General features: G+C 40.2%; 2 protein-coding genes across 3 annotated transcripts; both read left to right on the top strand.

The window, feature by feature from the left end:
- The first annotated feature begins 14,878 nt into the window (after positions 1-14,878).
- si:ch73-206p6.1 (phospholipid scramblase 1) lies at positions 14,879-21,793 on the top strand. Its single transcript, XM_026361152.1, has 7 exons — positions 14,879-14,937; positions 15,582-15,669; positions 17,921-17,963; positions 18,073-18,293; positions 18,444-18,605; positions 19,132-19,293; positions 19,730-21,793. Exons 2-7 carry the CDS (start codon positions 15,601-15,603, stop codon positions 19,757-19,759), a joined length of 687 nt encoding a protein of 228 aa, XP_026216937.1. The 5' UTR covers positions 14,879-14,937; positions 15,582-15,600; the 3' UTR covers positions 19,760-21,793.
- A 6,860-nt stretch (positions 21,794-28,653) lies between these two features.
- Positions 28,654-55,911, top strand: plod2 (procollagen-lysine, 2-oxoglutarate 5-dioxygenase 2). Of its 2 annotated transcripts, XM_026363835.1 has the most exons (20): positions 28,654-29,158; positions 39,347-39,438; positions 40,098-40,234; positions 41,880-42,043; positions 43,749-43,861; positions 43,956-44,019; positions 44,291-44,388; positions 45,453-45,554; positions 47,503-47,628; positions 47,723-47,844; positions 48,557-48,661; positions 49,475-49,600; positions 50,239-50,380; positions 51,092-51,154; positions 52,440-52,553; positions 52,835-52,900; positions 53,099-53,203; positions 54,305-54,451; positions 54,649-54,774; positions 54,910-55,911. In XM_026363835.1, exons 1-20 carry the CDS (start codon positions 29,056-29,058, stop codon positions 55,063-55,065), a joined length of 2,271 nt encoding a protein of 756 aa, XP_026219620.1. In that variant the 5' UTR covers positions 28,654-29,055; the 3' UTR covers positions 55,066-55,911. The 2 variants fall into 2 exon arrangements, with proteins under 2 accessions (XP_026219620.1, XP_026219621.1); XM_026363836.1 differs by lacking the exon at positions 51,092-51,154.
- Positions 55,912-72,089: the final 16,178 nt, after the last annotated feature.

Genomic DNA, 72,089 nt, shown 5'->3' with positions numbered 1-72,089 from the left:
AGAGAGCTTAACAGGTTTATAACATCATGTCAAACGTCTGGTAGTCTACGGTTGTGAGAGGTTAACACTTTCACACATTGTTCGCACACAATTTTCCATACCTATCGACATTTTTCACCAAACTTTTAACCAGATTACACCTCCAACTACTTATTTCTTTCAAATTCATCTCAACTTTCATACACGTTACATTTTTTTAACCCTTTAATCGTGAAACCGGATTATGTTTGATAAAAGGACAATATGCCAACATCCTGTTCAAGTTGATATCAGGGCAGGATAGACACATGGAGACCCGGTTCTTCCTCCTCCGCCTCCTCCTCCTGTTCCTTCTCCACCTCTTCCATCCCTCCATCTCACCATCCCTCCTGCTGGAGGAATTCCCAACCCTCTCTGCAGGTAGCCAGCCAGCCAAGACCAGCAGAACATGTGTTTTCCTCCCGTGGTCGGGTCAAAGTGAGGTCGTTCATTCATTCCCAGTGATATAGTGGCCCGGTTCACCCGCTTGCATGCTTATCATGTGCCGCTCCCTCGCAACAGATGATGAATTCCGCTCAGCCGATGGACAGATAGACGAAGAGACAGGGATGGAGGAGTATGAGAAAGATGGAGAGAGACCCCCCTCTGATGCCTCCAGACACATCTCATCCCAGCCAGTTTGCAACTCAATCAGTGACATGCAATTTTCAAAAGAGGAACTACAAGCAGTGTCACTTTTTTCACGTCTGAGCCAGGGAAGGTTTTGAACTTTGACCACAATCTTATGAGTTTTCTTTTAAGACCCACTGGAACTTAAGGAAAATATTTTCACGACAATGTACACAGGATCTTCATGTTTCAAAGCGGGTTTTGATTTCAGTGATGTTGGGAAGTCTGGCTTTTAACCATGCTGTTTCCACAAGTTTGTCTTGTTCATTCTTCAGAACATTCATAATATTGATGCACGGAGAACCCAAACACAATATTGTTACACTGCTGATCACGGGACGCTTGTTAGCTGATTTACTCAGATGAAAGTTGAATTGAAGATGAAACTCTGTTTTGCCCAAAACACAGCAAACATGTGAATTAGAGGGTTACACGTAGTCCACTCTTATTATTGATCAAGCAGCCTCTACACATCCACATGGCCTGTGATCGTGCCGGAGGCAGACACTCAGGAGGTGTGATTCCTGGCAGGAAGACCAAAGATGCTGGAAGATATTTATTTATTTAGGTACAGAGAACAATAAGAACCTGTATGAAAATTATTAGAGGATCAGGAATTGTGTGTAGTTTTATATTTATTCTTCTTTTTCTGGGCGTTTCTATTGTTAAGGGTTGATTAAACCTAAAAAACAACTCTGTTTGTAAAGTTGGATTTTGTCGATTTTAGCACACAGTAGTTCTGTCTTAACAGTTGGATTTTAATAAAACACACTATAAGTTCCATTAAAATATTAGGGTTTCAGTTAAAACAGTTAACAGTGTACCTATTCATTTATTTTAATAGTTTAATGCTTGTCACACACTCCTTAAAATAAAAGTCCAGGTGCCAGGATTACAAAGTTATCTGGCTAACTTGGCTAATTAAATCCCAAAGCCCACTTAAATCCAGAACCTGGGATAAAGGAGTTGCTTTGCTTTCTCTTCTGGTCCAGAGAAAAGCCATCTTAAAAAAAAAAAAACAAAAGAACATGCAAGCTCCTTATTTTACAGACAAGCTGCAGACAAGCTGAGGAGGCACTAAAACGCTAAGGGGACATAAAATGAATAAACAACAATAATAACACTTAGGTATCACAGCCTGTGCTTAATGTTTATCAGGTGTCTTGGCGGCCATGACACCGTGCTGAGTAAGATTCTCTACAGGGGGTATCCTCTTGGCCCCGTCACCAGCATGTGGGCACCGACGGGAACTAAAAAGGCGAGACAAGAGATTAAGGAGGCAAGAAGCTTTGTCTGTGCCCCCTCCCCGCCTCAAACACAACAACCTCTCCATAAACCCGCACCCCTCCCTCACTGCAACACACACACACACACACACGCATATACACTCTGCTCCCATTTTTTCTTATTACCGTAAGCATGAAGGGGAAAAAGGACAAAATCGTACTTACTAATGGACTAAAAATGTCTTCACCTCCTTACCCTTTCACTCCCCAAAAGCCAGAAAAACCACTCACCAAATCTGTTCTCAGTCCCACTGTTGAGGACTGCATTTAGTCAATCATACGGTGCCCTATAAGGAATGGATTTTTGGGACATCTTGTGAGACTGGGTGAAATGTGAGTTAATGGGAAGAGAGTCAGTGGTTGAGTGAGGAAGCCAGGCAGAGTAGGTAGTTAAAGAGCAGAACAGTGCCTTAGGGGTACTCAGTGTATCCGGAGTCACACTGGGAAAAGTGTATTTATCAACTTAATAGCAGGTGTCTGATTGAACATGACTATGATTACAGTAAGTTGTTCCTTCTTTTGACTCCTCTCCTCTTCCTCCTCATCATGTTCCCTCTCTCCGCTCCCCGCCTGTTTTCTACCTCGCCATCCTCTACTTTCTCTTCAGAGCGACACAAAGACGGTGCGGTGGGTGTTATCGTCGTCGTCAATAGCTGATTTCAATATTTTACACCAGCATAACATGTTTAAGTTGCGGACCATTAAAAATTCAGATAATGAGGCACGTCAGCAACCTGTTTGTGCAGCAGTGATGTCAAAACATGCGCCCACTTTGCTGTTAGTCTTTGCCGGGTTTTTAAAGTTTACATTTTTCCTTTAATTGCAAGCTGTAACCATGTAGGTAATCCAGAGCTGGAGAAAAGAAAAGCTGCAAAATCAGAAGCACAAATGCTTTTCAGACAGAAAATCAAGTGAATAAACAAGGAGAGGAATCTGACTTGTGGTGGATAGGGAGTGGGAGCCATTTAGCTGATAAGGCAGGGAAGGCCCTTCAGGTGTCTCCTGCTCCACTGCTGTGTAAATGAGCTCCAATTAAACAGGCGGCCCCTAGCTCCGGGTCTCCCCACAGCACTTCTCAGCCTCCTCCATCCCTTAAGCCTCCCCCAGCCCCTTGCTGCTCGCCGTAAGGCCCAACCCACCCCATGGCTCCTGCAGCTGCTCGCTCACTCCCACTCTCTGTTTTTCACTCACACTGTGTGACCCAAAGGCCTGCTTAACTTGTGTGTGTGCGTGTGTGTGTGTGTGTGTGTGTCCGCACAGTTGTCTGTTGACGTGTGTGATTCTTTATGTATGTCTGTGTGTTTGTGAGCCCTGCAGCATTTCAGCTTACTGTCATCTCTCAATAAATGGCAGCATGGTGGAAATGCTCCTTCCCAGTGTCGGGTTGATTTGTGTATATTGCAGTAATTGCTCTGAAACTGGAAACTTATTTTTGCAGTTAAAAATTTAAACAAAATGTAAAAAAAAAAAAGGTTCTCCACTACACTGATTTTAACTTTTTTTCACTAGATCTTTTAACCTGTGTGTTCACATCTGCTCGAAATATCTCTGAGCACTGACCAAACACAGCATTAAGAGTTTGCAAACATTGTCTGATTCCTCAGAAGGCCTTTGCCACGCAGCAATGGGGGTCTGAGAACAGCAGGTGATTTGGCCAATTAGATGAGGCGGTGATTTAGGTGTCCAGATTGGGAGAGTCACTCTTGGCTGCTGGCCAGGACACTGGGGTTGCCACCTCTGATCCTCGAGAAGCCATGCCACGAGTTCCTAAATGACCACAGCCAGGGGAGAGGAAGGGAAAGAACATCTGATGGCTGATATAAAATATTAGCTTTTTGGTCACAGTGAAATATGATCATTTGAATTACTGATAAAATGAGTTGATTGTTTTTGCAATTTGTTCATTATTTAGATCATGAAATGTCCAAAAGTTACTATTACTGTTTCTCTGAGCTCTTTAAAAAGCTGTTTTGATGATCAACTGCCCAAACAGCAAAACTGCTGGCAATACATTTCCTGACCAGCATAGCTACTTCATTGACTACTCATTTAAGCACAGAATCCAAACACTGAATGCGACACGGAGGAGTTTTTTCTTTTTCATCCTGTACACTTTCACAACCTCTTTTTTTTATCTGTGAAGAAAATTCAACCTGAGTTTTGCCTGAAAGGTGCCATTGTTTACGATGGATGGGTCAGAGCTACAAGTCGGACTCCTGCTTGCGTCTAACAGATCGCTCCCCACCTCCTACTGTACCAGGAAAGCACAATTACCTGTTCTTGTCGAGGCGTACACAGGCCCTGTCAGCAGCACCTCGTGCATAATACATACCTGACATTCTGCTAACGTTACCTGCCACATGTAACCAGTCACACTGTAAAAGGTGTTTGTCTGCTCCCCCGGCACTCTAAATGCTAGATATTTAAAATTAATGGCTGTGATTAAGATAGTTTAAAACCCGCAAATGGTATATTTAAATATTAAGTCACATGTAATTAAGCAGGGAGAAATATTCATCCCCGTTGTTAGGGCAATTATAACAATTTCCATCAAGGGATTTCTCAGCTTGACTTTTGTTCTGAGCAATAGTGATTAACATTATGCTTAATTGAAGTCATTTTCCAACATTTGGGTATTTCTTATTCCCTGGCCTAAGAAAAAAACAAAAGAAAGTGGACAGAGCAGAGGCAGTAGGCCTGGTACAGAGTCTTAACAACATGATTTTCTCCTTTCTGGGTCCTTCCTGTGAGCATATTTAACTGTGCATAGGGGGGTCGTCCCCAGGTGGCTAAGAAGGTCAGTCTCCCCCTGTGGGAGCGGTGAATCAGTGGACAGTCGGAGATGAGGGCTCAGTAGGGAAACGCCGCTCAGGTTAGCAGCCATTTCCTTACATCACTCAGTGAAAAAATGAATGTGTGATGTCCACCTAGTTTGGTGATAAGAGCCTTGTTAGAGCTCAACATGTAATGTTCCCCTCCTCATCCGACAATCCCATTAAAACGACACACGACTGAGCTGTTGACTGAGCGGCACACACAAATTTAAATATAGGCTATAACACACACTGTAATCACGTTATTGTGCTTGTATATTTGACCTTCACTGTGTTGAAGGGCATCTGTTTCTCACCTTTAATTTCAGCGCAGTGCAGAATACAACTTAACAAAAACATGATGTTGGACATGCAGACAAAAAAAATGAAGCTTTTTCTATGTTCCCATCCTGAGAGGATGAACTTTCAGTGACGCACATCACAGGCACTTGAGTGATGAATTATTATGTCTTTACATAATGCTTGTTTCTTTTTGCGATATCTATTTGACAAAGCCAGACGGTTATCTCTGTTACAGTGGATTGAAACTTTGCGCTCAGAGCAGTGTTCAGTGTTATGTGAAAGCTTGATGTTCAGTGTCTCAGTCAAATATTTGAAATTTAAATGATTTACATAGATTATGCCTTTTATAAAAAGGGAGAAGAGCATTTTAAATCCTTTTTAACCAGATATCATGAGCGTTTTAGTGCATTTTCCTATAAACTTCCTGCATCATCATGTGCTTACCACACATGTTCGTATTTTAAGAAGTTTGCCCACTGCCTCATGTGGTATTAATAATCGCTCACGCTGAGATTTACCCCAAAGTTTTAAAGGTAACGTGGTCAGGCTAATCATACAACGTGAGACAAAAGTTACTAAAGCTGACGTTGTCAGTCAAACTGACAAATTGCTAGACTGCGTCGCTTAACTGTTTGTGTGACAGGTCTCCTCTATTGTCTGTCATTTGCCAAAATTGACATTTCATTACTCTAAATCTGTTTACACGATGATGTGATGATGAGCCTCGATATTGCCTAATTGCTCTTGTACAGAAAGCATGCAGTCACATGGTGGCCCCTGTTAGGATGCTCAAATCAAGACATAATTGTCCTCCAGCTTTCTCACCAGACAGTACAACTCCATTTCCAAATCTGTCTCAGTGTAAGTAATACGCCTGCATATTGTCATGAGTGACACGGGCCTCCTCTCTGCGGCGCCGTGACCCGTTTTAAAGATCAACGCCAGCCCATGAGCATGCACCCAGCAGTTGTCCTCCCTCTGAATGTTATTACAGAGGGAAGCAAGGTCATATTGCAGAGATGATGATACATGGGAAGCACTTTTGAAATAAGAAAGTCTTTTTTTTTTTTTTTTTGCTGCTGCTGCATCGCATATTGACCTTGGCATTTCTGACAATAGCATCCATCACACACGCGAAACCTTTCCAACAGGCAACACTGGTCTGTTGAGCAGCCAAGTGAATCAGATTAAGGAATAACACCAGTAGATGGATGCCTGACGTCAAAGCTGAGGGATCAACCTCCCAGTTCCATTGCATTCCACTTCCTCTGCACCGCCCCACACTGCCTGGCTGGGTTATGTTTATCCGATTTTGACACAAATGATTAATGGCCACAGGATTACTGGTGTTTTCGATCGATACACCGCATTATGATGGTGATTAATTCAGCAGAGCATTGAGAGGCTGTCAATTTAACCATCTGCCGACACGGATCCATCCATTTAGAAACAGTTAAAGTTCAGTGATAGTAAAGTGTATTACTCATATACAATTGAATCATTCCTCCTTTCCCAAGTTCATCTTGCCTGCATGGTAAACACAGTTTTTATTACAATTTATTGCAGTTGACTATAATATGAAAAGCCTCCCTTGCAATAAAGTGAAATTCAGTACCTTTATGGGCTTTCCAGCTAATCACTGCAGGACATCCCTTATAGCACTAATGAAATACCCAGTCACTGCACAAACTTTTTTTCAGATGTCACGTATGTCTGGTTTCAATTCTCTTCAACCATAAATGGTCAAATTACTGCAAAATAAATAAAAACGAACTCTTAGAAAGAATTTGCTCGTTGTACAGAGTAACATTCCTGGTGGAAGGTTGCTTTGCTCTGGGCTTAAAAACAACCAGAATATCCGGCAGCACATTAATGACGACTGCGGACTGAAAAGCTAAATCTCTTACAGATGAAGAACGCTGTTTGTTTTCTAACGCTAGATAAAGTTTTGACAAGAATTTTGTATTGCTTTCTTTGAAAGGACACTATTGAGAACTATTTCCTTTGAAGATTGTTAATTCTTTAGCTGTCAAAGTTTGTCTTAAATCTCCACTGATTATATAATGAGTGAAAAAAAACATTTAGTTAGTGACTGTGTTTCAGAGTGAAATGCAGACTATAGCACCGCCAACACTCGGCACTTGGTGCCAGCATTTAAAAAAAAAGACATTAACACAATGCACGTGTGGGTGTGTAGGTGTGTGTGCCTCTGAGTGTGTCAGAGAAGGGCTGCACTGAAGTACTCAGCTGGGAGCATCCAGTCAGTGACCCCTGTCTTTCCAACTGTGTGGAGAGAACTCTTCAGCGTGTGCGCATGAGTGTGTGCTTGCAGAAAGAGACAGTGAGGTAGAAGAACAGAGGAGCATTGTGCTGCACTGAGCCTCCTCAGGTCCACTCTGTCGTGCACATGCTACATCTCACGTAGCACAGCCTGAGGAGACGTCCACCACTACAATGACCTTTGAACTTTGCACTGACATCGAAGCACACAGGGCAGGGTGGCCGCCTTGCTGGATCTGTGCGGCCAGGCCAAGTTCAACACACGGCGTAGAGCTGGAGAGGAAGCGTACAGATCACGTAGATTCTCTTTTAACAGTCAATATTAACTAAATCACATTTATCTCCTCTGCTATCGTTTTGTACAGATACCAAATATATATTTTAAATTACATATAAATATAGTCCTATATCCTAGGAGAGCTTTCTACAATTTAGAACATAATTTGCAAGTAAAAAGATCCAGATGTGTAAACAGTGAAAACAATATTTGTACATTAATTTTTTACTAGTTATTTCGAAGATGCACTGAATGTGCAAATGCTTTCAAGTGTTATTAGAATATGTCAAATCCTGTGTGGTTCTTGTCATGACAAATGTCTTTTGAAATCACCACAGAAAGAAAGAAAGACAATTACAAAACAATCTAACATTACAATTATTTGTACTCGTTAAATAATATAAATAATAGCAATCATACAAATGTATGCATTTTTTAAAATCATATTTCATGACTGTACTTGTCTGTGCTCTAAGACAACGTTTCTAACTGATCATTTCACAGGAAAAACTGAGACTCAAAATCAAATGTAGTTTTTGCACAAACACTTGTAATATATCTGTAATATATAATATAAAATGAAAAGCTACGTGTGCAACATTCATTTCTTCTTCTGCTGCTGTAACCAAAATTCAAAAATAAAAACATCTCTTATTTTTCTTTTTAGCAGTCTCAGCGTGGTGGTGTTTTCCACAATCAAGCTTTACGACGTGCCTGCAGGACACCAGGTCCACAGGGACTCTCTGGAGAAAGAGGTGAGTACCAGGTGCTGCAAACCCTCTCATGCTATTACCACCACACTGTCATGGCTTTCTGTCCCATTTTACCTTGCAACTTGCAAGTATGGAGGCGCAAAACTAAAATGGAGAGGGTGGTTTCATTTTTTGGAGGGGGAAGAGAAGGCGGTAGTGTAGGGCTGCAATGCATTGAACACTATTCTTCTCAAACATGGACTTGGAGCACCCTCTACCCATCACGTTTCAAAATGCAGGCCCCGTCTGCCCCACAGTCCTCCCATTACTACATCTGTGGTTGTCTGGGAGCCAGACCTTGCTCCTGCTCTTCAAAATTTTAACAGAAACCATGAGAGGGGAGGCTTCTTTAAAGGCTTCATCAACTGTGACCAACCGCCGTCAGCAGTAACCCATGTTATACAGGCCATAGTTATGACACCCTCAAAGGACTGCCCCCGAGCAGGCAGGCGACAGGGAGGGGGGTACAAGGGGAACGGGGCCTCAGAAGTTTCCCACCTTCCCTTGAACCGCAGCCGCACACCCTCGGCAGGAGGTGGACAGGGCCAGCTTTGAAAAATAACACCTTTGTGATCCCCAGTGTTTGGGGATGGATCGTAGTCTGCAGATGGCTCCAGATACTCTCTCTGTGGATGGATGAGAAAGACGGAGAGAGAAGGTGAAAGACAGCAGACTGAGCTCCTTTGTACATGGAAACATGTTTTTCACAAGCGTGAGGTTTGTAAAGTTTTCACTGAAACTGAACTGATACTATGTGCTACTACAGGACACAGCATAGAGAATGGTGCACGCTCAGTAACGCTGACAATGTGTCCAATACAATACTTAAGTGCATAAGTAAGTGGTTTTACAATGTCTTCTTTAACACAGTCCCGATGATGAATATGGGATGCAATTAAGTTATACAAAAAGCCGCCCCTTCTGAAAGTTCACACATGTCCTGCATATGGCTAGCTAATGGGCGTGAGTGGAAAACTAAGAAGCAGACGTAGAAACGGGGAGCCAACAGAATTTTGACCAGGGGAGAATAAATTATTACAGGCCCAGCCATGGTGACAGCATTTTCCCTCAGTCTGGGGGAGGAAAGCGGCCCGCTGAACTTCTAACCCTGGATTTTGAAATCATTTTTAGCTACAGTTGACAGTCAGTAACCGGCACTTGACAGCGAGCTACCGGAGGCTGGTGACACGTTCCTGCAGCTCAGCGGGGCCCTTGAGTGATCCAGCCCTCTGTAAAGGTGATCGGCTGTTGTGCTGTTTTTCTTTCCCTCAGCTTGGCTCTTACTGTGGAACAGAGCAGGTTTGATCCCTTTTCCACTGTGTTCCTTATATCATTCTCTCGTTTCTCCCCTGGTTCAGTTGCTATATGAAGATGAAATAATACACAGACAAAAATGAGTACAATTTTGTTAATGTTACATATCTTGTTTTAACCTTTTTAGAGAGTTTTTTTTTTTTCACAAATTTAAAGTGATGATTGTGTTACAGTATTCACATAACGACTCAGCTTACAAAGTCAGCATGAGTGCCAGTCTGGGAGCTTGTGCAGTGCAGAAGACAGTGCCTCGTGAAGGCTTGTGTTGCCTCCAAACAGCTACGGTGCCTCTTTTGTGTTATTTGGAGGGCCTGTTGCCCCTGCTCTATTCAGGGCTTTCACACCAGTCTCACTCACTTCTCACTCCCTGGGTTCCTCCTCACAGGTCATAAATTAAGCGGAGGGAGGGGAGGCTTGAGATCAGAGAAAAAAGATCAGTCAGGACCTTATTTCAGTTTGTTTTTACCACATATTCAGTATTACAACAGCGCTGAAAGACTCAAAGTTTCACAAGCAACAGTAAGAAGCAAACCTGAGGCTCAGGCTGCAGTTCTCTGATGGACACACTGGCGGTATGTGGATTTGTGAGTTAGGACGGAGCAGTTTGGGTTTAGCCACACGGGGCCACACTGCTGTTGACACTATATGTTATTTTAATGAGTGTTGCTGCGCAGTGGTTAATGTGGCCACAGCTCATAGCTCAGAGGTGCTGCAAGGCTGTGCGTGTGTGTGTGTGTGTGTGTGTGTGTGTGTGTGTGTGTGTGTGTGTGTGTGTGTGTGTGTGTGTGTGTGTGTGTGTGTGTGTGTGTGTTCAGAAACAGGGCGGGGGGGATGGTGGTGGGGGTCACAATATGGTTATAGTGACAAGCGCTGGGATAACTCATGTTGCCTCTCCTGTCAAAACAAAGACTACTTGAAGTGAATGTGCTTGGCAGTGATGTACTTTATGGGTCCTGGAAAAGCTTTTGGTGCAGCAGATTTTTTATTTTCCTTCATGTGTTCAGAGGGACGTCACATTCTCAATTTTACTATTCAAATTTTTTTTTTTTTTTAACGCATCGTGTGGACATATTGTTCAGTAAGGTCGCCATAGTCAACACAGCAGTGCATACTGTGACAATGACTTAATGACATGAATAGGGGAAATATCGCACAGTTCACTGGTTTGTATTGTGTGCTATTATCCCTTTGTAACATAGAAAGATCAAAATTATGAAATATCATGCGACACATGTGGGATCTATTCAGCGGTATCACAAAACTCCCATTCAAAAACGGTTAAATGGCTTTGCATGAGGCTGTGTACGGAACCATATGGACGCCTCCACATCTCCTCATTTCATACATGTTTCTTTTGACATCAATAATGCCTCGGTATCCAGTGGCGTTTGGAACACATCCAAAACAATTATAAAGTTGCCGTGGAAACTGAGGTCCTGTGCCAGGGTGAGGCATACTGTCTCCGCTCAGATAACCGCATGGAAAGTCACAGCAAACAAAGCACTTGACAGGGGTGCAGAAATGGAAGAAATAAAAAGAGGGAGGGTGGTGAAGGATGGGCAGAGGTGAAGAGACAGAGGCAGGAATAACAAAAGCGGTGAATGTGGCAAATTTGGACATCCATAAATGATGACAAATACACAATAGATTTGCATTTTTTTGTGTGCGGGTGTGAATTACGTGCATATTGTATTGGGAAACCCTTGTGATGTGAATATTTATGTCTGCTCTCCAAACACTATATGAAAAAGTCACATTTACAATACACTGAGAATCTGTGGAGTGTTGCGGTTCAGTTAAGGGTTAAGTTTAGGCACAGAACACTACATGCCTGTGTACGTTTGTGTGTGAAGATTATCGTGGCAAACTAACACACAACCCCTCAGTGACACATGCAATTTTGTGTGTGGAACATTGGGACTGGGTGTAATGTATTGTAACCTTATGCTAACCTAATGAACAAGCGGATGAAAGCGGTGTAATGGAAGCATTTTTACATTTATCTTTAGGCTCCTCATTATGCGCAGAATATGACAACCTCGTTAGGAGTGCACGAAAGATTACCCATGCGGGTAAAGAGCACCACCTTCACGCAAAAAAAAAAAAAAAAAACAGAAAAATTGTAAAACAGGTAGGAATGTAGAGAGCAGAGACTGTACACACACAGAAACACACACACACACACACACACACACAAACCCCTGGTGGGAGTAACTGGGCTCTCTGAGTTAGAAAGACAATCTGACTGGCTTTCAAAGACCCCTGACTGTCCAGACTGTTTATTCAGATGGGAGCACAGAACGCCACAATTTCAAAGCCATTGCATTACTTTGTTTTGATCTCGCTGATGAAGAACATAAGTTTCAGTGCTCTCATTGGACGCTCGATGCTACAAACAGCTCAATTTATTTGACACAGGGTATGGTGCATTTAAAGCTTAATTAAATGTATTAAAAAAACTGTCTTCCGCTGCTGTAAAAATATAAACAAATATCTATGCTTTTTTTTTTTTAAATGTATTTATTATAAAGCAGACAACACACAACTGATTTTCTCTGCAGTGTTTTCTAGGGTATTTCAGGTCACTATAAGCAATTGCCATAACATGAATCAATTAAAACATGGTTTTAGTTGTCTGTGCCTGAAGTGTCAGCAGATCTGCGTGCAAGTCATCATTTGTTCTCATTAGCGTTTCTTGGAGAAATCAGTAGTGCTTGCGGAAATCAGGTAATTTGTATTCGCAAATAAGGATACTCGACCCAACCACGTCACATCATTTGTAACCGAGTAGCGAGCGTGATTGTGTGTGTGGGTCTATCTGTGACTGTTTTGTTTTACAATGAAAAGGCAAATTCTGCATTAGTCTTGGTAATGGCCATGAGGCCAAGCATCATTAGCTCAACACTGCTCTCCAGTGGATACAACATATAATAACCTATACAAAGTGCACATCAGCTGAGTGACAAGGAGTTTTCTTTCCTGATTTGGATGAGTTTCTGCATTAAAATATGCAAGGTGCGATTTACTTTAACTAACTTCTTATAATGTATTACAAATAATATATTTGTAGTGTATGTTCTGTACAGTAGAACTGAATAATGTCATAAGACATTCTGTGGAGCTGTTCTTAAATGCTCTATGACACTGAGATAAGCAAAAGCACATCCAGAGAACCGTTCATTTCATGTCTCTATTGCTTATGTAGGCGGCCCGAGTAACGTGGGGTAAACTTTGTGGCTACAGCTGTTAAGTATTACTACACCACTTCATTGTAAACACAGCAAAACTATGCCGCTAAACTGTGGCTGCCATAACATGCAATTTGCTAAAATACACTACATGTAACACAGTCACTGTTTGACATCTGACAAAATAAATACAAATTTAACAGAAGTGCAATATTATTCCTGAGACCTAGCGTGCATTCAGTCATGTAGTGTCTACTCATGTTTCACACATATACAGAAGTGCTATTCACAAATGTCTGTTTTATGATGTTTTGTCTGTTTCTGTCGGGTTACAGACCTGTTTGCTGAAACATTATATTAAGACAATATTTGAGTATGCTTTGAAAGCCATTGAACTTCTCTTTTCATGCTGGTATTCATGTGTATGTACAGTGACGCTGGTGAATATGTGACTTTAAAATATGACCTAAAAGACACATTTATTTCTTCTAGAAAACGATCCCATGCTAAATGTTTGTGTGTGGCAAAATATTTAAATTGAGTCACTAGTGTGATCACCTTTCACAACAAAAACGTTAACAGAGTTACTCTGCCATTCCAAGATATTTATTTTTCTACTCCTTTAAGTATTCTTTGGAGGAACAACTTGTGCGTGTCAGGTCGTTGTCTTGGTGCATGATCCACTTTCTGTTGAGTGCCATTTCACAGATGGACACCTTGACATTTTCCTGCACTATTTGTTTGTACAACTCACAATTGCTAGTTCCATCCACAATGGCAAGTCATCCTGGTTCAGAAGCAGCAAAGCAGGCCCAGATCATTTACCTGCCACCACCATGTATTACTGATGGGATAACAATGCTAATGGAGAATGGCAAATAGAGACCTCCTTCTTCCAACTTCGTGCAGCTGATAGTGGATGGATATTACATTACATTGTCTTGGTTAACTACTACTCGGGAGGGTAACAGAATGATCATGATCTGGTGAAAAATCCTAATTTCTCAGAAGTTCCTCAGTAACTCTTTTCAGCCTGGTGAGCATCAACAACTCCTACAAATCCTACAAATTATTTATACATTTTTAATGTGTGAATAATAAGCATAATTTTTGGTTGTGTCATTTATTATTTAATTAAGTTTCATTTATTTAGTTTTAGGACTAATTCTAATTTTCTGAAATTATATATCCACCCCTGGATTTAAAGTCCAACAATTATCAGTATAAGTGTTAGTGTGAAACATTAAAGTCAATTTGCATAGCATTGTGTCATTTTTGTTCTCCTTTGGTGGCATTTTTATATTGTAATGAAATATTGTAACAAGGCCTGAAGGGCTGGTGAGAGTGTGATGGGAGAGGGAAGACAGAGTGGGGAAAAATGTATCGACTGAGCCGACTTGATTTGAAAAAGTTGCTTGTTGTAGCTTTAAAAGACACAAAGATCTGCTAACTTTGTATCGACCTCAATATTTATGGAGGTGAAGTTGTCTTCTCCACAACAGTAACAAGAAAGTATTCACCACAACACAGTAGGGTGGGAAAAAATATACAAAACAAACAACTGAAAAGAGGATTATATATATATAATCTTCTCATTAAGTCATTTCGCTCAGTAGCTATTAAAAAATGACTCTGTTTTAAGAAATGTAAGCTTACTGTTGAACAATGTATCTACCATATTCATTGCTTACAAGCTTCCACTATATGCACACTAGCTTATGTTTTCCTCTTCAAAATTCTCATAGAGGCAAGAGCTCATTTCTGAGTTGTAAGATCAGATTTATCATGATAAAATTAAAATCTTCCTGAACTCTGGCTGTAAAACGTTCTTTAAGCTTACTGATCAGATCATACTGCGTCTTGTTTAATTGTCTAAACCAACACTTATCAATACTCTCACGGTTCCTACTCCGTGTTGTTCTGTCTATTATGAGCTACACTGCTGTCTTCTCATTGGCACATGGCGATGGGAAGTGCAGTGACGCCGACCAATAGGATTAGAGGTTTATTCCGTGGGCTTGGTTCCGGAGTGGCCTGTTATTATTTTAAGTAGTGGGAGAAATCTCGAACATATCGGTGAGTATTTCTATTTCTGAGGTAGTGGCTGTGTCTCCTCCACACTCCGTGGACCTGTAATGTCGGGCTCATGTGTCGGTGATTTCAATAAGTGTCTGTCTCCGTTAAAGTAAAGAGTCGGACGGAGCCTCTCGGCGTGCGCGCTGTGCAGCAGCTGACGACGCGCTCGCACACATCACAAATGTAACCTGAGCAGCTCCGGAGACCTGCTGCGAAATCATCTGCGTTTCAGAGACGATCGCCGGTGGCCTGCGTGTGTTCGAGCCGGTTGTTCACGCGTGAAGAAGCCGAGTTAGATCATTTCTCGTGGTGGTGTGTTCCCGTTACAAAAAAAAAAAAAAAAAAAAAGCCCGTCACTTCCAGATCAGCTTGTCCGTGTCGCCCACCATGAAGGTCTGCAGCAGCCCCCACCGCGGCGGACGAGCTGCTCCAGCCATAATAAAGACACACACACACACCGCAGCGTGGAGTAGAGGAGACAACGCTGTAATCCAGGACGATCAGTAAACTGGATTACACTACACACATAGAATAAGAATAACAGGAATATCTGTCGCTCTATTTGTTTATGACTGTCGTCGAAATAAGCACAAGGTGGCGCTGTTGTGCTGTTTCCCATTTGAAACACTTTCATTCATCAACAGGTTCCCCTACTCGGACAAAATGAATATGTATGCGGTGCCCAGTCCGGGAATACCAGGCTGCCCCCCAGGATTAGAATACCTGACCCAAGTAGGTGTCAAACTGTTCTGTTTGTTTCCTTTAAAACCTGGTAATCTGTTAGTCAGCGGCCTTATTTTCTTTAACATCTACTTCCTTCAGATACTACACTCTAAAAACTGTGAGGTCACTTTTAAAATCTTGCACTAAGGGTGTAAAACATTTTTTTACAGGGACATGTTATTAAGTTTCCACCGTTTACATTTAGTTTGTAATCAATTAAAATCTAAATTTGGGTTTCCATGACACACAAAGTTGAGTTGATGTAAAATCCACCTTTAGTACATAAACACAACTCATTAAAGCAGATTATGAGTTTCTAAAGTTTATCTTCACTAATAAATTCTTTTTTTTTTATCTTGTGAACATGTATTTAGTGAAGTAGTGGTAAAAGCTCACCTGAGTACAGTGACACTTCGCCCCATAAATCTTCTGGCACTTATCATGGGGTAACGTCAGTTTAATATGAGTAGACCGATTAAATCACACACTCTAACTTTACTTTGATATATTTAATTAAACTGTTTTCCACAGATGGGGAGGTATTGTAATTCTCCGATCATAAAACATGTCAGCAGAAGCAGTGTCATAAATATAAATTAAATGAATTATGTCTGAATGGAACAGCTGCAACTATCACAGCTTGCCGTCTATGACCATTTTTAAGCATCTTGTTGGAAACAGGTAACATCATTTTAAGAGACCATAAATGTCAATCCTACATTTTCAAAGAAAAAAAAAATTGTTCCTACACACGCTAGCTCTGTTAAGCTAATGTGAGATATATCCCAGTAAGAAATAGCAGCTATAGTAACAAAGTATAACATCTACAGCATGTGCAGCGAGAAATGAGGTGCTTGATCTGATTATTAATAACTTAACATGTCATTTTGATGATGTGGAACGTAGACTTCAAGGACATAAGTGGAAATGCAGGTGGACAGCTGGACTTTGTTGTGATAACATTTTGCAGAAATGTGAGACAGAGGTCAGATACTGTTTATAGAGCCATCATTAATATATTTCAGCATTTTTGTTTTTCAAGATTCAAGATTCATATGCGAGATGGATGAAAATAGGTCAATAATAATAGTCCAGGGTGGAATGACCACAAATATATGACAAGAAATTGTCAGTTCCCTCTCCCCTTACGTAGAGGGGAGGAGTTGTACAGATTGATGGCCACAGGCAGAAAGGACCTCCTCTGGTTCTCAGTGGAGTACATAATGTTGATCAGTCTCTGGGTGAACGTGCTCCTCTGTCCAGCAGCACACTGTGTAGAGGGTGGGAGGGATTGTCCAGGATTCAGAGGAGTTAGGATAGCATCCTCCTCTCAGCTACAACATGTAGAGGGTCCAGCTCCACCCCCAGAACAGAGCCAGCCCTCCGGATCAGTTTGTTTAGTCTGTTAGTGTCGGCCACCTTCATGTTGCGGCCCCAGCAGACCACAGCATAGAAGATGACACTGGAATCACAGACTCATAGACCATCCACAGCATGGTGCTGCAGACGTTGAAGGACCTGAGTCTCCTCAGAAAGTAAATCCAGCTCTGAGCCTTTTTGTACAGTGCTGCTGAGTTCTTTGTCCAGTCCAGTTTCTTGTCCAAGTTCACTTACAGGTATTTTCTCAGATACGACCTCGACCTGCTCCCCCTGTATAGAGAGACAGGTGACAGGACTCCAAGATTTCCTGTCCAAGTCCATTACTAGCCCCTTTGCTTTACTGATGTTGAGATGAAGATGATTTCGTCCACACAAGTCCACAAAACTTTAATCAGTTTTTCCTACTATTGTCAAATTGTCTGCTGTGAAAAGGGCCTAAATGTTAGGCATGGTGATAAAATTAGTACTGTTGCTGTCCATGTCCTGACCTCCGCCTATGCACACTGAGAGCCCAGAATCTGTATTTTATTCTCTTTATGTATTTCTGCACATCAGTGGTGCTTGTGGAGTTGTTGTTTTTTTCTTCCTATGTGCACTAATGAACAATTGACAGGCTCCTTGAAATAAGTGACCTACAGTTCAGAGTGAGATTTCTCTAGGAATATTTTATTCTATAAATACATCTTCATAACTGTAATACAGTGTTTTGTTTTTATATTTGTTCTTAACTTTTCAAAAGATAAGAACAAAGGTGTACATTCCTCTCATGTTGTGTTTACTTTATCTCATTATAAACAGCTTTTCGATGCTTGGTGGTAACTGTGTTTTTTACTTGATACATGATTCTGAAGCCAGTGTCTGTGGTTATCTGTTATTTTAGGTGGATCAGCTGCTCATCAAACAGAAAGTTGAGCTTGTTGAAGGTACATATTGTCAATGAACTTCTGGCTACTTCTTTTTCTCTGCACAAGTATGTTTGGCCGCTGTCTGGCCGCCTGACAGCAGCTTATTATGTTTCCCTTATCTGTGCAGCCCTTGTTGGGTTTGAAAGCAACAACAAGTATGAAGTTCGTAACAGCATGGGTCAAAATGTGTTCTACGCTGTGGAGGAGAACGACTGTCTGAGTCGACAGTGTTGTGGTCCCGTGCGCTCCTTCACTATCCACGTCCTTGACAATTTCGGACAAGAGATCATCACCATCACCAGACCACTTAAGTGCATGTCTTGTTTCTTCCCCTGTTGTTTACAAGAGGTAAGTGGAGCCACTTTTAGACATGCTTGCTTTGTGTCTATCACATTACTGCGTTCAGGGTGGTTTTGCTTCACTGTACTGTTTGCACCTCACATCTTTTACTTTTATATGAGGATATGACTACAAATCACACTGTAATCCCTCACTCAGCTGGAGGTGCAGGCTCCCCCTGGGAACACAGTGGGGTACGTTTTACAACAGTGGCACCCGTTCTCGCCTAAATTCATTGTTGCAAATGAACACAATGAGCCTGTGCTGAAGATACATGGGCCCTTCTGTGGATGGAGCTGCCTTCCAGATGTTGACTTTGAGGTGGGTTTTTCTAAATATAGACGTCCATTTAATTTGTAAAAAAAAAAAAAACATAACACGACACGGTAAAATTCGTGCCCTTTGGGCATTTTTTGTAAGGGATCCTCGCCGCGCTCTGAAACAGGAAATATGTTTCCAATCAGCACAAGCTGTAGCTTGAATGAAGCCATCTCACAGGGCATGCTCTTGTGTGGTACAGTGTGGCCATTGTGCCATGGTTCAGTAGGTTTTATTAGCTCGAGCTGTGCAGCGGATTTAGGTCAGCGATACAGGCCTTTTTCCAGACCCTGAGAAAGGGTAACTGAAGCATGATATTACCATCCTGGTTCCTCGTAAGCTGTTTTGAAATCATTATTGAGGAATCAAAACTCAAGTTACTGTGGCAGTAGGAAAAAGGCTGCAATTGCATGGGAATATGAATTGTTCCATCATCTTAGGCCAATAAAACTGAACAAGTAAAGGGATTGATCTTTATCCTAATGCAACGTGTCAGCAATTTGTCTTCTCTGTAACTCTTTTTCTTCAGATTTTGACAATGGATGAAGTCAGTAAGATTGGGAAGATCAGTAAGCAGTGGACTGGACTTCTGCGGGAAGCATTCACAGACTCAGACAACTTTGGTATCCAGTTCCCCATGGATCTGGATGTGAGAATGAAGGCTGTGATGATCGGTGCCTGTTTTCTCATTGTAAGTGCAACAATATATATATATTTTTAATAACATTAAACTTGTCAAAAAGTAGCATTGTCATGTTTGAAGTTACATTCCTGCATATGTCTGTTTCAGGATTTTCACATTACAACTTAACTGTCGCCAGAAAGTGGCTGTTAGAGAAGCGCTAACCTCATTTGACCCATCTTTTATGGGGTATATTTCTCTTCAGTGGTGCTTAAAAATTTCATGAACCTACCACTTAATGCACCATTTAGCCTACATTTGGTGGGAAATTTGACCTGAACCTATTCCAATCACCACAAATGCAAAACAGCTTCTCAGTGCTACTTTCTGTAGTGTCAGATTCTCTGTTAGCATGTCAAGTATTTCAAAGTCGAAGTCAGTTTAATGTCTTTGCATTTCTATTAACACACTCTATTGTTGTTTCTGTTGTTTATTGCCTGCGCAGGATTTTATGTTCTTTGAGGCTACTAACTAGGAGCCAAACAGGATTTCCATGTAAACATACCACATTCCTTGAAGAACAAGACCACAAAGCCATGACTATCAGTCCAAAAAGCCCTAATACAGAGCAACCTTCAAATGGATATTTCAAAGAAAGTACCAATAGGTACCTAAAAGTCATAATTTTGCATGTACACTGAAATAGAAGGTTTGTTTTAGTCTTAGATGCTCAGGTTGGTTGTTATAACATGTTGCTGGGCTGTGAGTGCACAGTGCAGTGTTTTTAGACAATACTTGTGTGAGAGTTTTATTTGTGTTTACATTATGGTCACTGACCCACTGTGGGCCCAGAACCTTTAGTTGGTACTTTTAAATAAACTTGAATCCAACAATAACATCAATGTATGTAAATGACAGGCGAACACTGTCAAAGGCAAGTGCTGTTACATAGTTTGTGAAAGACACCTATGTAATTGATTGTACTGCAAAGGCGATCAGCCAATTAGCACTTGTGTAATTGGGTTATTTTATTTGTCAGGGTTTTCACGTATTCAGTGCCCTTTTTGACTGATTTACTTTTTGACTGATTTAACACTTTGTCAACATAGAGCAATATGTGTGCACTGCTTTCTGTGTGTGCTGTATTTGTGTGTCTGTGGGCTATGAGTGCATTTCGTGTGCATTATTATTAGGTACACCTGTGCTGTCTAATCCGCCATGAATTCCCCTTCTACACAGTTATAATCTTCTCAGTTTTTGTTTAATCTGTCTGAAAGATGCTAATTCTACACTATGTTTAATATTCGAGTAATACTTGGTGGTGGAGTGCATTTTATGAAGAGGTGTTGCTAATGTTTTGGTGTCCTCATTTATGTAAATAGATTGTACAGGTGTACTTAACAGTGTGGCCCGTGAGTGTAATTATGCATTGATAACTCTGTAGGTTGTTTATTGGGGAAGTGATGGGTAATGGCTTGATGTAATGTCCCGCTATTGTCCACGAGAGGGAGCTAGTTTTTCATTTAAGAATAACCCAACACCAGCCCAAATCAACAAACTCAAAACCTGCTTCTGTCATGATTTTCATTCAGATATTAGTGTCTGCTGCTTAGTGTATATTTTCGGACAAACTCAGGTTGAAATGCATGCTACTGAAGTGTTAGCTACTGCTGGCTCGAGAAATTATACACCGGCACCTGATGCTATAAAGATAGAATAATACTTTGGAGGAGGTTTCGTAGATCAACACATCCAACTTTGCATATATGTCACATTATGCATATGTTTACTGGTATATCAACTTGAACTTCGATTGCTACATTAGCACTAAGGCCATACACCATGATCTATTATGTTTTCTATCATTATTACAAAAATTCTATTTCAGTATGCCATCTGAGACTGTGGAAAACTGTTGAAAACATCCACCTTAAGTCATTTTTACAGGTATTCAAAGCCCAAAAAAGTATTTATTTTTGTAAAAAAAATATTTAAAAAATAGAAAATGACAGGTGGAAAAGCTAATGTTTCCAGTGAAGACTTCTATATTCTTGTGTCAAGAGTGTTTTTTGTTTTGTTTGTTTGTTTGTTTGTTTGTTTGGGGTTTTTTTTGCCTTTTCTTAGTGACTCTTGTTTATAGAATTACCATAAGTGGATTTCTCTTAAAAAGCAAACTGGACTTTAAGGCAACATGGTTAAGTACTTAAGATGGATGTTTTTTGCAGTGTATTCTGTTTTCACAGCTTAAAATGTTAAATAAAACTACCCCATTTAAGTATATTACTGTGACATTTTTTCCACATTAGGATTAGTCTGATCTTGTCTTGTTTGGTAAAATGCATTAATAGTGTAAGATGTTGGTGCTATGTCCTCTGAAGGCTGTTTGATTGTGTTTAAAAGCCAAAAATTTAAGTCAGAATGTGATATAAGGGGAATTTAGTAATTTAATTTAAAACGGTTAAAAATAATATTCTTCTACTTTTGCACTAATACTGTGAACTAATAAACGATTTAGTCATGCAATTAATGCAAACTCTGTGAGCTAAGCTTAAATAGTGCAAACAGTCCATGGAAACACTTCAATAAAGAATATTATGATGTATGTGGTTGTTTTGATTTTTGTTTCACCATTTCCCATAAAAGAAAAAAAAACACTGATCCTATGAATCTTAACTTGAAATCCCTTCAATATTGTTTGTTACCACTGACCTTGCTTGTTAATTAGTTGAATTCAATAGCCACTACAACTACTACCTTCAAGTTATATTTTAGCAGTTTTCCTAAGCTTTTAAAGCTGAATGTTATCTTCTGTGCAAAGTTACTGATTGAACTGATCATGTCAAACACTGATGTCCTTCGATGATAACATGTAAAGAGAAATGAGAATGTTTAATTATCTGTCTTTTGAAATATGCCAGAAACATGAAGCTGTTAACCTTGGGTGTAGCCTAAAGAACCCTAATTTGAAAGCTGCTTTTAAAGCTCTTTTTAATCACACATCAATAAAAAGACGGGGCTGTGTAAAAAGGAAGGTTTGAATAGAGGGTGATGCTTAAATCCTTTGGATCAGCTCATCCAGTGTTTTGTATTCACACATAGTTGTACCTGTGGAACATCACAGTTCACTATTACTGAAACTATTATTAATTTCAATGAGTAAGGGTAGATTTTTTCGCACCACTGTTTTGTGATAGTGATGGTTTTTAGACATTGCTTGGCAGTTAAATTATTTATTATTATTCTTAATTACAATTAGGTCCATAAATAATGGAATGATGAGAAGTTATATTTGGTATTTGGCCTCTGTACATCACCACATTGAATCTCAAACTAGGCTTTCAGCTTGAATCCAGTGGGTTTGACAAAACTGTGACATTGGCCATTGAGGGATTACAGCATTTTCATACACACACACTTTTTTGTTGGATAATAAATAATGAAAGTGACAAGCAGTTTCATGGTTAGGGGTGGCCTGTATCCTTGTTGCTCCAAGACTAATCAAGCAGATAAAAGGCCTGATGGTAGTTTTGCATTTGGTCCAAAGATGTGTCTATGTGAGTAAAGGAAGTCATCATGAGGCTGAAAAAAAAAACCAAAATAAACCAATCGAAGAGATCACAAAAACATTGGGAGTGTCCAGTAAAACACTGAGGAACATTCATCAAAGCAACATGTTTAGTCATGCTGGCTCTTTGGCTCTAGGTTTGATGACGTCATCAGTTTGTCATGATCCCCGGAGGATGAATCATACTGAATGAGGTGATCTAACATTTGTCCATTAGTCCATCCAACAATTGGTTTATTAGCTAAATAACGCTTTAGTAGCTGGAATAAGACACACACACACACACTCACACTCACACACACACACAACTTTTTTTCTGGCATCATCATCAGGCAGGTAACAATTCTAATTCGTTCAATACTTTAGTTTATAATCATACCTGTAAAATTTATGACATGTCAATTTGGTTGTGTTATCACACTGGTGTCATCCTTAATAGTTGCTTGGTTTAGTGTATCAGCTTTTGTCTTCAACATGACATTATTTTGTGTGGGATAATGGAAAACAGACAGAAAGTGTAGATTTGAAAAAGTTGAGGTTTGTGCTCACTGCCTGCTTTGTCTTTAACAACAGAAAATCATCAGCTTCTTTAAAATCTGCATTTAGCTTCAGATGTCCTCACAATTATGACCCTACGTTTTAATTTTTATCACTCAAAATGTCTTCCAACTGTGCAGAAACAGCTGTGGTACTTAAAGATTAATGTTCCCTGGAACTCCTCGTGGTTTCCTACATGTCTCTTGAAGTGGACAGTTCTTTAGAAATTCTCCTCTCTGGGAAACACAATCAAAGAACATACATTTCTGGACGTACTGTAGCATAGTGTTGCAGAGGAACACTCCACATTTGGTATGAATTAAACACCCAGACCACACACAAGTGATGTCACTTATGTCACTCCAGCAGTGATTTGCTGAGATGTCCCACACTGGGAAAAAACACAGATGTTTTCTCCAGCTACAGCATGTGGGAACACTCCATTTCATAGATTATAATTAAACACATATCAAAGCCTTGCAATTCATAAACTGAGTGATAAGTTTGTCTTACAAGTCTTTAAAAACACAATTGGTTATTTGAATTTTGGGAGTAAGGGCAACAATACAACTTTGAATCAGACATATCATTTGGGACAACTGGCCAGCCATGTGTGTTTACTGTGTTGACACAACTAGGTGCTGTATACTGAGGTTCTTCTATTGTTTGTTTCACTGAACTGCTGGATTTAAGTTCCACACACATTTCACATGTCAAAATGTTAAAATGGCACTGTGAATACTGATTAAAACTAAACATTTTCTGACTAACAAGGAACAGAAAAAATACTTTTGGAGCTCAACTTGACCTGACCTGAGAACCTCCCCTGAGAACAAAAGGGCGTACTGTTTGCTCGCTGCTTCTGGTATCAGTGCTTTAAACTCGCTGTGATTAACAAACGGCCTAAACAACATCTGTGCAAACACAGCCTCAGAAAACAACACAAATGTACAACTGAGTGAAAGCGAAAGAAACAAATCAAAGACCGGGGGAATTTATACCTCACCAACATGGTCTCGTAAAAACCATACATTGGTTTGAAAAAAGCATGGCGTCACTCACAGCATTTTTATGAACATGAGAAAATATTTATCACATATTCTAGTTGTTAACCATACAATATGTGACCCTGATTAGAAAACACATATCCTAGTTAGGTAAAGATTAGTTTTGGCTAAGTACTGAAAAAGCAATACAGTGTTTAAGCATGATGTTTAGATATTTTACAGTATTTAACCAGAATCTGACCAACACCAACCTTTACTAACTGCTGACGTAGCTGGTACTAACACTATGTGGCACACAGGACCAGAATCCATGGCTTTTGGTTGAGCTTTGTGAATTTAACTGCCCACGTCCTCCTTCTCCCTGTGACTTCTGGGCATAATAAAAGTGTCACCCTTACCAGAATGGAAAGATTGCTGTCAGTGAATGGAAGCCAGGCAATAATTAGGTTTCCTTCCCAATCTCAATCTAGTAGTGTATAAACATGCTTTTTAAGGCAATAAGGTGGCACAGGGAGGAGATTAATGCAAGGTTGAATCCTCTCCTCAACCTACTTCTTGTATATTTTTGGAGCCTTGTGGCTTTAACATGGCCGCCTAATGATTGCATCGAAATGAAAGGCTGACAAAAGAGCTCATTATGTGTAATTTTCAATGACCGCTGCCCTGAAACCTTAGTCTGTCCGGTGGAAATGCTAATACGCAGGACTGAATATCACACAGGTTTGTAAATGGCAAACATTTTCAACTGTGCATCCATTTAGCATTTGATATGGACACGTTTACTGCTGGAGTTTTTACAGTAAGTAAGTTCAGGATGAAACAACAGATGAAAGACCGCCCACGATCAAAGTGAATTTATCCACATCCAACCCCTTTCTCCTTTTGTGGCAAGTCTCTGGGGTGACATTAAAAAACTACTTGCTGTGCTTGTTAAAGTTCTTTGGTGTTACATTAAATGAGGTGTTGATGAAACCCCTTCACATGCCCCCACCCAGCAACCCCTGGAACACACCCTGGGTTCGCTGGATGCCCTGTATGATAAATGGAACCGACGTGGACACATCTTGGCCACGGGCGACGTAGTGATGAGTGATCTGAGTGGAGACAAGAAGTGCTGCCCTTTCCATTGATCTGGACTAGTAATTAAACTTTCTGTGGCGTGATCAAAGCCTTTGGGATAAAAATAAAACCCATTCTTTTGCAATCACGGTGCAATTGTGGGTTCTCAAGCAACGTTTACTGTCTAGGAAATGTGACTCACCAGGGCAATTGCAAAACCATCCCGTCCTGCCACCAAAAGAGGGTTACGTCAAAAATAGACAGAAATCTGATCCTGATGATTTTTGCTTAGATATTCCCTAAAGGGGTACACTGACATAAATGAAACAGGCCACAATTTGTTTTTTAGATTATATAGCCAAATATATATTGATGGAAGTTGTAAAAATGCCAGTGAGTGAGCTGAGGAGCAATTGCAGTTTTATTTTCCCATGTGTCCTCTTTACACTGTGTCCTCTTTTTCCTTAAAGTAATTTTACTATGTATTCAATATTGGACGTCTCCTTTACAGTCTGCCTCCATAATGAATCATCTGTTTCTTCTTTCAGCTTGATTAAATTTAAACAGCGCCTGTAAACGTACTGTCTCCACAACAGAGGTGGAAATAGAGGATGGTCTACTGTCGTCAGGAAGCTGCAACTCTGTTTAGTCTTTCTCTAATGCAAGGACAGCAGAGGCAGGAGGCTTGTGTGTGTTTTATTTGGCGCTGAAACAAGCCAAAATTAAAAAGCAGTCATATGCTCATGCCACCTGTGCTGTAGAAAGATTCCCAACCAAGTCTGTGGCTTCTCATCAGGTTGGGCAAGAGCTGTATTTCGCTGGACATCCATGTGTGCTGCAAGCCAAACTCGGCTACCATCCACTGGTACCCAGACTGGTATAGGGTAGGGATAATTATTTGCAGGTGGGTCCTCATGATGAGTTCGCACCACTTACTGCAGCAGCAGCAGGAGCAGCCTCCCAGCTTCTGTATCTGCCAATTTTTGCATAATTAAGTGTAATTTTCTCACCCACACCACATGTGGCCCAAGTTTAAACTCAACAACAGCCACCACTGCCACCACTGCGCGCACTTAAAACATCCTTCACCATTCTGCAAGTCCCGACTGAACGTGGGAGCTAATATCTCGATGGCCTTGTGATTCGTACAGACAGTAGTACAGTACATCACATCTCCCAGTACATGACTCTGGTGGGATATTAAACTGCTCATATAACATGGTGTCATCAAATCCAGAGCACATTTCCCTGGCTTTTCTAAATGTTCAGCATGTACTCAGAATTGAGCCAGTGAAGTGAAGCAATGCACTGCATTTTCCCTATTGCATGCTGCCAAGATGCAGCATGAGGTTCTCCACCACAAACGCTTTATTACACTTACATGTATTTTCCAGCTGCAGAGAGTTCCCTCACTAAACCACATCGCAAACATCCCTGTTAGATATTTGTCACTGAGCCATGAAATCTTACATTTTTATAGCTTATTTTGTTTTTAAATAGCAGGATAAATACATTCCACTGAGTCTAGTTGTTTTAACTTGATTTGTGCTTGTCTGTATTTCACAATAGGGAGGAGTAGCTTTTTTTTAGACAAATGTGTTGGTGGGATGGGCAGCAGGATTCAACGTAGCAATTTTCTCATGACAAACTAATTTCCATAAGCGTGTCTGCCCAGCTTTCACTCTAGTGTAAGTGTAGTGAAAATGTTTCGTTAGGTCAAGAGATAACAAACAAACTAGCCCAGGGAAAGAAAAGTCACAGAAAGGACACCGTTCGAACAGGTATACTCAAAACACCCTCTGCATGTTTATGACCCTAAAGAATGTAAGGAATGATCAGTGATAAGATATTTGGTATCTGTATTTGTGTGGGGGTCGTTTTCTTTGTGCCTATAAAAGTGGAACTGTAGAAGACAGAGTCAGAGAACACTGGCGATGTCTTCTCTCCATGCTGCATGTAGCAAACCTGAGATGAATCCTCACGCTGTCATTTAGTTTTGATTCTTGTGAGAAATTTCCACAACATAAGTTTTAGCATACTGAATTACAGCAAAAGAAGAAGAAAGAACGGCTGAACTCTAAGTCAAGTAACTTAGTTCGCCAGTTTTCTGGCGTGGCTCTGCATTTTCGCAGTTTATCAGGGCCCCACTGGAAAGAAGTTACTTATCTCATAAAAATGTTTCAGATTCTACTCCCCCCCCTGCTTTCAAAGCTACGAACCCAGTGATGTCATTGGGTAAAACATTCACTGCCAGTCATGAACAGATATGCAACGTTTTTGTTAGACAGGAATGATCTGAGCCAGTCTCTGAATGACAGACACAAATATGACGAGTGCATTAGTTTCAAGGCCGGCTGAGACAGTGGAGAGACACAGATACAGTCTGATACTAAATGGAAGCCGGAGGTAATGTGGGGTTTCTGTTCTCCGTCATATGTGTACGCTAATGTGGCACCAGCACTAACATCTGCAGTTTTAGTTAACTGTGTAATACAGACTGCTTTCCATGGCCAGACAAGGGCGTGTGGTTTTCTGCTGTACAGTCAGAAACACTGCAGGAAGCAGAGCTGAAGCAATGTGCAATTTTAATGTCTTGTCAGAGAATTTAAAAGCAGCAAATATTGATTTTGAAGTTAGGTGCGTTTTTAAAAAAAGCAGAAGTGCCCCCACATCCTCTGGTACAGGCCTCGCTTGTGGTCTTAACACCGGTGGGCTTTCATCCCAAGCTGTTTTATGATTAACTGACTGTTTATGTACATTTAGTTGTTAATAAATGTAAATTCAGGGCTTTAACGCAGTACATTCATTGTACTGCGCTAAATTAACTGCAGTATATTTACTGTAATTCTGCTGTTGATTAAAGTGCACTGCTGTTTTATACATTTCATGCTAGATAGATTAACACAGCAGAAGGTAGGTTTGAAATGATCACAGGGAGAGTAATGAATAAATAATCACCGGACAGCAAAAACTGAATAAATCCCCAGATGCTGGGGCCGTTTTTACCCTTGTGGTTTTGCAGTTTTATGCCAGGGTGTACACTAATGAGCCTCAGAAAGTGTTTTAGGAGCAGGGTGGACTGCGAAAGGGTAAAAGTGTTGGTGACAGACGCTGCGCGCTCAGGGGGAGGGGACCAGGGGAGGGATGTTTAACAATCAGGGGGGGGGGCGTGTGTGGGTGTGTGTGTGTGTGTGTGTGGGGGGGGGGGGGGTTCAAATACAGCTGTGCCTTGTCACACTTTCGCGCAGGACGTCCCTGCGTTAGGGGTAAACACCATCATCTATCCTCCTCCACTGTCCAAAAAGTCTTCGTGGCCAGTAACTTCACTGGAAACCCAAGTGGCTGCTGTTGCAATTAAGAAACCACGCCTGTAGCTCTCTAATTTCCCTGAATTGCAGTACTTATACTACCCTTCACTGGAGCACAAAGAGCTGTTTCAAGGGCTGCACGTCCAGAAAACGACACATTCATCGGAGCTTTTTTTTTTTTTTTTTCTTATTTTTTTTATTTATAATATAAATATAGATATTTTTATTATTGTTCTCATTATCGCGATAACTTCCTTTACGACCCTCTGGGGCTGATCCTGACCACTGCTGTCTAGAGGGTAATAGTTCAGTCGGTCACCGAGCTCTCTGTCCAGGAACACGCACTATAGCAGCAATGGAATACCTCACGTTTTGTTTTGTGTTTTCCTGCTGGATGAAGTTTGCAAGTTCTGTCTACTCTACTGATGCACCTCAGGCTCCTGCCCATATTCCCAAAGGTAACGATACAACTATTGTTCAGTGTGTGTTGGTCGTCCCGAACTCTCTAACAGTCTTATGTCCTGCATCAGTAAACCGAGCCGCAGTCCAGTTGATTGTTTGTCAAACTTTGGTGGGACTGCGCTTAGTCCCACTTTCCTCCGGGCTTCTTTCCAGACCTGTCTTGACAGTAGCGCACACACAGAGGACTCTCTGTTAGAAGATGTCATTTACTGACTAAATGACGTTTAGTGCCCAGGAGCCACAGGTTGACAGCCTGTTTCTCTGAACTTGTCTAGTGCTGCATGTGTTGCAGCGTAAAATGACATGATAACGCTTTACGCACAAAGAACCGTCTGCGGTTTCTTTCTCACAACGCTGTTTTTATTTCGTTGTTTGGCTGCGGGAAGCCGTCGCGGCTTTTTGTGTGTGTGTGTGTGAGTGTGTGGACATGTCAGGCTGTTAAGTGTCTATGTGAGAAGTAATTAACCATTTCTCCCGTTTTCCCCTTGTTTTGCGTCTGGATAAAAAAAAACAATCACAAAGTTATGATCTGTGCTCTACTGTACATCATAACGCGCAGGGAATCCATTACTATTTCATTTTAATGGCAAACAAGCAATTATGGGCTGGAGAAACTGGGGAACAGTTGTAAATCTGTTATAATTGAAGGTTCATGCAGCAGAACCAAGCACAACCTGCTCTTACAGTTAACTGCTCTGCCTTTGAGACAACATATAGAGCAGGCTGTGCATGTATAGGTTTATGATGCGGAAAGTGTGTCACAGTTTTATTGACTTGTTTGACAACCCTTCCACTGTTAACATGTTGCCCTTGCTTTAAATTACCCTAAAATCATTTAAGTCAAACACAGCCCTTTCACTGTCACAGATCAGCCTGTAAAACCTTAGGACAACAACATAAGTAGTAACATATGCTTTTGATGCCAGTGTTGGTGTCACAAGTACTGTGGGTTAATCTGTGCAATCTGAAAATGCATTTTGCACCACAATTACAGTGGCCATCAGGGCACAACCGCTGCCGGCAGACTCCCTGCAGACTTCTTTTGTCCTCTCATCTGGACTAACTTGGTGCCTTTCACACAGTAGCCACAAACCTTTTACATGGGTTAAAATGTGCTTGTAAAAGTCTTTCTAAAGCTAGGAAGAGTCATAACATTAGTGAGCAGCAGTAGAAAGTTTCCGTCATATCTGACATGTGAGTAGTACCATCGGAAACAAAAGTAAGCAACAGTTTTAAGTTTGAAGAACAGCAGCGTTTTTCCCTCATGCATTCAAACTGTTATGTTTTTTTTCAATACTTTTCCTTTTTGTTGAATGTGATTGAACTAACACAGGCGTGTAATTTATCACGTCAAAAAGAACAAGCTGTCCCCGGTGTTTTCCTTCAAGGAGTGGGGCAAAAATGCTGGTTGTCATAGTGACAGGGTATTTACAAAGCAGAAATAGTGGTCAGCGTGGTCCCAATAAAAAAAAGCTACAGGAACACATTGCTCTGCAGGCAACACAGGTATTCATAGTTGCTGATTTGTTTTGAATGCCAGCTGTGTGAACGGAGACGTAGAGAAATTGTTCCCCTGTTAGTTCAGACTTCTTTCCTCCTCTCCAGCTCTTTTCTGAGAATGTAACACCTCTGCAGTGGTTGTAGCACTGACGCGAATGGTGTAAATCAGCAGTGTAAAGGGACTCGGAGAGAAGTATGAATGCAGAACTCTGGGCATTTCTCACCTATGTGCACCTGGCAAGTCACTGAACAGCGGACGTGGCTGTTGGTTTGTCCGTTTTGGAAAGTTACAAAAATTGGGCGGCATAGACCCCCACTGTCCGAGCACCTGAAAGAAGCCTTTCACAGATTTCTGACTGACTGTGTTAACAGCGACTCTGACAGAGTATATATTGGGTTTAACAGGTATTCTTGTACTGTCAGACTACTGCCTATGTCTGTGCACAACTCCTTTATTCAGAACGGATTAGTTTGCTACATGACATAGAAATTTGATTATTTGAGCTGCTTTCAGAGTCATTTTACATTTGATGTCCTTAGCCCAGCTGCTTGGTAAGCGATGACGTTTGAACATGAATGTGCCACCATCAGATATTAGTAAAAGCTCAGGTGATTTAATGGAGATGTCAAATTTGTCCACTGATGTTTTAAATGACCAATTTTTTACTGTTGTAAAATGTTGGCATTAACTGGAAACCATCTTGTTTTTCTGGCAGTTCTAAGATCTATTTCATTCATAGTGAATGGTTATAGGAGGCAGGGACAAAAAAATAAAACAAAAAACATCACTCAGTATGATCTGGTACTTCACTGTCCTGTTGACTAGAACCAAAATCAGATTGTCATTCATTTCACACACATCTGAACTGTAGCTTCTTAAAATGTTCCAGATATTTTTTTCTCACAGCTGTTGTTTGAACAGCTCCTGAGATACCACTATGTTCACATAAGCTCTAGGCTTAGTCTTTCTTACTAACAGCTAACAAAGATGTCTGCCTGGCCCAAATACAGTCACACGCTCTAATGTTTCTTGGACCCTTTTTTCTTTCATTACAGCACGCATCTAGCCTTGGCATCATTTCAATAACCTTATGAAATTTAACCACACTTATTTCAATCCAGAGTTGCATAATGTCTTCTTCAGAAACCCACAAAGAGTCACAATAGGGTTAAGGTCTGGACTTGGCGGTGGCCAAATCCATGTGTGAAAATGATGTCTCATGCATTCTGAACCACTCTTTCACAATTTGAGCCCCATGAATCCTGTCATTGTCGTCTTGGAATATGCCCGTGACATCAGTGAAGAAGAAATCCATTGATGGAAAAACCTGGTCATTCTGTACATTCGGGTAGTCAGCTGACATCATTGTGTCGCCAGCTGAAAATTATTATTCCCTGCAGTAATTATCCAACTGAAGGCTCTTACCTATTTGCTTAGTGAAATCCAGGTGGGATTGATTTATTCATTTTGGACAGGCAGCATATTTAGAGAGACTAGTCATTCTTTCAGTCTGAATAAAACTGATTGCTATCAAAAGAAACACAACAAGAGATTGTTTGGGTCAGCCGCGTCTCACAAATGGTCTGTGGCTGGTCTTGGTGAGGGGTGGTCCCTGGGTAGAGAGTGTGCAGGAGGCCCCACCTGCTCGCTGTAAATTCTCTACAAAATGCCTGCTGCTAGAAGCAGCTGGGCTCAACATTACTCCCGACTTTGTACTCAGGAGCTGGTAGGATCATTTAATGTCCAGGGCAAATGACACAGAAATTTGGGTTCTCTTGCACAGCGTTTTAAGCCAAGATCTTCATCGGGTTTTGGTATCAGGCAATGTAAAGACACTAGATACTCATCAGTCAGTTGGTTCTGATCTGCATGGTCTGCAGATGCAACAATAGAAAAAAAGCGTTAAATCTGCTACACACATCATCCACTCAATAAGCAGTGAAAACAGCCCTTCTGATTCATCCGCCTGACCTGAACCATGGAGTCCATGGCAGACGGATATTTGAGTCTTTAGATCAGACCTTTCCCAGACATCTCTGACGTGTCAGGCAACATTTTATAGAGAAAAATAGGAAACTCCACCTCATGCCTTATATACTATATAATGCCGGTCTCTATTGCCTGTAATTCCAGTCTAACAAACTAACAAACCCTGTTGGCAGGTCAAGTGTGTAATTGTGACTTAGAACATTGTCACTATATCACCACAAGGTTGGTTCTGCGCCTTCGTTTGAGCCAAATATGTGTTGTGTTGTCTGCTTTTTTTCACTCTGTCTGGGGTGTTTTTTTGCCAGTTACTGGATCAAATTGATGAAAAGCTGAGAGTCCTCTTTCTGTAAAAAGACATTACAGCAGCACCGTCATCAACATCTTTACAGAACAAATGTTCCATTAGCAGAACATTTAAATAAAAGCTGTTTACAAGAGAGATGAAGTTAAGTTCAGACCTTTGGCTGAATCCTATCAGACATGAGCAGAACTAAAGTTGTTTGTTCCCTCAGAAACATGCCCTTGGTCATATCACAACTAATGTAGAATATATGCAAAACAACCAAACTTTATTCCAGATGTTCCACATTACTGCTTTAGGTGATTGTTTAAGTCACTGACACCCGTACAAAACAGGTATTCCAGTAGCTAAATATCACACCTCAAACCTTTTTATGAGCTCATGATTTCAGTTAAGGTTAAGTAACCACTGAAGCTTGTTAAAACAAACCAGCTAGCTGATTTATTAGATGCAGAGTCGTGAACTTAGAGAGCAGCTCACTGCTTATGTTTACTTTCAGGCAGAGAAACATTTTGCTGTCCAGCCAGTATCATAATACAATATGTTGGAATATTGTTTTTGCTTTGCACCTACAGTAATTTCAGCACAAAAATAAATTAAATGCACGTAGTTTCAACATCACCACTTGGGGCATAGCGTTGAGTTCAACTTGGTGTGTGCTGTTGTCAACAATGAAATATTTCAAAACTCTAAAGTAACACCAGACTGTGGCCAACAGGGGAAACGACCCAGCCATAATCATTACTGGTGACTAGAACTCTGCATGACATAAACCAGAATACATTTTCTGCATTATAGCTGTTTTGCAGGGTATATTGTATAAGCTATTCTTGATTCATAATGACGTGTGACGACACTATAAACTGTTTCCCAGCCCAGTGCTGCTGACATCATGCCACATCCTTAGGCTGAAGTGCCTGTGGTCTGACATGTGTAATTGAAACACAGCCTTTAGTGTGGATACCGTATAAGGCTCTTGTATTATGGGAATGCCATGTTTTATCAATTATGGTTACTATGTCACTAGATGCTAAACCCTATTTTAGTTGGGAGCACCTAAAATAATGTCCAGCTAACCAATGTGGGAGCAATTACGATTTTCTAAGTCCTGTGTGTATCCATCCCCCTAATGTCGCTCCTGAAGCTAATTGCAAACACATGGAGTACTCACCTAGGTAACAACAATGGCATTTGTTACTGTAGGTATAAAGGAATGTCTGAATGTCTAGGGCCTTTTAGATATCAAGTGTTACTTCTGAGCCAAAGATGCCTGTGGTTACATTAAAATTGTAATGCGTTCTAAAGCTGGAAAATGTAGAAACGTAACTGTAGGGTTGTGTAGCATGTATCTATGCTTAGCTGAAGGCTGGGAAATAAACAGATTGTAAAGTGGTATAAATGAGGACTCAACAGTTAAAGAGCATTATAGCTGTGCTCGTAATCATTCGTAATCATTCCTATAAACACAAATGTTCAAGACCTTTCAAAGCTGCCAGAATACTTATATATGAGATAGGTTCCGGGAACCTCGCTCCAACCTCATCCATTGTCAGAACAGGGGGAACTGTGTCCAACCATTTCTGCAGCTTTCCAAAACTCACATTCCAACATTCATGCCCATTAGTGCAGTGATTAGCCAGCTGCGTTGAAGTGATGAAGGAACTGGGATCTGGACTTCTCTCTGCTTCTCTTGTTGTGTTCATGTCTCTTTTTTTATTTGTACTAGTTTAACAACCTCTATTCTTGTGCTTTGAACAAGAGTCTCCCAGAAATTATAGGCCAACATGCCATCAGTCATTTTTAATGAAAAAGCTCTATAAGATTTTTAAATGACCTACTTAGCAACAGATTGCAGACAGGCACATAATAACTGACTAACTTTTGATCAACGTGGAACATTTTGGACTAAAAATCCAGATAATTTCTCTCAGGAGTTGAGACCAAAAGTAGAAAGAGAGTGAATATTCATCAGGAGGTGACGAAAAAAAACCAAAAAACGCTGATGTGCAACTGCTGAATATTCAGAAACATACCAGTAATAACTGTAGTCAAGTATTATCTTACCACTGGGTTAAAGGGCTACAAATAACTAAAGCAATGAATAAGGATTTCTGCTGTGTGTGTGTTTGTGCCGTTGCCTGAATCCAATTCTTTTAGTAACTAAAGTGGCTAAATATGCTGAAAAACTCTGGAAATGTGGCAAAATTGTGCTGTAGCCAACACTGAATTATGCGCTAGCAGTAAACTAAATGTTAGAAATGTTACCACAACTTTTCCTTTTAAGGAAAGTTGTTGGATTGAAAATGTGAGTGTTAATTCGAGTAATAAAATGAGAGGTTTCATCTGCACAGCCTGGCAAGTTATGGCCCCGTCTCAAAGGCCTTGGCTCATCCATGAAAAGCAAACAACTGGGAGACTCTTGCACTCAGCGTATATATAAAAAAAAAAGAAATGGTTTGTACCAGTCTTTGAGTACATCCTGACATCTCCTTTCATTATTTAAATGCAGGAACCACACTCACTGACCTGGGTTAGAGTTAAATTTATATTTCATAATGTTAGGGCTGGCTTTTCAGGAGGGTTCCCAAGCTAATTTCCAGGTTCAGGAATGGTATATTGGATTTCAATCAAAAAACAGAATTAAGTGCATGTGCAAGTTTTGCATGAAAGTCTGGGTGAAGTCAAATGTAGCTGACGGCGCTTTCTTTTCCACTTCCTCACTTACAATTTTCTGCTTTAACAATAAAGGCAGGCTTTGTTTTTGTTTAATGTACCACTAAGAAATGTAGGCTGTTTACTTATCTACCTACACCTTCTAGCTAATTTTGGTGAGGCTTTAGGAAAAACTGTTGATGACAGAAATAGAACAGGGGTTTGTGTTCGCTGGCCAGGTCTGTCTCGTCAGAGAGGAAAGATCCAGTTATACTTATATTCAAGGCCAGGACATTCCCATTATATCTCTTTCCGTTCTGCAAGAAATGCTTACTTAAGCTCAGCCTCCAGCCGGTGAGTCAGAACTTTCGAGCATGGAAGTGTTAAAGTTTACCTAGACAGCTGAAGCCCATGTGGTAGAGAGAAAGTGTAGGAGTGAAAGACCACTTGGCATCTATGTCCTTACTTGGAGAAGACTTACAGCAGCACTGAGCTACATTCCTCTCCTCATGTGGGCTGTTCAGACAGTCCTGACAAGAGAACATGCTGTGTTTACTTTGACTAGACACTCATCCTCCAAAATCGCAGTTGCCTAAAAAGCCCTCCATTTGAAAGTTGCCATCTGTTTCTCAGTTATGCCTCCTTATCAGCGTGATTATGATGTTTACTTAAAAGAAATAAAGAAAAACAACATCAGACAACTGGACAGTTGGCCCAGCATTTCATTTTGAGCTTACAAAGTAAGGTAGATGTGTAGTTCTGTTGTCTTCCAACAGTTATTGTTTTCTTTCCCTGAGACTATGAAGCTAACAATAAAGCAGTTTGTGCTTTTAATACTCCTGGCTCCTGTTGTACTCAGCAACTTAATTAAAGCTTAACAGCAGAAAATAACACCACGCCTCAATGTTGGATGGGAAATCTGTTTATATATTTTTAAGCTTACACATAGTAGTGTTTAACATTTACCAGTGAAAATAATTTGATCCAAACGTAGATATGTACCTCAACACTTTAAGTGTGCAAAGTACAATTCAGCGGTCTTAATCAAACTCATACACACATACATACTGTATGAATGGGCTATCACAATTCTTCTTTAAGCAATTTGTGTGCCCTTAGGAGACAACATAGTGTTATCCAGCCAACATTTACAGCCATAGTTCACTTGAGGCCACTGTGAATCCAGAGGGATTCCTTTCCCACTGAGAACTGTGCATTGAGCACCCATGAAAGATGTTTTCTGAAGTGTTTAAATAACACTTGTAATGTAAGAAATAAAAGTGTCTCTCCTAATTCTATTGAACCAAAGCTGGTGTTCATCCCCAGGCTGTACTTAACTGGGTGTTTGCTTCTGGGGGTGCACTCATGTGGTGTGCGTGTTTATCACAGGAGGAGAGTGTGTAGAGTATGAGGTCAGGGAAAAGGCGCAGAGGGGTCATTGGGGTCGTCTGTCAGTTTACATCCTGTCAGGAAATGTCTCCCTGACATCACAAGCCACTCAGTTTATTAAAGGACAGCACAGATCAGTATTTAGGAGAATAAACTTTTATCTGAGCATAGAAGGGATCCCAACATGCAGTTTGCTTTGCAAAACCCAAACTAAGCTACTGGTGATAAGTTCACGTGTTATGGGAACAGGAAAATAAATTGAATTCATTGGAAAGAGAAATATGAAACATATGTCCTGGCTGTAATCACAGCATGAAGTAATAAAGAATTTTCTTGGAAGTTTCAAAGTACTGCCAAAAAATCTCGGAAGAAAATGCTTGGGGTGGCAGCATGCTTTGTTAGGACTGCTTGTCTGATGGTCCAACAGCTTTGGAAATCCCACTGCGCCCAGTGGCCTTCATGACATCAGCGCTGTAACTTTCGCTTGTGCACATGTAGTTCTATGCATACATAATTGCCTCACATGAGGTGAACTTTGTCAGTGTAAAAGTCTGGCGTATGGGAATAGGAAGCATGTAAACCTTTCCTGTAACCGTTAAATCACCTGTTTTACACAGCTGCATGGGAAATGTGTTTTCCAGATGTGGGAGACACCATCTCCTTCCTACTGTGTTCAATCATATTCTACCTTCAAGCCAAGAACAAGACACACCTGTAGCTCAGAGTACGCGTCCCATACCCCTGTGAAGTCATTCGAATTCATTTGAGAATCACGTTGGTCTGAATGTGCCCAGTACTCTGCTCAACATCTGATGATGTTAGAAGCAGGGAAGGAACTATTTCCAACCTGTAATAGAATGTATTTGTCAGAGGAATATTGGACTTACTATTGGAGCGATGTCAGGTCCACAGGCTAGACTGGGATGAGAGAATAGTTACGTCATGTTGACAGGGAGGGATGCAGACTGCTTGTAATGTCATTTAATGTGGGTGAGTGGGTGGGAGGTCAGGGATTTCGATTTTACTGACAAAAAAATGCTTTAGAGAATAGAAAATATAGTCTTGTGTATCCCTCTAGGCTTTGTTTGGTTTCATTCTCCAGATTTGAAATAGGGTGGAAATACAGCATGACAGGCAACTCAATTTACTCATGTCCAACTTTGGAATGTCTACAGAGAAACGACTGATCTGATGTGTCATGTGAATCATTTTTTATCCTTTGGTCTTTAAAAATGTACTTATTTACTTGGTTTAACTTCAGTCTATGTGAATAGTGGGATTCTTGTGCTGTTAGCAAGAAAAATAAAACATATACTCCTAGCTAAATACATATTGCCATAAAAATGATATGTTAATCTTTGTAATCTTTAGATCTGCTCAGGGACAGATCACATGTTGAATTAAGTCTCCTTAGGGCCTTTCTAGAGTTCTGATACGTTTGATTTCATACTTCCAATCCTGCTTGCCAATAAAAGATTGTAAATACAGTAATTTAGCAGGATGCATTGGGACATAGTGTTGTATATTAAAAAGAAGGTAGACTCGCTCTTAACACGTGCAAAGCTGGATTAGTATTCAAGTGTTCCTGGAAAACCACATTAAAGTGTCATTAACTTTGTGTGTGCCCATCTGACTTGTAGCACAGCAAACATGTTTCAGTTGGCAGTTGGGGATGAATTAATCCTCCTCCTCCATGTAATACTATGGTTTGATGAACCAGCTCCACACGCTACTTCCTTCCTTGGCTCACAAAAACAGATTGGTGCCTTTCTAATCAAAGGTATACTCTGTTGGTTTCATAAAACATAACAGAACAAGTGAAAACCGGCTAAGTGGGTGTAGTCTCTCTCTCTAGCATGACATGAGGCTATAATGCTAATTTGTATTTGGTCAAAGCCTTCCTCAAACCTCAGATTTCAGCACCGGGGCCACTGGAAATGTCGTGGATGTTTGTGGGAATTTTCTAACCTAAGAAGTACAAGTTTAAAAATATTTTCTGTCATTGTATCAAATTAAAACTGCAGTAGATGTTCCTAATTTGAGGTGCAGGCTTAGACTGTTAAACCAAATCGCTACCAGTTTGTTGACTTAGGTCTGAGGTTTACAGGGAACTTGAACGGAAATCCCAATGCTTATATATAAGCATAGAATAATAAATCTATGCAGCATATTTCTGTAGCTACCCTCCAACGGAAGCCACAAAGAAGAAGCTCTAACTTAAATATAACTTAAAAGTGTCAACATTGTGTCGCAAGATCATGTCCCCTCATCCCCTCATAAAAAAATATGTCATGACTTTATAAGTCACAAACTATCAAGATAACTAAAATGTGTGTTTTCTTTCTTTTTCAGAAAAATTGCTCGTCTTAACTGTTGCAACAGAGGAAACAGATGGCTTCCTCCGCTTTATGCAATCTGCAAAATATTTCAACTACACTGTGAAGGTAAGATTGACTTCTCAAAACAATCCACAAATGTCCCCGTGAGCGATACTAGCCTCCCGCATACGGCAGCCAAATGTTTTAATAACGCCTTCCCAAGATTGATTAGGCCTTTTAAAGGAAACGATGAAGTGCAGCAAACTTGGAAAAAAAAAAAATCCATCTTGAAAGGAAACTCCTCAGTGTTTGTTAAGAATCCTTCTGTGTGTGGTTGAAACCAGCAATAGAAGAACCTTTTCTTAGGTCTGACATTTCAAGTTTATGCCCTTTGTGTGATCCTGTTATACCAGTTTATACAGTAAAGCATCTTCAGTGGTAATATAATTGCAAACTAATCTGCAAGGCTTTGTGTATTTTGCTGCTTTGTTACTATCAGAGGGTGAAAAAAAGATTTATAATTTGATGCATTTCCCAAAGCAGCTTGATTAACCAATTGTCTTCAACCAAGGGTAATTTCTTGTTCCCAGAGAACTGACATATCTTCTCTGTCCTATTTTAGAGAAGGGATTCAAAATGTCTTGCACATTGGCAAAACTGTGAAATATTTCTTTCCACTGGAGCTAAACCAGCTTTCAGAATAATCACAAAAAAAAAAAAGAAAATAAGTGAAAGATGAGACGATGGTTATTTTTGCCCCTTATTCTTCATGTGTTCTGTTTTAGGTGTTGGGAATGGGAGAAGGGTGGAAGGGTGGTGACGTGGGTCGTTCTATTGGTGGAGGGCAAAAAATCAGACTACTGAAGGAGGCCATGGAGGCTCTGGCTGACCAAGAAGACCTTGTTGTCCTGTCAGTGGACAGGTATGTTGAAATATATTAGGGATATTTTAGCTTTTTTGCCTTATTTAGCTTTCCACCTCTGTAGGATCTGACTAAGATCTTTATTTGCATGGAAATGTTTTCAATCATGCTGTAATAATTGTTTTGAATGTGACGCCTTCTCAGTAAGAGCTGCTTCTGCACATTTATGTAATGCTAAACCACCCTGCTCTCATTCATGCAAAGGCATTATTATAGAGCTCTGAAAATATAGAAGGACAATAATTCTCACATCCAGGTAGCTGCATTGCGTTCCCAAAGTTTCACTCAGTTAATGTGAGTGGTTTAGAGTAATAACAGCTTTGCAGCCCATATTTCCTCAAATAGAGCGGAAGGTGATGATGCTTTCTTTATCATATCACATGAATAGTGTTACTGTGCAAAGTTGTCACACCCTTAAGACGGTAAGGTAATTGGAATAGATTTTTTTTTTTTCTTCAAGAGGAAATGATTTTAGTGTAATAACTACATCTACTCTTAGACTTACGAGACAATCATCTGTTATATATTTTAAAATATATGATCCTGTTGGGACAACTTGGGTGTTCTGTTTTGTTTGTAACTCCTTCTCTGGAATTAATTCATTATGTTGTTGTGCATGGATGTGCTGAATTTCTAACATGGAAACAAAATGACTTCATGCGATTCAAAAGCCACCTATCTTAAACAGAGACCGCAATTGCCATTCATAGACAGGATATTGATGCTGACTTGGCCATACATAAATCATATTTGTTGTTTACTAATGACATCTAGGCTTTACTAGTTAGGGAGGATTTCTCATCCCCAAACACAAGATGGTGGTTTCCAAGTTTAAATTCATGATGGTGGTTGAAAATCGGATTTTCTTTTCACTTCTATACAACATTCATGATAATTTCTTATCAATCTTTGTGACTACAATTTAAAAAGATATATCCAAGCCTTAGTGTAGATGAGTCTTTTAATGAAACGTGTTATTAAAAACAGTTGTGTTCTCGTGTGTGGCTATAATCTCAAACACAGTAAAATATCACTATGACTCCAAACATTTAGAATAATTTCCATTCTGACTTCAGTAAGTAAGAGTCAGTGTGTAAAACTGTGTATTTTCATTCAACCTTTTAAATGCAGTTCTGAAAGTTTTGCCAATGATTAAAGTTAATTTTATACTTGAGTAATGAGTTAACAAAGGGCAGAAGCTGTTTGTTTGACCAGTCGGATGTGGACGTAGCAGAGCATACTGTCTTCTTCACCACAATTAGACTTTCCTTCCTCCTATGTCATCTAAAGCGGCTCATGTCATCTAAAGGAGGCACCTTAAAGAAAACTGGTGTGTACAGTACGGTATATAGTACAGGTTGCTCCTAGAAGTCAGCAGCATGGTTCTCTTCTGTTTTCCCTTCACACCTAAAAGTTGTAGGATCAACAGAAACTGTTCCCACATCCTAAAATATCTTTTTGCACTCTCCCTTTTCCAGGACATTCCAGGACTGCTTGCTCTTAACATAGCTCACTCAGGAATAATGACCACTGTTTACATTTAGATGTCTACTGTATCTACCTCAGTCAAGTAGTCAGATGCATGTGTGGCAGATGTAAGATAAAAGTAACATGATAACAATCTTGTATTTCAACTTCCTTTTAGCTATGATCTCATATTTGCTGGGGGGCCAGAGGAGATTCTCAGGAAGTTCCAGCAGGCCAATCACAAAGTGGTTTTTGCTGCAGAGGGACTCGTATGGCCAGATAAGAAACTAGCTGACCAATACCCCTCAGTCCGCAGCGGCAAGCGCTATCTCAACTCTGGAGGTGGGTTCCAAAAAGTCTTAATGTGATTATGATTGTTCTGACCTGATGTTTCCTCTCTGACATAATGTTGCGTATTAATACTTTGCTTGGATAATGCAAAAGTTATTAATACAGAAGTTGTTTAAGTAGTACCAGACTAATGCTTGAGTAACATAGCTGCAAACCCATAACTCCTGGTCATAGGTTTATTAATTTAACTGTGAATCTCTGAAAACCTACCGGCCTCATTGGAATGCGGGGGGCTGTGCAGCAGTGAACCCTCAGTGTTGCTGGTATAACGAGCAGTGGACCCACTTCAAGGAATGTCAACAGACTGGTGTTAGTTTTAAAATATTAAACAACCAGACTTTTATTATTATCTCTCGCTGTAAAATGGAGGCATGTTCTCCCTGTTAACTGGCTCCTTCAGGTATTTCCTGTCCAAGAGGACAGGAGGTGACTGCAGTGACCCTGTTCATGTGAATATTAAGTGCAGACTTTTTTACTCTGGACTTCTTTTTAGTGGTTGCCCCATCAGATAAGTGCAGACCTTTCAACAGAAGGAACAGTAACTGTATGCTCTCATGCACAATTCAAACGGCATGGCCAGCTGCAGCCTGCCAGGTCTTCAGGACACTGGATTGCTGCTTTCCCTGTGGTCATCAGTCTTGTCTGACCTCCCATATTGGAGCCAAGCGGTCTCAGGCTGATCAGAGACTGTTTTTAGCCTTCATTGTCATTGACATGACATGTGGATTTGTCTTGGCCCCCCAGATGTGCCACAGTTTGTATGAAATTGTAGGTTCTGTATGAGTTCCTACAGCTACCGCCCAAGTGACCATTGAGGAATGTTTTATAGCATCTGGACACACACTACTGTGTTGAAGAGAGTTGGAGATGGAGTCCAGATACAGTGAAGTTGTGTTTGTGTGTGTTTATTTTAGTAGACTAAAAGGTGACGCACTAGCCAAACAAACAAAAAGAAGAGTAAGAGGTGAGCCAGTGGGGTGGGGGTGCAAGAGCTACAAATGAATCTGTTTTCTTAAATTCTCAACAGGCAGTTCGTCCAAACACACATATTACAACAGTACTTTTGTTTCTTTTCGTGTATGTGTGTGCCTTTTTTGCAGCTTTAAATCCATCATTTTGCGGACAAGCTCCTGACAATATGATTTACATAAAACTTCATGATTTCCTTTTAACTTTTTTTCCCCCCTCCTGCCATTTAGATTACGTTACGTCTATCCATCCACTTGTTTACAATAAACGAGGCTTTTGTAAATGGTGGGAATGTACAACAGCGCACACCAGCAACATAGTCAAACCCTGCAATCTGTTGCTGTGGTCAGTGTCACTGACCAAGAGAGGGAAAATGAGAAGACACGGCAAAACTCAAATGAGAATGTACATTTAGACCTAGCAAGCTCAGCTCGTAGTGAGTTGTGAAACGTATAGATTATGGCTTTCCCACTGCACAATTGCATTTCCATTTACATACTGTGGGAAAAGAAAGTTCCAGCTCATTTCTTGTGTACTTGGGATTATTGCCAAACATCACACTTTGTGTAAGGCGCTCGGGCTTCCTGGAGGGAGGTTTTCAGGCCATGGAGACAGCAGATACAGTATAATTGTCACCAACAGTCTGCCACTTGTATATGATCTTGTAAATGTCTCTAACCCTGTACTTTGTGCTGCAAATGTGTTTCACACTGTTTATTACTTGCAGGTATAATTGGCTATGCTCCATACATAAACAGCATAGTTTCACAGTGGAACCTCCACGACAATGATGATGACCAGCTCTTCTACACTAAAATTTACCTGGATCCTTTGCAAAGAGTGAGTGTCTTGTGCCAGGGCCAGCACTTAATCTGAAAAATATATACCCAGAAAGCTCGGCTTAGCAACTCTCTCTGTTTTTCATGTCTTTCAGCAAACTCTCAACATGACTTTGGACCACAAGTGCCAGATTTTCCAGAACCTAAATGGAGCAGTTGGTGAGCAATCATAGAAATTGAAATCTGTAACTCAATATTTTTGCTAATCTGTATATTATTTGGAAGTATTCTGAACTCTTGCTGCACTAATTTAAACCATGTTTGTACCATTTTTCTTCTTTGCTCATGTCTAAAATTGTGTGTTTTCAGAGACTGTGTATGCTTGACAACCTACCCTGCAAGTTATAGCCCTTCACAGCTCCTGCCCATGTGGAAAGTTGAAGTTCGTAACGTGGCCTTAAATGTTTTGTGTTCCTTTTCTATTTGGCAGATGAAGTGCTTCTCAAGTTTGGAACTGACCGAGTGAGAGTCAGAAACACAATGTACGACTCCCTGCCAGCGGTTGTCCATGGCAACGGAAACACCAAAGTGAGTAACAAATAACCAGTCTACTTATAGAACAGCGGAGACACTTTCAGGTAATCATCCTCCGCTGCTGCACTCCATCAACTCGTTATACAGTGGATCATTTATCCACATGCAGATGAGTTTGTTGGTCTATGTCCTTTAGACTGTTTTATCAAACATTCATCACTAAAGACTGCATTTCAGTATATAAATTCCCACACATTCAGGAAATATACACACTGTTCATGTGATCCTTGCCAAAAACTCTGTCTATAAAAGCCTGCTCATTACTCACAGGCAGAAACTAGGTTAATGCTTAAGACCACATGCCCCCCATTTTTCTTTTCACCATCATTCTCTGTACATTAAAGAGACAGGCTCAGCAAGCTGTAAAGCAGGATGTCCGTACGAAGCCATCGTTATTGAGTAAATTTTTTTCCTTTTTCCCTTCACAAGTTTCGCTCCACCACCAGCCGCCTGTCTCTGGTTGTCCTTGGTAATGACCCAAACCCACCACATTGTTGAGTCATTCTTCCCAGAGGGCTCAAAATCTGGAGACACTCTAAATGGCAGATCACAGAATCCGTGTCCTAGCAGTGGTTTCTATCTGGGTCTCTAACCATTAGTTTATTATAACTTTCCAATATACACTCCAAGTTCAATCTGGCGAAAAATGCATGATTGTGACGGTATGTTAATGACTGCGATAACAGATTTGTAAACAGTAGCACAGTAGAAATTATATGTTCCCAGAAAATTTATATCTTTCATGCACACTAAATACAGAGCAGCTAAGGTTGTGATTACAATATGCTGAAATATATGCACAGAGAAAATGAATAATTACCTAGATTGTCAAGTCTCGTTCTCAGTAGACCAGACATAACCTTGTAGCCTTTAGTCTGAACTGCAAGTGATTTTTTCCCACATTCCTATATGCGAGGGTATTCCAAACACGTACACATGCAAATGTTTAAGTATGTTTTTCTGAAACACAGAAACAACTTTGAATATTTGATCAAGTTGATATTAGTGTAGCCATGTATACCAGCCATTCACCTCTTTTTCTTTTCTTTGCTTTACAGATGTACCTGAACTACTTGGCCAACTATGTCCCCAATGCATGGAGCTATGAACATGGATGTAGCCACTGTGATGATGATGTTCTGGACTTAACTCAGTTAAAAGTAGGTTCTTCAAATTAAGTCATTTTCCATGCCTTTGCTGTCCACTTCAGCCCATCTTTAAATAGCTGCTGTGGGAAGTTTGTCTTGAGCCTCCACCCTGTGCACATAGGAAAGGATGAAACAGACCCTGGTCTTCTAGCATGAACCATCCATCTATCAGTGACTGTCTAGACAGCAGGAGTGGAGCCCAGTTTGTCCTATTTCAGCAGATAAGTAAGACTGTTGGTGCTCCCTTTCCAACAATAATAGGTTATGTGCCCGTTTGGACCCTTATAAAAGAGGTTAAGTGTGAGGGAAACTACTTGGGAAGAGGAAGCACTGCAGTGCTGTGGTGCAGGATATGGCTTCTAGGGTTTCCAGAAGGGTTCATTTAAAGGGGTGTCACTGTCAACCAGCCTGCCTTTAGTGGGCTTCTCAGTATGGGTTTTATCCACAAAAGTAAGTTACAGCGGTTACACTGAAAATTAGACACAGAGTTCAGCCAAAGCTGGCAACGTATAGCCAACAGCAATGGCAGGCCCTAGGACATGTCTCTGTCTGTGTGGTTCCATCTGTCAAAATGTAACCTAACTTTACTTACTTCTCTTTTTGAGGGCAGAGCACTGAGACGTACACATGATCCTAAATAAGCTATTCTATTATGCCTGTCTTTATCCAAATTGTTTCTGTAAATTAGTTCGGTTAAGCAAGAACTGTTGTTTTTGCCAAGAAAATAGGACAAAAGTCCTCACGCTTTGAAACAACACAGTGTCTGTCACAAAATGATATACAGAGACATGAATCCCTCAAGAGTTCCTTAAATAAACCATAAATAAGCACGCTTTAATAATTTAACTGGAGCTGATTCAGTACAAACACAGCTACATGAAAGGGATTTCTCGTCTGTGACCTTTCTTAATAAGTGCAGAATACAAAAAAAAAAAAAAAAAAAGGCAAGCTAGTGAAGGCATTTCACATTTCATTCCAGTGTGCCACCTTGTGTTTTGGACAGAGGCTTCTGGAAGATCAGGTCATGTGGAAAAGCTGCTCAAACTGTGCCCCGTCCTTTCTTGTAGGGTGAATTCAGGTCGTTGGCAGGGCTGCTGTGTTGTTTATGTGCTCTGGTTTTGGGATGGAGCTTACTGTAGTCCTACAAAGGCACCGTGACCCCTATTGTACCAGCCAGACCACTGCTTACTGTAGTTTAGTTTTTTGTGTTTAAATAAAAATCTAGCTGAGGCTTTTGACTACTTTAATAGATGCTTCAGCTATTTAGTTCAGTTTTGACCTCTCTTTTTGCTACTCCGTTCCCTTTGCTGCCTGTCCACCGTCTCTCTGTAACAGTCTAAACTCATGTTGGCTGGATGCACGAGTTCCACTTGTTGCACCTAAATGACAGTCATTGCGGAACTTGCAAATTAGATGGTTCTGTTCGGATCCTTTTTTCCCCTGGCCCAGACCTTCGCTGTGAACTGGTCAAGAGATCAAGAGTCCAGACTAAGCTGTGTGAGCTTGGCCCTGAGTGTCATGGAAAAACATTTCCTCCACTCTCTTCTGCATCTCTAACTTTTTTTAGCTGGGCTATCATCAACAAAGAGTTAGATGCAAATGAATACTATACCTGATTTTTATGTGCTTGCCTAATGGGAACTTATTAGATAATAACACTATGTGCTGAAGTGTGAAGCGATTTCCAAGCATGTTTTGCACTGCTCTTATTGTTAAGCATGATGTTTTTTTGAATGTAACAGGACGTCATAGGGAATAATAAGAGGTAGCACATCAGATAATTAGGAGCAAGTTAGATAAAACAAAGACAACGCTGCCGTGGACTCCATCTGAAGCCATTTGTTTGTGTATACCTGGCAGTAAACGCCGAAATCATCCATGATTTATGTTAAACAGTGTCGCATTACCAAGAGCTGTTGTTTGAAACAGTTCTGATTTATCTCCCATCTAATCTAAACAGGAGTATCCGGACGTGATGGTTGGAGTATTCATTGAGCAGCCAACTCCTTTTCTTCCTGAATTCTTCCAGCGACTGCTGACCCTGGATTATCCCAAGGATAAACTCAGAGTTTTCGTTCACAACAACGTGAGTGTACACATCTGCAGCTGTTTTCCTTTTTTTCTATTGCACATGACCTTATATATGGGTTCTAATCCATTAATATTGGCTGCCTGCTCAGGAGGTTTACCACGAGAAGCACATCCAGAACTTCTGGGAAGAGAACAGGAATGTGTTCAGCAGTTTCAAAGTTGTGGGACCAGAAGAAAATTTGAGCCAAGGAGAGGCCAGGAACATGGGCATGTATGTGCCTCTTCTCTAAATTATTCTATTATTATCTATTAGCCCTCAGAACCTGTGGTTTTAAAGAAAAGATGATGAAACCATATGAAGGCATTCCTCGTGCTAATTTAGCAAAATCTTACTTATGTTGCAAAATGGAGTATAAAAAATTAACAGCATTCATTTATTGTTCCTTAGAGGGATATGAAGGGTCCCCTTGGTGCCCAGATGTTCATTTCAAATGTAATACTTTACGCATTCATTTATTGGAGTTTGGTTGGAATATTGTCAGCTCCATATTTAGCTCGCCAGACTTTTGTGAATGTATCTTCCATTGACTGGGCCGTAAAGACGTGAGTGTGGATGTGGTTTATTACATGACAGGCTCAGGAGTGCAGAAACTCTCAGTACTGAGTAAGAGTCTGTTGTTATAGTAAGAATTAGTTTGAATGAAGTTCAAGTGCAGCATTGGTCAGGACAGCCCCATAATGAAGAAGTCAAAGGTATATTAGTAGTCTCTAATCTTCCTAAAATCACATTATCCACTGGAGGCTTAAAGGTAGTCAAAGAGCGTCTGACTCTGCAATTGGAGATGACACCTTATACTTAGGAACTGATAAATTTGAACTGATGCTGTGATTACGTCCAGGTATTTAATTGACTGTAATCAGCCAGACTGAATAATCACTACTTTCTCTGCCCTGTCTATGTTTTTTTTTATTTTTTTTATTAGGGATCTCTGCCGTAAGGATGCCACATGCGACTACTACTTCAGCATCGATTCTGATGTCATGCTCACCAACAGACAGACGCTGAAGCTCCTCATTGAGCAGAACAGGTAATCACACAGTGACTGACACATAAACCACACTGGCACCGTTCAAAAAACCTCCTTCGTAGTTGTTGTGATCACTGAACCTTTTGAATTCATCCCTCAAGTGGCAAAACCACAGGACCATTACAGCTGGGTGAATGAAAGTTTAAAAATAAGCTGCTCCAGCTTCCTGTTTTTGGAAACAGTGAAAGAGTCTATTGCTCTAACCTCGGAATGCCACTTTGCATTATACAAAAAACAAACATGCAAAACCCTTTCCCCTTTTGACTGTGAAGAAAGCCTCCCATAAATTAGATGTCATTGTGGCCGTGGCATGGCATTATGGTATTGTAACTTGTTGGAGGCATGCGAAGCAAAGTCCTTTGTCGGATATTTAAAGAAAGCATGAGAACTCTCTACTAGCACTAGAGTTGAGGAAGAAAAATTAAACAAGGAATGGATTGCATTGTAATGTATCCATATCAAATCAACACCTATTTATAGACTGTATTTTATTCATATAACAGAAAGAAAATCCGTATTGTGGATTTGTAAGACTAAAAAAGAAGCAGTCGACACCAGTACCAACGAATTTCATGCAAATTCAAATAAACAGACGTGATTCAGTGTTGAAACTAACCTGCTATAACTGGACCTTGTACTTGGCAGAAATCATATCTTTTCAGTAACAGGCTGATCTCCTTGATGCAGAACACTGGGTTTACCACTAACATACCCAGTACATTAGGTGGTTGGCTGTCTGTGAGATGCCGCTGTGAGTTTTATCTGCTCTGACAAAATTACCATCTCTCCACTCTGTCTCCTGCTTCCCTACAGAAAAATAATTGGTCCCCTTGTCACTCGTCACGGCAAGCTGTGGTCCAACTTCTGGGGGGCCTTGAGTCTGGATGGTTATTATGCTCGCTCTGAAGATTATGTCGACATTGTGCAGAGAAAACGTGTGTAAGTCACAATTTCGATAAGCGTGCAAACAACTTTGAATTTGCATTTTTAATTGTTCACAAGAACGTCAGTGCGTCTGTGACAGTCAATAAATCTTGTCCTTTTGTGCTGAAGCGGTTCTTACACATGTTCGCTATGAACAACATGCCATGCCTTTATTGTGAGCTACAGCGATTTAGCTGCTCGGCTTAGAGTGTGAAAGCCTGAAATATGGAAAAAAAACACATAGTCAACCACACTCTTCCTCTGACTGACTCACTTTTTATGTGTTCAGAAGTAAGTTGAAAAGACGCCCAGATGGCGCAGAGGAATAAACATTCACCCACCACAGTGGAAACCTAGGTTTAATCACCCATGAACCTGTGCCTATGGGGTGAGATACAGCAGTGGATTAGGTCTTTGTCACTGCACTGACCCTAACTCCTATAAGACTAAATTTGTTGCAAAGTTTTTGTAATTCAGTAGACAGATGTTTGACTGAAGGACACATTTTCCCATCTCAGCATTTTTCACCTGCCCTTAGCTCGTATCAGCATTACAAATAATAAAAAAAAACATATCCAGGATTCCAAGACTGCTAATTTATAGGGTTTACCGCAAAATGAGCACTTCTTTTCTCCATGTCTTGTTGTTTCTAGGGGTGTGTGGAACATTCCTTACATGGCACATGTATACCTTGTCAAGGGCAGTGCATTGAGGAATGAACTGAAGGAGCGAAACTTCTTTATTCTGGAGAAACTGGACCCAGATATGGCTTTGTGTAGAAATGCCAGAGAACTGGTAAGAAAGGCTAACCTCCCTAACTCGGAGTTGTATTAATATAGTAGAGTGCCGTGAATATACTGTATTTTATAAAAATCAGACGCCTGTATAAGGACAAAGCCACTTTGAGGGGAAAGTAAAGTCTATACAGAAAAGATTGAGCACTGCTAAATGCAGTGGATCTTAACCCTGGCAAAAGTCAACAGCTCCACGGAAAGCAAAGCTGAAACCTTGGCAAGTATAAGTGGTTTGAAATGTCTTTGTCCGTCATCGAGGCATGATCCTTCTCTATTTGTGGTTGCTCTATGGTGCCTTAACCGCTTTTTCCTATCATCCTTCCTTCCCTTGTTGTCATATGACCACAGACAGAGCAACCAGTTGCAATGGCTGGCTGGCTAACTGACAAACGTTGTCTCATCTGTCGTTTCCGTCTCTCCGTTTTAAACTGTCTATCCAGCTGTGCTTTGTGTCACCTGTGCTCGTTACTAAAGAACTACCACGCCTGAACCAAACTTGGTGTACTTTTGGATTGTTTCCCCACCCCAGCCTGTTTCCTCCCATGATAACTCACAAAAACATCAGCTTCAGAGGGAATCTTGCTTCTTTCTCATGTAGGCAAATTTCCTCTCCTCCTGAGTTGCTGTGTATGTGACATATATTTCAACTGTCACCCTGTCTCTTACTTATTGATGTTATCCCTATTTACATGATGCTTCTCCTTTATTTTAGACCAGTCACAGAGAAAAAGACTCCCCTTCTCCGGAATCATTCCATATGCTCAAGCCCCCAAAGGTTTCCATTTGTTTTAATTATTCTGCTCTCTGAAACATCATTTTCCAATGGGATAACACTCAGAGGCCATTCCAAGCCTTGGCTCATTTCACAGGCAAACTCTCTTTCATGTACAGCAGACTGTTTGGGCCTTGCGGAGTTCAATTCTGTAAATTAAAAATCCGTGTATCGTACACTGCATTGTTCATTTAAACAAATAAACCAATGAACTATATCAAATGTCATTCAGATTGGGCCGTTAACTTTTAATTTATTTAAAACAGTTTGAATCAGTTGCAGTTTACATTGCTGCCAGTGTGCATTCATGTGAATTTAGGATTACTGGCATCTGATTGGAAACTGATGTTGACCTTTTGCTTGTGATGATTGTAGGTCTAAAAGCACTTGTCTAAACATAGAGAAAGACCTGCTTTGTGTCCTGTTTTATAATTGCTTCCGAGAAGAGCTTGTGGAGGAGAAAGAAGGTCGGAGAGTCAGTCCACACACATGCAAGTCTCCATCATGATGTTTTACACCGAACAACTACCACATGTAACCAGCTGCTCCCTCACACACACTGACTGATCTCAGACTAGGCTCCAAAAATAATTCTTTTCTGTCATGTAAACCATCTGGCCTGAATCACAGCTTTCACAGAAGGACTTTTTTTTTTTATATAGGCAATTTGGAAACTTGAACCAGGAGATTGCAAAACCATTTCTAATTTGTTATTTTTGTGTTCATTTGCAAAGCCTAGGCTGATAGTGAGTCCAAATCCTCCCCTACACAGCACCCTCCCCATGCTTCACTGTAAAGGGAATATTATTCCTGGATTTGCTTTGTCCCAAGCTGCCCCGGCACCCTTCTGTTCCTGCTCTCCCACTACTCTCCCTCGACTTCCCCGACTTGTCCTGTTCCAAACCCACCAAAACCCCTGCAGCCCTATACCCATAAATAATCTTGGATTATTTATTTGGCATCTCTGTTGTTATTTTTTTTTTTAACTAATTTGAGTATAATTGATTTCTGTGTGTTGAAACACACCTAAATCTTAATTTCAATTTCTGTGCAAATGATTATTGTACCACAAGAAACAGTTTTCTGTATTCTGTGTGCCAGTGCTAACCACTGATAAATGTCCAGGTCATAAACATTTACCATAATTATAACCTGCAGTGCACTTACATGCTGTAGATCTGCATGTGTTATGGTCATGTGGATATGGATACGTTGTAAATCCAGCCTGTGAGACATTACTGAGATTTCTTTTGTGAAACTTACTGAACTTTTTTCCTGTTTGCTGCAGGGAGTCTTCATGTACATAACAAACCGTCACGACTTCGGGAGGCTCATTTCCACAGCCAATTATAACATTTCTCATTATAACAATGACTTGTGGCAGATATTTGAAAACCCTGTGGTAAGTCATTATGATCTCTCATTATTCCCCCAACACAAAAAAAGAGATTTCTTGTGAATAGCTGAGATAAACAGCAGCCACCTGTAAAGGTTATTAGCCATAATAGAAAGATTACAGATGTGAGACGATTTTGAAATAATGACTTCAGTGTGATAAGACTCATGACTGATAAGGCATGCTGGGACCTGCCCTGCAGGAGAGGGTATTAGCGCTATGAGGTATGCAGGTCAGCAAACAATCCAAAAATGTGTCCACTAATCTGACATTCTTTCTTCTTCCAGGACTGGAAGGAGAAGTACATCCACCAAAACTACACCCGAATTTTCACCGAGAACTACTTGGAGGAGGTTTGTGCTCGTGTTCACCGTACAGACACAGACAGAGAGGCTCAGAACAAGGATGACGTAATGTCGCACTGAAATCTCCACATCTGTTTTTAACATACAGTAGTATCTGGGTATTACATTACAGTCGTTACAGCTCAAGGTGAAGGTGTAACCCAGGTCTGTTTCAATAGTTTCTTTTTGTGTTTTTGTATGTCGCAGCCTTGTCCTGATGTTTACTGGTTCCCAGTCTTCTCAGAAAAGGCCTGCGATGAATTAGTTGAGGAGATGGAGCATTATGGTTCATGGTCTGGAGGCAAACATGAGGTCAGTAGTGCTTTCTCAGGTTCCCTGAACACAGAGCAGTAATCAAAACACTGCAGGCGCAGTTGTGGTGGAGTTCACACATTTTAGTAGGGGCAGGAATTTATGTGGAACAATATCACTGCAATAACATGTTTTGATTGATCAATTGTTTCACCATTGTTTGTAAGACAGTTTGCACCCGCTCTATGACGCTTTTGAGCTAAAAGCTAACATTAACATGCTCACAATGACAACATAAACATACTAATGTTTGAGAGACAGAATATCATTTTACCACATTTGCCATATAAGTGATGATAACTTGTTTTGCATTTTCTCTATCGGACAGTGATTTTAGCACAGATTAATTTTCAAATCTTCAGGTGAAGCCATTAGCTTTATTTACTGCTGCTATTTATTCAGCAAGTTTAACTTAATTTGAATTAGACACTTTTCATAGTGAAGATGAACTTTTCAGTGTCTCATTGTGGTTTTGGGTGTTGCTTGTTGTAATTAATCACATCCAGAAACCATGCAGAAAAAGTTCAAGCGAGGAGATGCCATGCCCTAGTTTTCTTTGCTGAATTGAGTAAGTTGTTATTTTCAAGCTATTTTCCACATCCTTGTGTGAAGGTCAAGTGTTAGCCATATGTATCAAGTGTAACTTTTAAGATTTTACTTTACTTTTTTTTTTATTAGGATATGCACCATCTCACACATGCTTAAATGTATTACTATCATCATATCCATGTCTGCTAATAAAACATAACCAAATGCAAAGGTTATGATGCAGTGTTTTGTGTTTACGGTACTTAATTCACATGGCCTGTTTGATGTAGTTTGAAATTGGCAATTAATGTATGTAAAAGTTTGCCTTGAAGACTAAATGTGGACAGATATTTTAACTCTGTTTGGGAAAACGCTGAGCTGAATGGGTCATTAAGCCTCATGAAGGCAGACAACAGTACAGCCTGCGGTTTTAAAGACACACACACACACACACACACACGTACTAATACATCATCACTTTGAAAACTGCAGTCACGTGCATTAAGGTTAGTGGGTCATTTATTCCGTCGTTAATCACACTGCACTGTGCTTTATTTCCTTTCCTTTTCTTAGGACAAGCGGATTGCTGGAGGCTATGAGACTGTGCCAACAGACGACATTCATATGAAGCAAATTGGCTTTGATAAAGAGTGGCTGCACTTCATCCGAGAGTTTATATCGCCTGTCACGTTAAAAGTTTTCTCTGGCTACTACACTAAGGTTAGTGTGACCTCATGGAGGAATCACGGAAAGATAAACAGTGAACCCCACCTCTGTTTGCCCAAAAAGTTGAAAACAGCAGCTGTTTTTAGATGTTGACAGTCTTTGCTGAAATGTGAGCCGCACACAGGACTGGCTAGTATTCTGTAAGATACACTGACTGTCATCTGACTTGATGTATTGCTGTACCTCCGCAGGGTTACGCTATAATGAACTTCGTGGTAAAATACACACCTGACAGGCAAGCTTACCTGAGGCCCCACCATGACTCTTCCACCTTTACCATCAACATCGCCCTCAATAACAAAGACAGAGACTTTCAAGTAAGGAATTTCATGCTTTCCGACTGAAGTCATCTTCTTCCCGTAATATTCTTGTTAATCCGATGACTAATTTCCTAGTTTTTAATCCAAAGTTCTTTCTAACCACAGTCTGTTACTTTGTCGTCTCCTCTTTAGGGTGGGGGCTGCCGGTTCCATAGGTATAACTGCTCCATAGAGTCACCACGGAAAGGCTGGAGCTTTATGCACCCAGGACGACTGACTCATCTCCACGAAGGCCTGCCCACCACCAATGGCACCCGTTATATCGCAGTGTCCTTTATTGATCCCTGAACTGTTTGGTTATACTGTAAATGAGTCTTTTGACCTCGCTTTGCTTTTCTCTGTCACATCTTTTTGTCATTTGATACTTTTTTACCCCAGATGTTTTCCTGATGCAATTCTTCTTTTAAAGCACCCGCTTTAACAGAATTAATAATTGCATTAAACAAATCTCTGTCAAACAGAGTGTAGAGTGGAAAGGGAAGTGACAGGAGTAATTCACGCTTTAGATACACCGAATAGAATGAAAACTATGCCAGTGGGGTACATGTCTCCTGTTTCTGTTTAAACCATGTAGATTTAGATTCAAAACCAAGGAATTGTTGGTGCTGTAGCTTGTCAGGATTTTCACAACACAAATTGAGCACACGGTCATGATGGTCGCTAGAGATACACACGTGGTACTTTGCTAGAAGTCAGCTCTGCCATGCTAGTATGGAGACAGTTGTTGTGTCTCAATTTGTGTTTCGGGTCAAATATTACTGATATACATCTTTTTACTGTAAAACAGATCACTGCTTCAACAGTTACTGGTGGTGCTCCTCAGCGTTTCTTGTTTGAAATATAAATCTTTATCTGCTGGATGTAAATTTGGGAATTTTTTTTTTCCACCCTTAAAATCTGATTTATACCCAGTGAATAAAGAAAATCTATTACTACCATACTGCACATCAGAAAATATGGACAGAAGCATTCATTATGAATTCTGTTTAACTTGAAAGCTTTTTCCTTCTCTCGTTCGGAAATTGGTAGAAACGTTTCCTTAAAGCATTTTGCAAGATGTTTTGCTGAGACGTGTGTGAATGAGTTTTAAAATTCAGCAAATTAAGTTGTTTAACTTATTTTTGATGTTTAATAAAAAAGACTTTATTAAAAATGTTAGTTATGTGTATCCTTAAAACACTGGTGACTTTGCATGTGAAGTACACACGAAGAAATTCAATACTGTTCGCAGATACTCTGGCAAAAGCGAAGCAGTGTCTGGAAGTCATCACTCACTGCTGCAGGCAAAGTTTCATTGTGTGATTACTGTTATCAGTTCATCTTTAAGGTCTGTCAAGCTGTTCTCTCCCCCAACATGTCACCTGTAGAAACAATCAAGCCTGCCTTGAACTGGACTGTCTGCTTTAGGGAGTAGTCCTGAAGTGTTTGGGGGTGTGGTGTGATGATGAACATCAGTGCAAATGTACTTCAGTTTACCTTAGGGGCTGACTATAAACATGCATATGGAACCTTCTGAAAACTATACAGATGGGACTTGTAAGACTGGTGACAGAGCAAAGGGAGGAATGTTGAAGGTGGAGCGTACATCGCCAATGTCATCCCTTGAAATGGAGCGCCAGAGTTTATTGCTTTATGGTGAAACTGTGTTTTAATTAGCCAGTTGGATCGAGCACTGTGATGAAACCTGATCAATTGTTGACATAAAGCGTACTATGATTTTTTTAGCACTTACAAGCCTCTGCATGTGAAACTAAAACCAATATTGACCTTTGAGCAGTATTTCTTTTATGAAATATCATCTAAAATCTCACCTTTCTATCAAACCTCATTACTTTTTAGCACCCACGGTCTCCAGAGAGTTTCCTCTCTCACCATGAGGTCCATGTTTTTATACTGCAGGGTTGACTCCCTGACTATGCACACGTTTGTGCTCAGTGTGAAGCCTCAATGAAGGCTGAATGTCTGAGTAGCCGCTATGAGGCAGAGAGAAGGGGAGGGGGGGGGGGGATTTAGGTCAGCATCGGGGAAAAAGCTCTCTCTTGCTGAAAGAGGCCTTTGTGGCCATAATTTCCCCTGGTCTGCCCTGTGTCCAGACCCTCTGAAAGGTAACATTGATCCCAGGCAGGCATGCAGCACAACTTGCATTCCTAGCAGGTTCACACAGGAATAACTTTTTTCAAAAAGCAGAAACAGATTAAAATGTTTTAGGCCAGATTTATTTCTAAAGTCAGACATAGAATAATAATAAAATGCTAAATGTGAAATCAAGTTGTTTTAGATCCTTCTATTCCCTTGATTTATGGGATCCAGCTCCAGAGTGCATGTGGCTATAGTCGAAGCTGAACACACAAGGAGGCCACACACTCTCTGTTTAACCCAATGAACACTCATTCTTAGGGTCAGTGACTCTAGAGATGGAAAACATAATCCTTTACCAAAGTGAGCCGCTAACTGCAGGAAGCCCAGTGACACTGACAAGTGATTTAACAATTACTGTGGCATATTTGTTCTAGACTAATTAGGGACAAAGTCAGAGAGGCCAGACTGAGGTGGTTCGGACATGTTCAGAGGAGGGATAGTGAATATATTGGTAGAAGGATGTTGGAGATGGAGCTGCCAGGCAGGAGGACAAGAGGACGACCAAGGAGGAGATATATGGATGTGTTAACAGAGGACATGAGGTTGGCTAATGTTAGGGTAGAAGATGTTCATGATAGATTTAGGTGGAAAAGGATGATTCGCTGTGGCGACCCCTGATGGGAAAAGCCGAAAGAAGAAGATTTGTTCTAGACTAAACAAAGCATTTTAATTAAGTACTTGCAATGGTGTAAGAATGCAAGTGTTCAAGGCCGAACTGACGCCTCTGGTTTAGAGAAGGACAACCATTCTGTGTGGCAGACATGAAAACTTTCTAGCTGCTGTGCCACTTGCTGTACAGTCTGCACTATATTCGTATTTACTTTTATTCGCATGTTTCCCCGGGTTTGTTGAGTATTAGCTTTATCTCCTGGTATCTGCCACAGAGAATTGAAAATATTTTGGTGCATAACTATATATTTTCACAGCTTAATATAGTGATTGCTGGGTAATCAACTACCTTTGTACAATACAGTTCATACGCGTAGATCAAAGGCATCATATGGAGCAGGCCAACTGTGTGTGTCCAATACTCTATAGAGAATCTCCCACATGGTTAACTTACTGTAAATCTTTCAAATTATGTTTAGAGAAGAGGGTGGAGGGGTGGGGGTATCTGGGTTCAGGCACAGTGCGATTGTGAGTCAGACATTTGTGGAAAAGTACTGAGACGGAACATGAACGCAGCGAGGAAACGTTCAATACAACTGTGCACAGATGCATACGAGTGTGTTAGTGGGTGGGTCGGTGCGGGTCCATTTGTGTCTACTATGTTTACATGTGCAGTTAGACTTTACATTTCATACAAATGGGACTGCGGGGAACAAAGCATTCTAGGAACTGCGCGTCTGGGAAAGACATGCTTAACCCAGGAATGTTTGAAAGTTTGAAACAAGACCCCCTCTGTGCAATTTGCTGCTTGACAAAAAATGCTTGAAAAAATGGGAGAGATGAGAAATGAGGCCTGCTGTTGTTTTAATGCTTATTCATTATGGGTAGGGAAATTGAGAATGAAATAAAGATGCACACAACAAAGAGAAGCTTAGGGAAGTTATCTGCTAAATGCCTTGAGGTTCAGTCATTATAGACATAGAATCATTTTCTTAAGTTTATCATCTTCAAACAAACAAAACACTATCCCTAGACATTTAGATAAAGAGTCTGTTTCTGGTACAAAGAAAATACAGGAGGCCAATACACACACACACACACACACACACACACACACAGACATATCAGGTAAAATGTGATATAGTGAATGTGAATTATATTGTATAATCTGCCCAAAATACTACTTCTTCTTGTAATAGTACATTACAAGCCTGCCATCACGCCTATCTCCCAGGTAAGTAATCAAATACGTCCACAGTCCACAATACCAATTACCGCTGATTGCATGCTTTGTGACTATCAGCATACTCCCTTTTTACTAGCCAGACTGTTTACCATCTCAGAGTAAACTGGGTGCAAGTACCATTTAGCAAAATTACACAGCAACGCTCTGTAAAAACAATCAGCAGCCCCACACTCGCAGACAGATATTGATTTATGGAAAAGACAAAAGTGGAATGGAAGACGGGTGGAGAATGGGGAGTTGTCAAAAGCCGCAGAAGCACCATTTATAGCAAGCACAGAAAAATACAAGTCGCACAATGAGCCTTTCATGAGATATTCTTGCATCTTCTGACAGATTGTTTAGTGTGTTTTGTCTGGTTTTGCTTTTCCAATCAGTACTTTACAAGTTGAACTTTAGATGAAAGAAAGTATGGTAGTCTGGTGTGTGTGTGTGACTGTGTGTAGCCTCATCTACGTGGACGCTACGTGTCTTATGTTAACATGGGCAAAGGAGAATGGCATTGAGAGTCCCTGTGTAGGGGGCACAGACTATCATTTCTGAAGTGGATGTCAAAATGTTTGCCACTGTGAAGTGAGGCGCCTGGATATAATAACGAGTGTATCATAACAAGTTAATGTTTTATATGACAAATGCAAGCTATGATGTAATGAAGGGCAAATATATGGGTCCACAGGAGTCAATCCATCAACTGCGACCAAAGGAACTGACCAGACTTTCAAGTTATTTCAAATGAAAGACTGTATGTAATGATTTAGAGTGATGGGATTATTGGAACAGTCACATTCAATTTTCTTGCTTTGTCACGGAACCAGAAATAACTCAAACCTTCACAGGGTATAAGATAAAACAGGCACAGACTTATAAACTGTTCTGCTCCCACACAGTGAGACAATGTCTAAGCGTATTGGGACAAGGTTCACGCTTTAAAACATGATCTTGAAATGGGTTCAATACTGTCTGTTGACAAGCCGAGAAAGATGTTGAAACGTCCTGATGTTTCTTAGAGACAGGCAGTCCAAATCATGCTACTGGCTTTGTAATGTTTCCATGTAGTCCACGTCCGTGCTACTTACATCAGAATCAGTTTGTAATTGTTTGCACAGTGTTGGCGAAGGCCACCGACACTCAACATGTCCATGATACATCAAAGCAAGGGGTGTGCTGAGACAGTGGGTTGTACAGATCTAAAAATATCATTGTTTAATTTAATGCATATCTGCTGCTGATAGTACTATAGCATAACTTCAATCATCACAAAGAAATGCATAGAGCCAAAAATGTAATAAATAATATGAATAAAAGTTAAATTTAATATGTATCCTTAAAACTAAAGAATTTCACTGTCTGGGAATGTGGTGTTTCACTCGACAGAGGTCTGTTAAATGTATTTACAGGTAAATGTCTTTCTGCTTTAGTAGCATTAAAAAATTAACTCAATCACCTGTAAAAACAAGCATTTAAGTGACTTTTGAATTGTGTGATGAATGACAACGAGTCAAATATCTTCCTAATCTGAACGTGCTGCGAGGCACGTCCAAAAACAAGGGCTGCATTTTTATCGGTGTCTAAGTCTGTATTTATACCGCTTCACCAGTGGATGAGCAGTTGCAGCATTTCGAGCGGCGCTCTATTCTCACAGAAAGCGTTCTACTAGTACATTCCCACCATTACTGCTGCCATAGAAAGCTTTCTCCCAGTGCCTCTATATACATTGGTATGATATAATTGTACGTTCCAGCTGTGTGGCTCTTGTTGGATTTGTAGTTAGCACTTCTTCTCTAAGTTCTATCAGATTATGAAGATGAAGAATTGCTCAGCAGTGGCGTGTTTGCTTTGAGCCATCCATGTGAACCTGTTGACTTCTTGGTGAGGAGGCAATATTGCAGTAGACTGGCAATATGGTGACCACAGCACATCAAGACAAAACCAGTGGTGATCCACCCTAATCCCTCTAATTGCTCGTTGGCTCCAACTTAAAAGACCAACCACAAGTGAGGGAATTTTTTTCCCCTTGGATACCTCTGTTGCATGTACAAACGAACCCCCCTCCAACACACACACACACACTGGATGTCATGGTCTGTAGTTTTCATTGTGGGTATACTTCCATAACCCAGGTTTTGTTTTGACTTTCACAAGTTTACATAGAGGGAGAGTTTAAGATCTGGGTCATACAATACTTTAATATAACGTTTCATGAGGGGGACTTACCTAGAAAGTAACACACTATATTTACCAAAAACTGAGTGAGGTTTGGGTTTATATACGTTAGTTCAGGGACTTTTGTCTTTTCGTAATCTCTGTGTGTCAGGGTTTACTAAAGAAACAAGTGCACAGAACAGTGCCAAGGACAAGTGATGTTATTGTGAGGTCTATACTATAAGGATGGTATTGTCACTGGGAACCCATAGAAATGTTATAGGTGGACCTGAAGTAGGCAGTTCATCATGAAGCTGTTCTGTAAGTAAGAGTAAACTAAAATGAAAGAACTAAGCTAAAAGAATGGCTCTTTTTTTACAATAGATAAATAGATTAAGAATTTATTTTTTTTAGTGAGATCCGTTTGTACAGTTTTTGGACTAAATGACCTTTTAGGTCATATTGATACAATAGTAGAGAACCCTTTAAAAGCTTCACAGGATTTAGAGGTCCGGTCTTGTCCCTGAAGAGGCACTTATCCAACCTGCAGCTTATGTCTGCTGTATGTCTCTACCTGTTATGAATCATGTATCAACATCAAACACATATGGATGCTCTTGAGACTCACTGCTTGTCTTTATGCCGGCATGAAAATTCAGTTGGAACAACGTGTGCTCTAAACAGTAAATAATCTCTGCAGCTCGTTAAATCAGAGTCTAACTGACAAGTGAACTGGGACATCAGTCATCTAGAAACTAACTGCAAACTCATTCGTCATAAATTTAAACACACACTACCTTGACCTCATTCATAAAGCCTTGCAGAAACATAAACCTGTACATGTGCGCTTCAAATCACTAGGGACTGTGCAGTATTGTTGATTTATACATAACAACTATAGGTTCTGATAATGCCGGCATTATCAAAGATGATTCAATGTATATTAATAAGAAAGCAGATCTTTTCTTTAAAAGAAAAGTTAAAATGTGAGTTATACATCTCCTGGGTATAATATTTTTCAGCAACAGCAACCTTACAACTCATCAATGAAAAGCCGCTTGTTTTAATCGATTGAAAGATTTACAGTTTAGATGTATACAACACCCACCTCAAACTGCACATTTTTCAGCAAATCATTTGATCAGATGTACAAGGGAAAGATAATCTGCAAGAATATGCTGTAGACAGTCTCCCACTCACATACACAGACTTGTTCCAGGCAGGCATTTGATTTAGTAAGTAGGCTGATACTACTGGAGTGTTCAGTAGCGTATGTTTGCCTACGTGCATGTTCACACACAACTTCTATAATTTTAACTTGCACGGGAAGCCTGTTAAATGTACTGTACACATATGGTCATCTAGCTATGTATAGTCATGTACTCAGTGTTGGGTGTGTTGATTGCCTGCTGGTCCACCCACATTGCGCTGATTATGCTTCTGAAATAAAACAGTCCACTTCCGTGCTTCAAGGGATTGCTCCATATGTTGTGTAGGTTTAGGGACTTGCTGCTTTATCTAATCTCATTCTCCACTGTACAAAAATGCTAACAAGTGATAAGAAGTTAGTAACTGTTATTTATTTTATTTATTTAAATTTGACAGTTAAAGAAGTTTTGCAAATATTTGTTTTTACTAGAATTTTGCTCCAAAACATATCTTAATGTGGAGGGGTGCTGCTGAAACCTCCAGGGTCCAAGACTCTCTAAACAGTTCTAGCAGCAGTACAAAGATATTTGCTCCTTACAGTTTTTGTGCTATCTGCTAATGTACAGAGTCTAAAAACATCTAACCAGTCAGAGATTTCCTGCTGTTATTCCTGCTTGATCAGCAAGTTTATTGTCATTTCAAAAGGACAACTAGCTGAGGCGCTGAAGATGTGTATATGTACATTAGAAAAAACGATGTGACTCTGAAGTGAGCCACGTTAGAATGAAAAACATTTAGTGTGCGGGACTCTCTTTTGGCAAACTGGAAATCATATATCCTGCACACTTCCTTCACACTCCACTGATGTAGAAATTTACAGCTTGCTAACAAGACACTAAAAGCTGCTTTATAAGTGAGCCGAGAAAAAGAATTCAGTTTGTAGTCTACACCCCAGATAGGCATAATGAATATCCGACTTGTTTTTTTATGCAGAGGAAACATGGAAATGAATGTTGGGAGAGAAATATAAAGTAATGGCCCAGGTGTTTTCCTCACACTTATGTTGGCACTGCCAAGACAGTTGTGACTGCCAGGGTTTTAAATGTAGGGCAACATTAAAGCACGGTCTGAAACTAATGAGTCATGCTAGTCTGGGCAAAAGTGACATCATTTCCTTGTAGCCTCACTGGGTCTGGAATGTGACCCTCTCCTCACCCACCATCCAGCTCTAATTGCTGCTATGTCTGGATGGGACAAAGCCGTGAAAGTCCTCTACAGTGGTGACAGTTGGGGTTCAGTAACCAAAAACCTCTGAACCACAATCAGATTTCACACAAGCAGCAACACTACAACTCCCGAGAATCCACAGATAAACGGGGCATTATGATAATATAACATCACTTGAGGCTCTTTAAGCAGCCTAAAGAAAATAATAAGAGCCCTAAAATGATGGCATCATTTTGGTATTTTCCCAACTGCTATTCACAGCGATGTGCTGTAATCCAGCCTTGTCAAATTGCAGGGTTGTGCCACACAAAATAGACATTGAGATTTTCTTCCATTATGTCCCGGGCACCGACGAAACATTAAGCTAAACGCCAAAATGAATGGTGTTATTACTGCAATCTGATGAAAAACTGCAGAATTTAAACGGAACCGTGTTGCAGATGCAGAATTAAATGTGAATACAAAAGGAGAAATGCACAGGGGACGGGGGTGGGGTACTGTACTGTATAATCACACAGAGGCCAGAAAGATTCCTGAGAACGAGAGTTGCTTCCTGTGAACTGACACTGTGAGTCAGTACTGATAAAGATGGATGGATTCTCTGGTGGTTTTGAAAATATGTGTGAGGGAGAGCTCTGTGAACAGTCATACATTATGGCTGGAAACACTATAGTCTCTCTGCTGCGTGGGACAGGCATCTGGTCAGTGAAGTATGGGAGGGGAACGTAGACTAATCCTTCACTCCCAGGAGGTTTGATATTTCTAAAATCTAGGGTAGTTACACATGGTTAATAAAATGTGCATTCAGGTTTATGTAACCAACCCATTTTTTTTGTTTTACTGTTATGTCCTAAACTGATGAAGAGCGCCGGCCTCTTCTATGGGCAGATCTTAGATTTTTGATATCTGCATTTTGTATCCAAATCATTTCTATCTGATTTTTTCCCCATTAATCTGAACTAAAATCTGAATAAACTTAACTGTTAAATGGGAAATGAGAAAGTCTGGCTGAACATGGATTTAAAAAAAACAAAACACAAAATGTGCTGGCTGTTCGTCTGTTCGGCATGGCGAGAGGGTTATTTGCATTCCTAAGCATCTTTGACAAGCAAGAACTAAACAGAGGCTTCGAAACGTCCACATATTTCTTGGGCTGCCTTGACATCGCATCAACCCCTGACTTATTTTGGTGTAGAGTGTCAACACAGCTGTCCAAACAGGGGAGGAAAAGTGGAAAGAGAAGAGAGAAGTAGTGGCACATGTACTTTCAACACAATAAAACTGCGGGAACTGTGCATTTGTTTGTTGTCAAGTTGTTTGGGGTCAGGTTGGGTCCACCATGGGGTCAAATCACATGGTAAATGAGCATCATTATGTATACTGGGGAAATGACACCCTTAATCTCTGAATGCATTCATAAAAGAAAATAAGAACAATTTTAAAAGATATATTTGAAACCATAAGTGGGGAAAGATGCTTACTATAGCAAAGGATGCATAAAATTGAGACGTCTTCATTGACATGTGAGTGACATATCTAAAACCGCACTGTGACATGTAGAGATTGAATAGACATGTTCAATGCAGTCTGGATACTCTACAGTTTAAATATATTTTCTCATGCCGACCACTCTCGGCAAGGTCTCACTGTGAGAATGACCCTGCTGCAATATGAATTGCCACCATTCTCATGCAAGATGGTCCACACATTGCAGGGAGAGATTTAAACATCAGCTTCTGAAAATCATCTGGATCAAAAAAGGAATTAACACTTGCTCATTTGCATTCGTCAAATGCTCACCCATCAGAGTCATCCAAACTTGACTGAACTTCTCGTCAACATCATTAACAACAAAGCAGAATTTCAAATGAAAAAGAAATATTTGATCACTGAGATGAGAAGCTCTGCGCTTGCATCTGTTCCACTCTTCTTCCCCCTTGTGGCTGAGGACGGGACACAAAATCAGTCCTAATGAAGGAGTCAGTATTAGATTTGCAAGCGCTTTTTTAAATTTTTTTTTTTTTAAAGCACATATCCTTGCTGCTAGACACTCAAAACACTCAAACTGAATATTTTTAAAAAGTCCAATCTCTGTAATAAAGATATCATAAGCAATCCTTTGGTGCATATAACCCAACTCAACTTGAACATCAAGTATTACTTCTAAATCAATAACAAATATTACTAATTGTGTTTAATAATGAAATGCATTGCTACTGACAGAGCATTCACTTAAAGGGTAAGAGTGAAGATGTTTGTCTTTAGACCAGAAGGTAGCGCCAGTGAGCTGCAGATGAAATGTCCAAACTTTCAACCCAAAAACCAGTTTAACTCCACCACTAACTGCTGGCAGCCTCCGTGAGCTCCTAATTGACAATGTGGGTTTTCAATGTCTGCGCCATTCACTGGGAGCAAACTGGGTCATAATTTACAAGCATCATTTAATAATAATGCCAATTCATTAGTGCAAGATCCAAGAAAACTCTTTCATCAGCTGAATAGAAGAATGCCACTGGGGCTAGAAATCGGGTCGGAGAGTGGGGGTTGGGGGTGTAAACAGCGGTGCACGCTCGCCGGCTTAATGTTGCTGCCTGGCTTATTTCTGTGCCTTCAGTGAATTTGTGATTAGAAATTAACTTCATCTGCAAAGTCTAAGTAAATGTTTTTTTATGAGGCACAGCAACAATTTGGGAATCACTGATTTCTTTGACAAAGGCATAAAAAAAGGATGTTCTTTTTACTCTCTGCTCTCTTTTCATAAACAAATTGAATGGCCTATATCTTTTGTAATAAACCTAAATGTCAGACGCATCTTTTTGCTTGAAGATTCAAATATATCTGTGCTGGAGTTTTCAGAAACAGAGGGAGCGAATAAGTTGGAGAGTGCCGTCAAAACGAATTGTTATTCAGTCCGTCCTGCCTCACGGAAGATCAGAGGAGACTGCACAAGTAGAAGAGGAGATGAATGGTCATGGAGCAGCTTCAGGTTTATCTTCTCTGCATTTGTGTCCAGGGAGATGTGATGGATGTCTGTAGTAACCGTGACTCTAGGTGTTGTCTGGATAGCAGAGGCATAATAAAATGTGAGAGATTTTTCTCAAGGTGGGTCCCATATCACCCGAGGATGAGGACACTTATCCACCAAAATTGCCGGCCTGAGAGACAACATCAGGTGGCATAGGAATAGAATTGGCTCTCATCCTGCTTTTTGTGTCTGATAAATGACGGCAACACTAGTGCTTTGCTCTCACATTACTGAACCACCGTGCAAATCCCTGTGACTCACTCGTTTCTCACAGACACTGAGCGGTGAAAAACAAGAGTTGCAGGCATATGTTGAGCAAGAAACAACATACCATTACCACAAGGACTGACACTATTGGTGTGTTAAGTGTTTTGATTCAGTCTAACCCGAGAAATCCAACAATTTAGATTTTAATTCAGACTCAGAACTACCAGATACCTGTACTTAGATTCGAATTAAGTCAGCAAAACATTTTTGTTTTTAGCCTTTTTTCAATATTGTGCTTTTCTGACCAACAGTTTCAGTTCTTGTGGTCCTTATTTATTGATTGCATTTCAGGACTGCTGGCTGGACAATACAAGTAATTTGAATATGTCTAGATCCGGAGATAATTATTTTCATTATTGATCACTCTACTGAAGATCTTCTCTATTAATTGATTGCTTGGTCTGCAAAAAGACAAGTTCACAAAACCAGAGAGGACTTAAAGTGCAGCACATTTCTGTAATTTAATTTATATCATCGTCAGCTGAAAGTATCACTTTGAGATCTGTGAACCTATTGGATAATAGTAAATGATAAACCACTGGTAGCTGTTCCTATATCGTTATTATTAGTAGTATTTTCTACCTTCAAGTATTTTCCAAAATACATAAGAAGGTGAACTTATTATAAAACTAGATGGTAAAAATGAGTTCAGGGACTGCTTCATTGCAATGGAAAGTTTGTTTCACTGTCTGTCAAGCTGACAGTCAGTGAGGGTCAATTGAGTTAAGGCCTTGTCTATTAAGTCATCTGGTAACACGGTGTTCAATAGCGTCTCAGGACAGTATGCCAGTACCTCAATGTTGAAGCACATTGAATTCTTAAAGCATTTTAGAGCTCATCCCATGAGCCCATCTCAAGAGCCGTACAACAGGACAAAGCACAAGGAGAATTAATTCAGCTGAGAATAAAACCTATTCAGGTCCAAAGACACCTTTCACTCTCTCGGATGAAGTCCCAAACGTGGGGAAGATAGATGAATTATTAACAGTCCGCCCTGCACTCGGTGTGTTGTGTCCATACGTGCCAATCTGATTTCCCACCATTCTGTGAGGGAGATGAGGTCAATGTCACAGACATGAGAATCTCAAATAATTATGACCTTTCAACTCTTTTTTGAATCTTTTAGCCTGGGAAGTTCAAACATTTGATCTGCTAGGTCCTTTACCTTACGTAGTGCCTTAGGCTAGTACTGTACACTAACACTGTATATTTACTTTACTGCATGGTAATAACACTGAAATTAGTACATCACTGGTTCCCTAGAGTATTACAGAAAAAACAAACACTAACACAGTCGTACATGTGTGGGTGACAAAGGCATTGATAGTGGCAGAAGGGCAGCAGGTGGTATCATGGTGCTGAACTTAAAAGAATGGAGGAGGTTGATCATAAAATGAGACATCATGTCTCCTTTACAGCTGCAGGCAGTAGCTCGTAGTGCCATGTCTACCACATTCCCATTACATACTCCCTCTGTGTGTTCTGTTTGGTGAATTGCAGCAAAGTGGTAAATACGAGTGATAGAGGGAGATAAAAAAAAAAAACAACAACAAAAAAAACAAAAAAACAACCAAGGCAGGTAGAGGACCAGAAATACAGGCTTCCCATATCTGTAGCCCCCCCCTCCCTCCATAAATGCTGTTGTCAGTACTGGGCGCAGGAGCAATTAATCTCAGCCAGGCAAAGAAATAAAAAAAAAAAATAAGAAAAAGAGAGAGAATTGCACAAGTACAAATGCTATCAAGATGACAAGACATCGCACTGCAATTTACTAGGTTTCAAGTGTTGTCAAGAATATAAATGCTATCACTGCTTGTTCTGTGTTGGAGGCATATTTCCAATGTGAGGCCTGTGTTGATACTGTTGTAATTGAGATTTTCAATTACGTCCATTTTGCAGCTAATGAAGAGCATATAGGGGACTCTCTCACACTCACACACACACACACACACACACACACGCATACACACATACAAAATGGCATATAAGATTAGTGGCAGGAAGTGAATATAGGGACTTCCCTCGGGCATAGTTTCTTAAACCTGACAGTTGTTCTCTACCAGGGAGCCGCCTACAACATATGATATCAAAATTCCTGTGAGTGGTCTCTTCAGCAATAATGAATTACTGAGACATCAGTCCTCCGAGGCCAACTGAGGTGACAAGTGACCACAAAGACAAGTGGTTGACTTTATCAGAAGGTATTCCAGCATTTAGGTACAAAAACTTTACAACCACGGCACTGCGTGCAAGGACATTTCATGGACAACGAACGCATCACAAAGTAAACTCTTAGACCTAGATCAGTACTATCCGTGAGCAGTGTGTTACAGCATGGTGGGTTGCCACGTGCCATGCCAATGAGACTCCCCACCGTACCTACACAACAGGCCTTTTTTCTTTTTTTTTATCTAATACTGTCCTATATAGACTCGTTTGTAAATAATCACTCGAGTCTGAGAGTCTGTCAGGTACCTCTCTCCATGTCTCCTCTCTGCTTCAATCAGAGCTGTCACTTCTGACAGATCTGGTAGGAGAAATGAACCAACCCAGAAATACAAGGAAAAACATGAACGGTTATGACGTGATGATACTGCTTTTAAATTTGATGGCGTACACTGAGTTTTATGGCTGCAAATAAAGGTTTTTTGATCGTGAAGTAATGGGTCGCACTGACAGATGTTTGTGAGCAATAAATCTCATTAATGTGAACTGTACATGCAAATTACTGTACAAAAGTTTTGTGCATGGAATAAATGAACAAAAATTTCAGTACTGTACATGTGTTCATCACACTCCACCTGGAAATCTCAGTGTTGTTTTCTTTTTATCATGTGATTGCTACAGTAACCATGATCACAAAAGTCCTAAAGGGAATCCTAAAAAACATATTTCAAACCAAAACCCAGATTTCTTTTTCCTAAACATAAAGCCAAGCTAAATGGTCTGCACTTAGACAGTAAAGTACTGTTTTACCTGAACTATAACTCAAAGAGCGTTTACACAGCTTCTTATTCACCCATTTATGAGCACATACAAACAGGCCCAACACACCAGGGGCACCTAGAGGCACTGAAGTACTCCATTACATATACAGTATACTGTAGGTAACTGGTAGTCTTGTCACTGGAATTATTAAAAAAATACAAATCATGGACTAAATATGTCACTTGTCATATCAGTGTGACAACTAAGTATGTTTTCCTTGAAATCTGAGCAAGTTGATCAGTGTGACATTGATTGAAGAATTCAACATTAAACAGGTCTTGAGTTTGTTAAATACACACAGACTTGAGAGAAACTGAATGTAAGTATAGGTACAGCACATATGTAGACAGATCAAAGCCATAATAACCAGGTAACATTTGACTAAAATGTAAATGAACAGCAATTTGTGTTTGGAATAAAATCATTGGATTTAAGCAGAAGTTAACCAACACTGAGTCTGTTCAATCACTGTACCGACAAACCCTCAGTGGATATCGATGCATTTGTCTATCAATAGCAAGGCTCGTGGTCACTAACCTTTAGAAACTATGCATTTAAAAATGAAAACAGAACTGTAGTTAGCGTCATTGCAATGTGAGAGAAAAATGAGCAGGAGATTTCAGAATACATTTCACTGCTATACTACATTTCTTCCATAGATCACATTCAATAACATTTTGGTACTGAACAAATCCTCAGTATATTCACTGTTGTGGGAAGAAGTCTTGCAATGATGAGCAGCTACACTGTGTATTAAAAAACATTTTGCAGCCCAACTGTTAAAAGTGAATATATTATAACTTACATTTAGAAATAATAGAATTGCATAAATAGCAGCTAAAACAGTATAAACAACATAAAGCAGTATTATATAAAACTGAAGTGCCTGTTGTTTACACACATAAACAAACAAGAACATTTTTGAAAAGACAAGAAGCACAGAATGAGCTTATAAAACCAGAAATCTACAAAATGCAAATAAAAAAGCAACAGGAAGTATGAGTTAATAGGTTCCAGTCAGTGGATGGTAGGAAGCTACTGATGGTTAAGAGGATATGATAAGTAAGACAGGAGATATATTTCAATGGGAAGGGAAATCTTTTAGAATACATTTAAACGTAGGCCTTCATGTTGCAGACTGAACACAGCAGTGTTTCACTTGGAGTGAATTGAACAATGTCAACAAACAAAGGGATTTCTACTGCTACTGCATTTCCACTTCGCAGTAGCAATATTCATCCTGTCACGTTAATCAAAGTTAGATTAGATTTAAACAAGTAGCTGGTAGAAAATAAGGTGTGCCATACCCAGTAAGCTAACAGTGATATTTTAAGGAATTAAAGGTGTTTTCATTTTCTTTCATGTCAATAATTTTTGCAGGATAATTAATTAATTTCCATTTGGTAATAACATAACATAAAGAATTGTTAGACCAGGTTAGACAGAATAAGGAACGAGTACATCAGAGGGACGGCTCACGCTGCCTGTGTTAGCGACAAAGTCAGAGAGGCCAGACTGAGATGGTTCGGACATGTTCAGAGGAGGGATAGTGAGTATATTGGTAGAAGGATGTTGGAGATGGAGCTGCTTGCTGTTTAACGCAATGCAAATTTTAAATTTAACACTACACGTCAGTGTATATATGGGACTCACTGGAAAAGTACAAATCTAAACACTATAGCAGTGTTACTTAAGATTTTACACTGTAAGAGTCTGTTAACACCACAACAGATGACAAAAAGCATTAAGTAAATGTTTACTCATTATCAACACTGGTAGAGTAAATAGTCAACACCACTGGTAACATGCGAGGGTGACAATTTTTACTTCAGTAGTGTTGATTATGCTACAAATAAAAGCTACATGGTGCACTTGGATTACTAATTTGCACTAATAACACTAACGCTAATGAAAGTACAATTTATTAGTGTAACTGTCCTGTCGCGCATATGCAACAATCAAAAAAATATACTGCAATGAACAAAACATTTATTTTATACAAAGCACTCAAATACCCTGTAAATGACCTTCTGCTGCATGATACCAAGCAAAATTATTAAAAAAGAATTAACTTATATCAACTCACTGTTGCCTTACACAATACAGCCATCTGATACAACATAGAAAGATGAGTCCGTACCAGTTGGACATCAAAGGGCTTAAAATATCTCAATTTATATGGTGATACAACTGAAATATTATGCAATTGGCCAACAACATCAAATGCATGAAAATGTTCTTTAAATGCAGTTTCCATTAGTGATAAAAAAAAAAAACCCACATAATTTCTCAGAAAGATACAAACAGTCTTACTGAACACTGGCATCGCATGACACACAGACCGGTGTGATATTCAGTGTCATTAAATTTAACCCATATTGTGACACTTATTTCACTTGACGTGTCAATTAGAAAATGTTCTGAAATCACTTCACCACAGAGCCACTCTGGCTGTCATAGTGATGCTCTTTACCAAGGACATAGACATAATCAAGTTCAACTTCATACAGTAATAAGCAGTAT

Source organism: Anabas testudineus, chromosome 2 (assembly GCF_900324465.2).
Source record: "Anabas testudineus chromosome 2, fAnaTes1.2, whole genome shotgun sequence".
In the NCBI taxonomy this organism is placed as follows: domain Eukaryota; kingdom Metazoa; phylum Chordata; class Actinopteri; order Anabantiformes; family Anabantidae; genus Anabas; species Anabas testudineus.
Note: the sequence above shows the minus strand (reverse complement) of the source record. Positions and strands in the feature narration are given on the sequence as shown.

Bases quoted from the DNA above. Each gene is read 5' to 3' on its own strand.
- plod2 (XM_026363835.1), top strand. From the start codon at position 29,056: ATGGAATACCTCACGTTTTGTTTTGTGTTTTCCTGCTGGATGAAGTTT. The intron at 44,389-45,452 runs GTGAGTAACAAA...TTTGCTTTACAG, and splicing joins ATGGCAACGGAAACACCAAA to ATGTACCTGAACTACTTGGC. The intron at 48,662-49,474 runs GTAATCACACAG...GCTTCCCTACAG, and splicing joins CTCCTCATTGAGCAGAACAG to AAAAATAATTGGTCCCCTTG.
- si:ch73-206p6.1 (XM_026361152.1), top strand. From the start codon at position 15,601: ATGAATATGTATGCGGTGCCCAGTCCGGGAATACCAGGCTGCCCCCCA. The intron at 17,964-18,072 runs GTACATATTGTC...TTATCTGTGCAG, and splicing joins GAAAGTTGAGCTTGTTGAAG to CCCTTGTTGGGTTTGAAAGC. The intron at 18,606-19,131 runs GTGGGTTTTTCT...CTTTTTCTTCAG, and splicing joins TTCCAGATGTTGACTTTGAG to ATTTTGACAATGGATGAAGT.